The sequence below is a fragment of the Panulirus ornatus genome, chromosome 30, assembly GCF_036320965.1.
Source record: "Panulirus ornatus isolate Po-2019 chromosome 30, ASM3632096v1, whole genome shotgun sequence".
Classification (NCBI taxonomy): Eukaryota; Metazoa; Arthropoda; class Malacostraca; order Decapoda; family Palinuridae; genus Panulirus; species Panulirus ornatus.
The window spans coordinates 5,637,090-5,706,696 of NC_092253.1; the positions used below are offsets into that span (position 1 = coordinate 5,637,090).

Here is a 69,607-nt window from a genome sequence, read left to right on the forward strand (position 1 = left end):
CAGTCTCATTTCAAATACTAGAAAACTGTTTATCCCTTTTAAGGAATAATCTTTCTTCCAGAATCTCATTCTATATTTTGTTGTCTTCAGTAACGGCCATCCCCAGCCAGACAACCGTGAGAACGGTAAGGAGTTCTGTCTGGCAGTGCTCAACAACTTCTACAAGGACGGCATCAAATGGCACGACGTCGCCTGCCACCACGAAAAGGCCATCATCTGTGAACGCCGTCGCCACGGTGGTAGTCACTACGGCTGAGCTTGAGCTGGTCGGCTGCATATTGGACTTCCTCTCTCGGGATCAATGCTTTAGATCTTCCTTTTCCTTCAGTTAACCAGAATTGATCTTAATCCTACGACACTAGAAATTATAATGATACATGTACGTACGCGCCTTATTCAGCAAGTGTAATAAATATATTTTACATATTTTGGTTTCCTTTTGATCACTGAGGATGTATTGCAAGGCTGTGAGTCCATTTAGTACGAGGGAGTTGAGAGTTTTCGACGAGTAATTAATGTCGTGGAAAATCGCATCACTCGGAGATAATCACCTTGTGGTATACCCTTTAATAAAGTTTCATATACCTAGCCGCCTCTCTCTCTCTCTCTCTCTCTCTCTCTCTCTCTCTCTCTCTCTCTCTCTCCTCTCAAATTCGTCCAAGTTCCTGTTTTCCTCCTCCTCCTCCTTCTCCTCCTCCTATCTTGCCTACACGTGTGTTGCTTCTCATTCAGTCCACCATCACACACACACACACACACACACAGACCTATCCATCTCACACATAACTCCTGATAACACGTGACTCACTCGACTCATTGCTACGCTCCAACCTTACCCATTGGCAAAACATCTTGTCGGAAGCCCTCGACAGTGGAGACTCAGACTTTCCCTTTCATTCCATTTCTCAAATCATGGCAGCACATTAATGTTCTTCCATTCCTTACTCAATAAAATCTTTGGCAAAAGTATCGCCCTATCGTTTCTCCTCTTTGTGACGTATGGTACTGTGCAAAGAACTTTATTTACGAAGTAGATCTAAACCAATAGTTAGGATATCTTTCGTGTAATACTGGTATTTACACGATGTTCACTTTCACTGCAAATTTTTTTTTTTTTATTTCTCATTCTATCATCGAAGTTTGATTTCATCACTCCCAGTGAATGATCACCTGATATTAGAATTTCCCAAGTCACCTATTTAGACAGAACCAGAAGATCTCTCAGGGTCTAATGGAGAGAGAGAGAGAGAGAGAGAGAGATGCAAACAATGGTCTCCGGTCAACTGGTGAATCATACTCAGTGAGTAAAGAGCTGACTCACGCTACTCACTCCAACCACCTCACCAGTGCTTCCATGGCTCCGTCTGCCAGACCTACTCGTCCGTGTGTGTCTCTAGGATCGTGTCCTATATACAGTAATTTCTCAAGTCTTTCATTGTATGAGGATATCCTTTTCTTTTCCTATATTACCTGAGACGGTAAGGGTAACTTAATACCATAAACATGTCAATACCATTAACGCTATTAACAAGACCCTTAGGGAGAATGAAGGAATGAGAAGCTTTGTGACTGTGGATCGCCTGCCACGAACAGGATTCGAACCTATGAGAGCTACACCACTTGCATTCAGATAACTTATATTTTTTCTGTTTTCAATTCGCAGTTCAATCCAGTTTTTTTTTTTCTCATTCCCTTTCACAGAGTGTACAGTGAAAGACAAAAGTCTGTTCCAAAATTTGTCCGATAATTATTTAAACTTAGCGAAACGTAATGGAAGGTTTGCCTCGACTAAATCTAATAGCTACCAACCCTGACTACAGTGAAGCTTCATGTGTGTTGCTGGCTCGGATCAAGGTTCGAACAATCCTGTATCCGATGCCTTACACTTGTACTAAAATTTGTTCATATTAAGAAAATAAAACCTTTTTAGGTAATTTCAAAATATTTTGGTCAATATACGAGAAGAAGAATAGAAAATTCAATACTCTCTTATCTTTTTTTTTTTTTTTGCCTTATCTCTGGGAATTCAGTGACGTGAGTGTGGAAACACTGCTTCGAGACACCAATCGTTTGTTTTGTGTTAGGAACCACGCGCCGGAATGCTTGTCTTTCTTTCACATGGTGCTTTCACCAGATCCCAGGGAACAGACTTTTGTTTTCCACTGTACAGTGAATGATAGTAGGATTACGTGAATTCAAGCAAATCTGGCAGATATGAGCATATATTGTACACAAAAAAAAGAATGGTCATGTCACAAAGACGTAAATAGCCAACCAGCCAATCCTCTTATTCATTCGAAAATAAAGGTCTCTTGTTTTGCTTGAGAATTTAGAGGATTTTATCTTTGATACCCGGCATTAGGAATGGCTAATCTTTACTGTCAAATTTCAAGTGTCGCCAGCTTTCAGTATTTAGCGATTAGCATGGCGTTGCAATGGCGCATTTAATACGTAAAGGAAAAGGAAAACGATGACTATAAACTTACTGACTATACATAGAAGTTGGGCATTTTTCCAGTGATAACAGATTCTGGTATCATTTTTTCGCAAGGAGAGAAGATTTTGAATGGTCGTTTACTATCAAGTAAAAATAAATGATTTGTATCAAGTGTGTGAAAGATAGAAGGGGGTTACGCCATACACGCTCTCTTCACTGTTGAGAAAATGAATAATCTTTTTAAATTAGCATCTTGAAGCTAAGAGGAATGTTTTTTTTTAAGATTGCTTCTTTTGAAGGTTATAACTTGACGTTTCTTCTTTTGAAGGTTATAACTTGATCCTGAGAGTCGATAGGTCTAAAACCCAAATACACAACCAACTAGAATCAGGTCAAAAAGTATCATGCTAAATGAATTCACATCATCACAATATCAAAAGGGACAGCAGATTTCCATGGATATTGAAAAGCGCTGAATACCTTTAAACTACACAAGTCCTCAGTCACTTCAGATAATAACACATCATATCATTATTTCTTTCGATCATTAAACGCGTAGGAAATTCAACTCAAAGATTCACAAATCTCTCGTTCCGGTAAGTTCCTCAAGGTCATGTCTGACACAGTTATTTTCACGTGAAGACAATGTTGATTATCATGATATATCTCTCACACGAGGTATACACCTTTAGGAAATTAATCTACACATTCGTCTAACACGGGATGTCCAACGAGGAATGCAAACAATAAATTTTCTAAAGATGATAATTAAAATCGTAGCCAATTAGTCTCTCAAGAAAAGGAATTTGGACAAATAGATGCAAATTTCTCACTCGTCTTCTTCGTAGGATACAAAGAATAATTCTCCTCAAGGTGAAACTGGAATAGCTATCTGTTTATGAAGAACTGGTCTGACTAATACAAAAGCCCCATGGATGGATTAATTTCTGTCATTATTCTTTGCCTTGATGAACACCAATCTATACCTTATATCATTTCTAATACGATTTCCTTGAAGTTTCAATGACTATGTTTTTTTTTTTTCCCCTTCCCTTCCTCTTACTTTGCATGTAACCGTGACTCAGTAGGTAACGGAAGCGTCCTTGGTGTGGTACTTGTGACTGACTATATAACTCACCGTGGCCTGTAGGTAGCCACATTCGCTTGCTAGACACGGTGAGTGATGCAGTGATCCCTTCGATGGGAAGTGAGGGTGGGCGGGGAAAATGTGTAGTTGGAATGCTGAGCCACTTGAGCGAGCGTACAGCCAGTGGTGGTCAGCGGTGTTGAGTGCTATGATAGTGTGTGTGTGTGTGGGCGGGGAAGTGTCGTCTGTCGCAGGTGTCCTTACAATACGTAAAACCAAAAGGAAACGTTTCAGCCTTTGGAGGGCCATGGGAAAAGGAGACGAGAATATAAAGAAAATGGAGTGCTATCATTGGCCATGAGCAATAATGTGTTCCATACACACACTCCAAACATTGTAGAAATTTTCAGCTGGTTTGCTGTTGGCAAGTTGATTGTCTCCTTGGTTCGAAATCATGATTAAGACAGTCGTTCCACAACCGACACAGATGTTCATCATCCTCACGAGGGTGGTCAATAAATGAGTCCCAGGCTTAGGCTGGAGTACTCTGTTGTCTCGCTTATTACAAATAGAAGAAAATTCTCTTTGCTATGATAGTTTACGTATCATAAGCGTGACTGAATAAATTTTGATATTACGTATCACGATAGCCCTTCTCATTTAAATTTATACATTCATACATTCACTATATTACGTTTAGGGAGTCAAGGTTGCGTGATGTTTCTAATTCATAGAGATGATTTCAAAGTCATATTTCCTGACTATTGGTCGAGAAAAGGTCTGACCATAAGGTATAGGAATATGTGACAAGTGTTAATGAATTACGGACTAAGGAAGCATTTTGAATCTGCTGAGCTTTTATTTAAGTTCCACTATCCTCTGAGGTTATCTCGTACTGCTTTCAGCCCCTTGGCGTTCAAAGATACCCCTCCCAAAGGGAAAAAAAACATAAATGTAATTGAAATGAATAGATGTTCAATATTAGACATGAAACCTCGAGGAAAAATAGATCTGTTTCAACACTGATGAAAAATTAATTTCTATCAATATGTTGTAGATGAAGGCAGCGTTGATTCTGCTGGTGGCTGGCATTGCCTCCATCCATGGAGACCCTGGATACCTAGGCGGTGGTGGCGGCGGTGGCATTGGCGGCGTCATCGTTCACGGTGGTGGTGGCGGCGGCGGCTATGGTGGCGGTGTCGGCATCGGCGGCGGTGGTGGCGGCGGCTATGGTGGCGGTATCGGCATCGGCGGTGGTGGAGGCGGCGGATATGGTGGCGGTGTCGGCATCGGCGGCGGTGGCGGCGGCGGCTATGGTGGCGGTGTCGGCATCGGCGGTGGTGGAGGCGGCGGATATGGAGGAGGTGTCGGCATCGGAGGCGGTGGAGGCCATGGTGGAGGCTACGGAGTAAGTTGTCACAGGCATCATATTTTAGTAACATTAATCTTAAGTTTTGTAAGACAATTGCATCATAAACAGAGTGAGAGGAAAGCAATTTTCTGAGTCTTTGCTATAGACTAATTGATCATTTGAGATATATAAAGTGCCCAGTATGCAGAGATCATAATGTGGTTCTCTTTGAGTGTCAACTGGTGTAGTTCAGGTCAATTTCAACCATCGAAGCTTTTGTCGGTTCTTATCAAATGTAGTTCTGGTCGGCTCACATCTGTCGCAATATTGATCCCCTTAACATAGTTTTTTTTTTTCATTGGAGCAGGTGGACCTGAGCACGGGCTACAGTGACTACCACTTCTCATGGCGTCACGACGGAGGCCAGAAATACCCCTGGGAGAAGGCTATCTACTACTGCTCCAGCCTTGGCTACGGCTGGCAGGGCGTCAGCATCGAGAGCCATAAAGAAGACAAAATCATCTCCGACGTCATCTATGGAGGTCAGTACAGCACCAATAGATTTACATGATTTTTGCTGAAAGAATTATAATCTTTTCTAATTCTTAAAGGTGTAATACTTTCGATTATAGGAAGATATTTATGCTACATTATATGGACTATGATCGTTTAAGAATCTTTTGCTTATGATGTATTCTTATATACATTTCTCTTACATTTTAACTCCATGATCATTCAACAGTCGATAGGCACTGAATTCAGAACCTTGCAGTATGTAATTTGCCGTCTTTTAAACACTACCCACCAGACAAAGTGAAGTACATCTGGACGGGAGGTTACAGAAGGGGCTACAGCTTCCAGTGGCCCTCTGGTTACCCCTTCTATGGCCTCAACTGGTCCTACACCGGCAGGTAAGTCTAGAATCTGTAGCCATAAGCCTTCAGTTGTAAAGAATAATCCCGTATCTAGTTTAGCCTACTCCATACTTATCTAAAATGCCATGTAATAAGGTAAATCGTTTAGTAATTGTCGTCCCTATATTCATCAAAGGTTTTAACAATTTCATGGAATAAATGAAAAGAGAAGTTTATTTACGAGTAATTTAAAATTTCTATTAGTAAAACTAAAGTCATTTTCCTTACAACTCCTAGGAAAATGTTTATGCATTCACGGGTCTAGTCTCCTTTCAAAACCTCATTGCATCTTTTATTATCCTCAGTGAGGGGCGTCCCCAGCCAGACAACAGCGAGAAGGGTGGCGAGCACTGTCTGGCAGTGCTCAACAACTTCTACAAGGACGGCATCAAATGGCACGACGTCGGCTGCCACCACGAGAAGCCCATCATCTGTGAACGTCGTCGCCACAGTCACTACGGTTGAGCTGGACAGAATGAAGTTTAATACTGAAGTTGATAGTGGTACATGTATATCCTATATAGCAAATAAAATAAAGATATTCTAGATGTCTTGGTTTAATTTGATCATCATTAGCGATGTATTTCTTTAAGCCGGTTTCTAAGTGGTGTAAGGATATGACCCGATGTTTTTCCTATAAACAATATGCCAGAGAATAAATTGAGTTTAACCATGCGTTATCATGTATGATTATCTTTGATCAATTTTTATATACTTTAAACATTTCCATGGTAAGGAACCCATGTACGAGCAAACGAGTTAATTTCACGGTATTCCACGTTACACAACTCTCTCTCTCTCTCTCTCTCTCTCTCTCTCTCTCTCTCTCTCTCTCTCTCTCTCTCTCTCTCTCTCTATCTATCTATCTATCTATCTCTGCCAACGACCAGAAAGGTAATACCACTACTACCCACTTCGGTATTAGGAGAGTTAGTGAAGTGTGCAGTAAGCCAGCATTCGCATATTTCACTCCTTTCACCAATATTGATTTTTCTTTCTTTTTTCTTTTTTTCCTTACCCATACCAAGGCTGGCGGCATTTAGTCAACAAACACACAATACCACATACAATACTAGGCAAAGCTTTGTTCATACTACGCTAAATTTGTCTTCGTTGAGTGCTATGCCATAGACTTCCCTTATGGTTAAATCTAATCCTTCGCTGCATCATTTAACGCAGAAACTTGATTGTTCAGTTTCCCCTATTCTTCCCCAGATCTTCCTTAAGTCTTCTCCAGACCATTTCAAAATATTCATTGCATCCTTATCAGATCTTCCCCAAGATTTTTCCTTCTCTTTCCGGTCCCCAATAAGTTTTCCTCAGATCCATTGCAGCTCTACCAAGTTCCTCCCCAAGTCTTTCACAGATTTATACCATTGTCCTCTGAAAGTTCCACCTCTGTCTCCCAAAGTCTTTACCATATCCTTCCCAGTTCTTTTCCAAGTCCTCCCTAAGTCGTTCTTCGGTACTCCAACACATTTTTCTCCTCGGGTCATCCACTAGTCTTAATCACGCTCTCTCCAGGTTCTACCTATGTTTTCGTCAGACCCTTCCCAGGTATTTCTGGGGTATTACCAACCGTAATATAATGATCCTTGATAAGGGTTCTTTGATGGTCTTAAAATGGCCAATGAGGCTACAGCCATATAGCCCATGATACTTCGGCAAAAACTTTGTATCTAAACCCCGAATTTGGTGTTTGTAGCTTTGAATTTATGATTATTCATACGGAGAAGACCCAGAGAGAGAGAGAGAGAGAGAGAGAGATAGAGAGAGAGAGAGAGAGAGAGAGAGAGAGAGAGAGAGAGAGAGAGAGAGAGAGAATAGTGCTCATACGCAAGTACCTCAGATATCTACCTTTCTTAACCAGTATTTACATCTGTTGTTTCTTTTGTGCGCAGTGAAACTGTAAATGACATTCTTCCTTTATACAGTAGGTGAAACAACTGTCACACACGTGAAAAGGAGAAAATTCGTAATTAAACGTAGTGATTATGTATTCTTCCCGTGAAGGAAATTTAAGTAAATTTTACATAGGAATGAACAATCTCAAAAAATATTCTCGAACTTTGCTATCAAGAAAAAGAAGGTGATGCATACATTGACGATGTGTATATTCTTCAACGTGTCTTGAACACCTGAGGAGTTGTTCAAGATTTTCTTGATCGGTGATTATAACTTGGTGCTCACTAATTTGATAATCTAGGAAATTAATTGACCCAAAAGCGCAAAGAATCAATCGACCAGAGTGAAATGAAATAACATTATATCTGAAGAATTTATACTCTTGCCACACGAACAGAGAAAGACGGTTTACTTGGATTTTAAACAACTTTGAAATCCATCAAAAGAACTTCATCATCTCAGGTATATAAAAATATTTATTCTCTCAATAATATTAGATACATGGGAGATACAGCTTGACTTATCTATTTTCTCAACGATAACATTAAATGCATAGAAAATGAAGCTTAACTATTCATGACTCTTTCAGGCCAGCGAAATGCTTAAGTCTATGTAAGATATGGTACTTCTCAGGCCTGTGCAAGGAGGTTTAGAATGCATGATACATTTCACATAAGGTCCAGTTTATGGAATACATCTTCTGATACTTCTCATCGGAAGTAACACTAAAGGAAATAATTCCAGAATACCTATCACACGCAATGTGCCTCAGAGAGTACAAATGACAACGTTCCTGAAGGTGAATGTAAAAGTGGCACTTCTTATTCTCGGAAGAAAAGACGACGTAGATTTCCACATGCGTCATGCTGATGTTCTTCATACAAAGAAATACATTAATCTTTAGGTGCTAAAAATCTTAATGATCAGTGGTTTGTTTTTTTGTTGCTTATACATGCAACCCAGACGCAAGTAGCGTTGTAAACACCCTTGAAGTGCAATTAGTGACTGGCTATATAAGTGTCTGAGACCTGACGTTGGCCACAATCACTTGTTAGCCAGGGTGGGTGATGCAGTGATACCTTTGGTGGGTTGTGTATGTGGACAGAGAAGTGCGTTGAGCCACCACACTCACCGCACTGCTGGTGTTTGGATGAGTTTGGATTTGCGGTGTAGGGCAGGGAATGTACTGTGTATCGCAGTTTTCTTTGCGATGTATATACCATATAGAGAAAGGAAAATTTTATGCTTTTGGCATTCCATATGGAGAGTAGACGAGAATATAAACAATGATTAGTGCATTCAGTGGCCATCAGCCATGTGACCTCCCAAACTTATTCTAATATACTTAGAAATGTTGACTAGAAAAGTTTTATATCAAAATGGTTAGGGTGCAGAAAGTGACACCAGATTGCTTAATTGAGATTATAACACTGAGAAAATGAACTCAATGTTGAACTGTTTATATGAAACCATCTTATCTTTTTTTATTCTTTTTACCGATATCAAGGCATGGAATTGAAGATATTTCCGTGGAAATTATGTATGAAAGTTGATAACGTCTTTTCATATTCACGACATATTTTCGGCAAACCGTAAGATGATGATTCACATTAAAACATTCCAAAGTGATTGATATATCACGTATTATAATAACTTACCTGAAGTAGATTCGTACGCTCAACCATTCACTGTAAGAGCAAGACGGAGCGAAAGGTTGGAAGCGTTTCTATACCACAAAGAGGATTTCAATTATATTGGTATTGATAACCGGTCAAAAGTTAAGGTACATTAACGTTATGTGAAAACTTTTAGGGATCATTGAACTAAAAGAAGAAAAATACTCTTGTGGTTTGATTCTACAACATCATAAAGTAAATAGAATTTCTTATCAATTGTTGCAGATGAAGGCGGCACTGATCCTGCTGGTGGCTGGCGTTGCCTCCATCCACGGACACCCTGGGTTCCTCGGTGGCGGAGGCTATGGTGGCGGCGGTGGTGGAAGTGGCCACAGTGTTGTCGTCACTCACGGCGGTGGTGGCGGAGGCTATGGTGGCGGCGTTGGCACCGGCGGCGGTGGAGGCCATGGTGGAGGCTACGGAGTAAGTTGTTCTGTGCGAACATTGCACGGTAAATACTTTTGCAATAATGCACTTTCTAAATCTTTACTAAGGACTAGTATTTCTTTTGTGATTTATGAGGTGTCCATTATGCAGAGATGCTATTGTGGTTCTCTTTAAGTGTCAAGCTGTGCAGGTCTGATAAGCTATATCTATCAGAGTTCTTCTCGGCTCTCATCAAAAGTAGTTCTGGTCAGCTCTCATCTGTCGGAATATTGATCCCTTAATATAGATTTTTTTAATGGACCAGGTGGACCTCAGTACAGGCTACGGCGACAACCACTTCTCATTACGTCACAACGGAGGCCAGAAAAACTCCAGGCAGAATGGTAACTACTACCGCTCCAGCCTTGGCTACGGCTGGCAAGGAGTCAGCATCGAGGTAAATTGTTTAGTCATTATCGTCCCTATATTCATCAAAGTTCTTAGCAATTTCACGGAATAAATGAAAAGAGCAGTTTATTTACGAGTAATTCAGCATTTCTATGAGTAAAACTAGAGTCATTTTCCTTACTAATACTAGGAAAATGTTTATCCATTCACGAGTCTAGTCTCCTTTCAAAACCTCATTGCATCTTTTATTATCCTCAGTGAGGGGCGTCCCCAGCCAGACAACAGCGAGAAGGGTGGCGAGCACTGTCTGGCAGTGCTCAACAACTTCTACAAGGACGGCATCAAATGGCACGACGTCGCCTGTTACCACGAGAAGCCCATCGTCTGTGAACGACGTCGCCGAAGTCACTACGGTTGAGCTGGACAGAATAAAGTTTAACACTGAAGTTGATAATGGTACATGTATATCTTATATAGCAAATAAAATGAACATGTTTTAAACGTCTTGGTTTAATTTGATCATCATTAGCGATGTATTCCTTTAAGCCAGTTTCTGAGTGGTTTAAGAATATGACCCCATGTTTTTCCTACAAGCAATATGCCAGAGAATAAATTGAGTTTAACGATGTGTTATCATATATGATTATCTTTGATCAATTTTTATATATCTTAACCATTTCCATGTTAAGGAACCCATGTACGAGCAAACGAGTTTATTTTACGGTATTTCACATGTTACACATCTCTCTCTCTCTCTCTCTCTCTCTCTCTCTCTCTCTCTCTCTCTCTCTCTCTCTCTCTCTCTCTCTCTCTATCTCTCTATCTATCTATCTCTATCTATCTCTGCCAACGACCAGGAAGGTAATACCACTACTACCCACTTCGGTATTAGGAGAGTTAGTCAAGTGTGCAGTAAGCCAGCATTCGCATATTTCACTCCTTTCACCAATATTGATTTTTCTTCCTTTTTTTCTTTTTTTCCTTACCCATACCAAGGCTGGCGGCATTTAGTCAAGAAACACACAATACCACATACAATACTAGGCAAAGCTTTGTTCATACTACGCTAAATTTGTCTTCGTTGAGTGCTATGCCGTAGACTTCCCTTATGGTTAAATCTAATCCTTCGCTGCATCATTTAACGCAGAAACTTTATTGGTGCTCACTAATTTGATAGTCTAGGAAATTAATTGACCCAAAAGCGCAAAGAATCAATCGACCAGAGTGAAATGAAATGGCATTATATCTGAAGAATTTATACTCTTGCCACATGAACAGAGAAAGAAGTTTTACTTGGATTTTGAACAACACTGAAATCCATCAAAAGAACTTCATCATCTCAGGTATATGAAAATATTCATTTTCTCAATAATATTAGATACATGGGAGATGCAGCTTGACTTATCTATTTTCTCAACGATAACATTAAATGCATAGAAAATGAAGCTTAACTATTCATGACTCTTTCAGACCAGAGGAATGCTGAAGTCTATGTAAGATATGGTACTTCTCAGGCGTGTGCGAGGAGGATTAGAATGCATGATACGCTTCACATAAGGTCCAGTTTATGGAATACTTCTTCTAATATTTCTCTCCCCAAGTAACACTGAAGGAAAAAATTTCAGAATACCTCTCACACGCAATGTACCGCAGAGAATGCAAATAATAACGTTTCTCAAGGTGAAACTAAAAGTGGCACTTCTCATTCTCTGAGGAAAAGACGACATAGATATCCGCATGCATCTTATAAGAGATGTTCATAAAAAAAATTCTTTAATCATTAGATGACAAAAATTTCAATGATCATAGGTTTTGTTTTTTACTTCTCATACGTGCAAGCTTGACTCGAGTAGCGTTATAACGCCCTTGATGTGATGTTGGTGACTGGCTATATAAGTCTCCTAGACCTGACGTTGGCCACAATCACTTGTTAGCCAGGGTGAGTGATGCAGTGATACCTTTGGTGGGTAGTGTATGTGGACAGAAAAGTGTGTTGAGCCACCACACTCACCGCACTGCTGGTGTTTGGATGAGTCTGGACTTGCAATGTAGAGTAGGGAGCGCACTGTGTATTTCAGTTTCCTTTACGATGTGTATAGCGAAAAGAAAATTTTATGCTTTTGGCATTCCATATGGATAGTAAACGAGAATATAAGCAATGTTCAGTGCATTCAGTGGCCATCAGCCATGGGACACCCCAAACGTATTCTAATATACTCAGAAATGTTGACTAGAAAAGTTTCATTACAAAAATGGTTAGGGTGCAAAGTAGAAAGTGACGGCAGTTTTCTTAATTGAGATTAAAACACTAAGAAAATAAACTCAATGTTGAACTGTTTAAGATTTGAGACCATCTTATCGTCTTTTTTATTATTTTTACCGATATCAAGGCTTGGAATTGAAGATATTTTCGTAGAATTTATGTATCAAAGTTGATAACGTCGTTTGGTATCCACGGCATATATTAACCAAACCGTAAGATGATGGTTCACATAAAACATTCCAAAATGATTGATATATCACGTGTTATGATAACTTACCTGAAGTAGATTCGTACGCTCAACCATTCACTGTAAGAGGATCACGGAGCGAAAGGTTGGAAGCGTTTCTATACCACAGAGAGAATTTCAGTTATACTGGTAATGATAACGAGTCAAAAGTTAAGGTACACTAACGTTATGTGAAAATTTTTAGGAATTATTGAACTAAAAGAAGAAAAATACTCATGTGGTTTGATTCTACAGCATCATAAAGTAAATAGAATTTCTTATCAATTGTTGCAGATGAAGGTGGCACTGATCCTGCTGGTGGCTGGCGTTGCCTCCATCCACGGAGAACCTGGGTACCTAGGCGGAGGAGGCTATGGTGGCGGCGGTGGCGGCGGTGGCGGAGGTGGCGGAGGTGGCCACAGTGTTGTCGTCACTCACGGCGGTGGTGGCGGAGGTTATGGTGGCGGCGTTGGCACCGGCGGCGGCGGTGGTGGCGGCGGATATGGTGGCGGCGTTGGCACCGGCGGCGGCGGTGGTGGCGGCGGATATGGTGGCGGCGTTGGCACCGGCGGCGGCGGTGGTGGCGGCGGATATGGTGGCGGCGTTGGCACCGGCGGCGGTGGAGGCCATGGTGGAGGCTACGGAGTAAGTTGTCCTGTGCGAACATTGCTCGGTGAATACTTTAGTAATAATGCACTTTCTAAATCTTTACTAAGGACTAGTATTTCTTTTGTGATTTATGAGGTGTCCATTATGCAGAGATGCTATTGTGGTTCTCTTTGAGTGTCAAGCTGTGCAGGTCTGATAAGCTATATCTATCAGAGTTCTTCTCGGCTCTTACCAAAAGAAGTTCTGGTCAGCTCTCATCTCTCGGAAAATTGATCCCCTAAACATGTGTTTTTTTTTTTTTTTAATGGACCAGGTTGACCTGAGTGCAGGCTACAGCGACTACCACTTCTCATGGCGTCACGACGGAGCCCAGAAATACCCCTGGCAGAAGGCTATCTACTACTGCTCCAGCCTTGGCTACGGCTGGCAGGGCGTCAGCATCGAGAGCCATAAAGAAGACAAACTCATCTCCGACATCATCTATGGAGGTCAGTACAGCACTAATAGATCTACATGATTTTTGGTGAAAGAATTATAATCTTTTCTGATTCTTAAGGATGTAATACTTTCGATTACAGGAAAATATTTATGCTACATTATATGGACTATGATCGTTTAAGAATCCTTTGCTTATGATGTATTCTTATGTGCATTTTTCTTACATCTAAACTCTAAGATCATTCAACAGTCGATAGGCACTGAATTCAGAACCTTGCAGTATATAATTTACCGTCTTTTAAACACTACCCACCAGACAAACTGAAGTACATCTGGACAGGAGGTTACCGCAGGGGCTACAGCTTCCAGTGGCCCTCTGGTTACCCCTTCTATGGCCTCAACTGGTCCTACACCGGCAGGTAAGTCTAGAATTTGTAGCTATAAGCCTTCAGTTGTAAAGAATAATCGCGTATCTAGTTTAGTCTACTCCATACTTATCTAGAAATGCCATGCAATAAGGTAAATCGTTTAGTACTTGTCGTCCCTATATTCATCAAAGTTTTAGCAATTTCATGGAATAAATGAAAAGAGCAGTTTATTTACGAATAATTCAAAATTTCTATTAGTAAAACTAGAGTCATTTTCCTTACAACTACTAGAAAAATGTTTATCCATTCACGGGTCTACTCTCCTTTCAAAACCTCATTGCATCTTTTATTATCCTCAGGGAGGGGCGACCCCAGCCAGACAACAGCGAGAAGGGTGGCGAGCACTGTCTGGCAGTGCTCAACAACTTCTACAAGGACGGCATCAAATGGCACGACGTCGGCTGCCACCACGAGAAGCCCATCATCTGTGAACGTCGTCGCCACAGTCACTACGGTTGAGCTGGACAGAATGAAGGTTAACACTGAAGTTGATAATGGTACATGTATATCCTATATAGCAAATAAAATGAACATATTTTAGACGTCTTGGTTTAATCTGATTATCATAAGTGATGTTTTCCTTTATGCAAGAATCTGAGTGGTTTAAGAATATGATCCGATTTTTTTTCTGTTAAGCTATAAGCCAGAAAGTAAATGGACAGGCAATGACTAGGAAGTCAATACCACTACTACTCACTTCGATATCATGAGAGTTAAGAAAGGTTGTGCAGTAACCCAGAACTCTCGAACTTTACTCCTTTGACGAACATTGCTTTTATTTTTTCATTCTCTGCCTTACTCATACTAAGGCTGGTGATAGTCCACAAGCACACTATTTCACATACAATACCGGGCATCATATTGTTCCTACGACGCTAAAATTATCTTCGGTGAGTGCTACGCCTTATTCTTCCCTTATGGCAAAGTCTAATCCTTTGCGACATCATTTAACTGTTTCCAATTCTTTAATCAATAAAATCTTAAGATGCAGTACGAACGTAGTATTATCTACTCAGTCTTATGTTAAACTAAGAGAGCTGTCAGCGTTCCTCTGGAAGAAAATAAATTCAACATGTGATACCTTAAAACTTTGCCGATTCTATTGAGCTACCTGCACCTAAAAGTCAGGGCTTCTAAGTGATATAGGACGACCGTGAAAGAGTAGAAAAGGCAGAAACTTGACTTCCCAAACTCTCCCCAGATCTTCCTTAAATCTTCTTCAGACCATATCAAATTCTTCCCAAGATCCTCACCAGGTCTTCTCCAACATTTTCACAGGTCTTTCCCAGCCCAAATAGGTTTTCCTCTGATCAATTGCAGGTCCTCCTAAGTACTCCCCAAGTCTTCCACAGATCTATACCTTTGTCCTCTGAAAGTTCCACCTCTAGGTCTCCTAAAGTCTTTTCAATATCCTTCCCAGTTCTTTCACAAGTCTTCCTTACGTCGTTCCCAGGTACTCCAGCACATCTTCTCCAGTTTCTCCTTAGGTCACTCACTAGTCATACTCACGCTCTCCTCCAAGCTGTACTTTGATTTTCGTCAGGCCTTCCCCAGGTATTTCTCGGGCATTACCAACGGTATTACTAGCCCGCCTTTATCCCTGAGTATATAATGATCTGTGTTAAGGGATCTTTGATGGCCTCTGAGGTCGCAGCCACATAACCCATGCTGCTTCCTGCAAAAATTTGTATCTAAACCTCGAGTTTTGTGTTTGTACCACTAAAGTTGTGACCATTTATGCGGAACAGACCCAAGCAGAGAGAGAGAGAGAGAGAGAAGATTCGTACTCATACACAAGATTGTGCATGATCATTTACATTGCAAACAAAAACAAATAAGTATCTTAGATATCTACCTTGCATAAATGGTATTTACATAAGCTGTTTCTGTTGTCACTGTAAAGCTGTGGGTCACATTTTTCTAGTACTCTGTAATTGAAATGTTCATAAAACTGAGCGTCACACACGTGAAAGGGAGAAAACTCAAGACTAAACGTGGTAATTACGTATTTTTCTAGTGAAGCAAATCTAAAGAAGTTATGCACGAGGAATGAACAATCTGACAAACAATTCTCGAATTTTGTCATCGAGAAAAAGAATATATTCTATAAAAGAGAGAGGAAGGTGATGCATACATTGACAATGTTTATGTTTTTAAACGTGTCTTGAACACCTAACGAGTTGTTCGAGATTTTCCCGAATGGTGGTTATGACTTGGCGCTCATTAACATTATGATCCAGGCAGTTAATTGATCCAAAAGTTTAAAGAATTAATGGAACAAAGTGAAACGAAATAGCATTATATCTGATGAATTTACAATATTGCCATATGAACAGAAAAAACAGATGCACTCAGATTTTGAAAAAACACTGAAATCCTTTAAAAGAACTTCATTACCTCTCATATAATAAGACATTGATTTGTTTTCTCAATAACAACATCAAATGCATAGGAAATGCAGCCTGACTTACATATTCTCTGAATGACATCATGGAATGCATAGGAAATGCAGCTTGACTTCTCTATTTTCTCAATGACAACATTAAATGCATAGAAAATGCAGCTTAACTAATCATAAATCTTTCAGGCCAGTGGAATCCTTAAGTCTATGTAAGATATGGCAATTTTCAGGCCTGTGAAGGAGGATTAGAATATATTATATGTTTCACATAAGGTTTAGTTTATGGGATATATCTTCCAATGATTCTTATCCAAAGTAACACGAAAGTAAAGAAAAATTCCAGAACACTTATCACACGCAATGTGCCTCAGAGAATGCAAATGATAACGTTTCTCAAGGTGAAACTAAAAGTGGCACTTCTCATTCTCTGAGGAAAAGACGACATAGGTTTCTACCTGCGTCATACAGATGTTCTTCATAAAGAAAATATGTATCAATCTTTGGATGACAAAAATCTCAATGATCAGTGATTTTTTTTTTTTCTTTTTGGTTTCTTAGCATTCAAGCTTGACTCAAGTATCGTTGTAAACGCCCTTGAAGTAATATTGGTGACTGGCTATATAAGTCTCCGAGACCTGACGTTGGCCACAATCACTTGTTAGCCAGGGTGAGTGATGCAGTGATCCCTTTGGTGGGTAGTGTATGTGGACAGAAAAGTGTGTTGAGCCACCACACTCACCGCACTGCTGGTGTTTGGATGAGTTTGGACTTGCAGTGTAGAGTAGGGAACGTACTGTGTATCGCAGTTTTCTTTGCGATGTATAAAGAATGTAGCGAAAGGAAAATCTTATGCTCTTGGTGTTCCATATGGCGAGTTGACGAGAATATGAATATTGTTAAGTGCATTCAGAGGCCATCAGCCTTGTGCCATCCCAAACTTATTCTAATATAGTTAGAAATGTTAGCTATATAAGCTTTGTATCAAAAATGGTTAGGGTGCAAAGTAGAGAGTGACGGCAGTTTGCTTGATTTAGATTAAAACATTCCAAAATGATTGATATATCACATCTTATGATAAATTACCTTTAGTAAATTCGTACGTTCAACCATTCACTATAAGAGGATTACGGACGAAAGGCTGGACGCGTTTCTAAGCCACAGAGAAGATTTCACTGTATCGAGTCAAAAGTTAAGGCACATTAACGTTTAAAAAGTTTTTATGAATTACTGAACAAAAAAAGAATACTGTTGTGGTTTGATTCTACATCATCACAGAAGTAAATGAAATTTCTTATCACTATGTTGTAGATGAAGGCCGCGTTGATCCTGCTGGTGGCTGGCGTTGCCTCCATCCATGGAGAACCTGGGTACCTAGGCGGTGGTGGCGGCGGTGGCGGAGGTGGCCACAGTGTTGTCGTCACTCACGGCGGTGGTGGCGGAGGCTATGGCGGTGGCGGTGGCGGTGGCGGCGGCGGTGGTGGTGGCGGAGGCTATGGTGCCGGCGGTGGCGGTGGCGGGCGGCGCGGTGGTGGTGGCGGAGGCTATGGTGGCGGTGTTGGCATCGGCGGCGGTGGAGGCCATGGTGTCGGCTACGGAGTAGTAAGTTGTCATATGCATTATGTTTTATTGATATTAATCTTAAGTTCTGTACGACCAGTACATCATAAATAGGTTGATAATATAGGATTTTCTGAGTCTTTACTAAAGAACAATTGTTCCTTTGCGATATAGAAGTTGATCAGCATTCCGAGATGGTAATGGGGTTCTGTTTGAGTGCCAACTCGGCTCTCATCTGTTGCAATATTGATCCCCCTAACACAAAGTCTTATCAATGGACCAGGTGGATCTACGTGCAGGCTACAGCGACTACCACTTCTCATGGCGTCACGACGGAGCCCAGAAATACCCCTGGGAGAAGGCTATCTACTACTGCTCCAGCCTTGGCTACGGCTGGCAGGGCGTCAGCATCGAGAGCTATAAGGAAGATAAACTGATCTCTGACATCATCTATGGAGGTCAGTAAAACACCAGTAGCTAAAAATTGGCTTTGCTTGAAGAGAAGTATAGTTTTTACAAGTGAATTTTAAAGAATTAGATTCTAGAAAAATGTTCGAGAAAGTATAGCTTCACCAAAGGAAAATAAAGTGATTCCTAACATAGTGCCAATTCCTATATCATATAGACTATGTTTGCTTTCGAATGATTCTATCTCACTATTTTCTTGCGTATAATCATAATATATTCTTACTTGATGGCAATTCAACAGTCGATAGCCAATGATATCCAAAAGCCCTAGATTATATGAGTTAGAGTCTAAAGAAAAATAAATCTGTATTCCAGACAAACTGAAGTACATCTGGACAGGAGGTTACCGAAGGGGCTACAGCTTCCAGTGGCCCTCTGGTTACCCCTTCTATGGCCTCAACTGGTCCTACACCGGCAGGTAAGTCTGGCGTTTGTCGCCAGATGACCTCTTTTGAAAGTGTATCTGCTTTTTCGTTTCATCTGATCCAGACTTCCTTAGGATTTCCATGAGAGAAGATGATATCTATAGTTTTTTCTTTCAACTATTTATGAATTCATTGAAAGTTTCTAATAATCAAAAGCAATCAGCATAAAAGCCTTGATATCGATTCAACTTTCACAGAAGATTATTATCATTGAAACCATATTCAGTCTCACTACAAATATTGGACAAATTTCTACCTATGAAAATGATCCCTTTCTATGCTACTTTTACCCTCAGGGAGGGGCGACCCCAGCCAGACAACAGCGAGAAGGGTGGCGAGCACTGTCTGGCAGTGCTCAACAACTTCTACAAGGACGGCATCAAATGGCACGACGTCGGCTGCCACCACGAGAAGCCCATCATCTGTGAACGTCGTCGCCACGGTGGTAGTCACTACGGTTGAGCTAATCGACAGTCGTCTGGATCTCCTACACCGGCATTACAGTTTCGTCTTTCACATTTACCAGAATGAAGCTTAATCCAGTGACACTGGAATTTATAATGATGCAAATATATATTTCATAGATCAAGGCTAATAAACTTATATTTTACACACCATGGTTTCCTTTGATCACTACAGATGATAAATTTTTTGATGCCTGATTTTAAGTAGCTTTACGAGGGTGATCTGCATGTTTTCTTTATATCATAATCCAAAAATTCCCTCACTTAGAGCAGATACCATTTCATGTTTATGTATAATCGTCAGTTCCTGGATATCATACGTGGGCATACTTACGATCTGTGGACGATGCATGAATTCAAGATCACTTTAACATGATTATGAAACTTCTGTAAGGGATCTAAAAACCAAGGAATGCATTTCTATGCTGAAGTCTACGTCCAAATAGAGGCACGTGAAAAACATCAACACGGTCTCTTCTTCCATTTCTTCTGCTATATCTTCACAGCTTCTCTTCGTCAGTGCCCTGGAAGTGACCGGCGATAGCCACAGGACTATATGAATTTGCCAGACGCTATTTCTAACGTTATGAGTAGAATAATTACACATATTATTTTACTGGTAATATGCTTGTTACTCAACTTTTTCGTTGCACACTTATGCATCTCAGAGAATTTTTACTTTGCTAAATTCTCGCTTCTGTCGCTCCGTACCTGATTTAGTCCTCTTCCTGCTTGCATTTTGACTTCTCACATTCTTTTCTGTTGCCAATTCGTATCCATGTTCCTTTTTCCTGATTATCTGTCACTCACTGTCCTTCTGTCTCTGTCTGTCCGTTTCACACAGCATATGGTGAATTATAAAGATACTTACATGGTTAATGTTTATTCGGAAAGAGGGATGTGTGTTACAGTTTGATCTCAGGGTATCTAAGGCAAGTAGTGAGCATAAAAGAATCGGAGATGATTAGCCTGTTTGTGATATTGGATTCTGCAAGCTCAAGAGCTATAAGTACAACGACCAGTTCACTTTGCAGGTTAGATATCCAATTGTTTATATCATCTTTTTCCTCTGATCTATTCATACTAGGCTAGGTCATCATAATAGCACTTCCAACCCTTTCATTGGCATTACCGATAGTTTTAGATGTTAGGTATTATGTTGTTTTCAATCTGTCTATATGTGCCTAAGACCACTGAGAGTTCTAGTGTGTTCAAGTTGAGGATTGTGAGCAATTAGTTTAATGGTTGGATGCGTAGGTATGCTAAATTGTTAATGTTAAAGGATGGTAAGAAATGATGTTGATTTTTAACTTCCTACAGCTAATGTACTCCAAGCATTATCATATAATGCCGTTTTCCTTTTATCCATCTAAATCCAACTCCTCTATGGCGAATAAGCTCGAACAACTCTGCACTGACGAATCATCCAAATCACAATACTTTTTTTGTGAGTCAGCACAAACAAGACCCGAAGAACTTTTGCAGTTTCAGGGCATGAATCGAGAGAGATGTGAGCCGTAATCTTGGATCATTTGGTGACGTCTATGCACCATCTTAGAAATCTTGTCACACTATTGTTTTATCTGTATTCTCTTCTTGGCTCCGTCTTCCCTTACTCCCGTGTGTCTTTAGATACATTCAATCACTCCACTAATTTCTTTTCTATTGTGTAAGTTAGTTAGTTCTGGTCCAGCTTTTATTTTGAATCATCATACTATTTTCTATTCTCACTTCTCGTCCTCAAGGATGGTCTTAGCCGTCTGTTTGATACGTGTTATATATATGGACAATGTAGTATCTATATCACCTAACGAAGGTGTTAAAGAGGTTTAGAGTGGCGATTTTGACTTGACCTTGAAGCCCTTAATGACCCTTGACAGCTCATAGACCACATACAACACACCGAACAACCGTATTGTATATTGAACGATAAGATATTTACTGGAACCCGACCATTTCAAGAGATACTGCGGATTTCAACGATCTTTTTCGTTAGGAAAAAAAAAATCTTGTTTTTCGAAAACTTTACAGAATTTCAGCTTTCAGACTTGACGTCTAAAAAAATTTGCAATCTTTCCTGTGCTGTCGTGAATGACACCATCCTAGAGTATTCAATAATCTGCTCACTCGTGCAGTTGAGCCTTCCACACGTAAAATGTATATATGAAAATAAAAGAGAAAGAAAAAAAAATAACCTGCCAAATTTTTTCAGGTGAAAAAGTATTTTGTGGAGTCTGTCTAGGGGAATATTCAGAATGATCAATTTTCAACTTTAAGCGATATCTAGAAGAGAAAAATAACTTGTATGGATTGAGTCTTGTTAAATATCTTGCTAAAAGATTCTAAACTACCCTATCGTTAACAAAGACAACATAACTACCCAGATGATGAAGGACACTTAACTCGTTTAAACGAAACAAGTCAATTGCCCATGCGATGATCCCAAACCACTTGATTTCCCCATCAAAAGCAACAGATGCATAAGAAAGGACGATTTAACTCCTCGTGAATTTTTGCCGTTTTGTGAGTCACTCACACAAGGAATAGCTTTATACATTTACCTCTCACACGAGATGTACACCTCATGGATCGTACCTCACAGTTGTAATCAAACTGTGTTTGGTTCGTGAACAAAATGAGTTAGACTCGAAAATGTGCACTTTCCTCTCACAAGGCCTGCACTTTGGATACCACAACGAATATGTTTTCTTAGAATGAAAACAAAAAAAAAATAAATAGCCAGTTCTTTTTAGGAAAGAGAGCTCTACTTAGAAGTAAAAGCATTATAAGTGAAGTTTCTTTGTCTAATACTTTTCTAACTCTGCCTCGATTAACACTGTTCTATTCCTATTACCATTTCCTTCATAGAGCTCTTTACATTTGTCTTAATTATGTTAATGTGATGATTCGACGGGTGTCGGAAAAGCCCTTGAAGTTATGGTAGTGACGCGCAGCCTGGAGAGAGGAGGGCCACATTCACTTTCTGTACAGAGTGAACGATACAGTGAGCTCGCCGGGTGACAGTCTGGACGAACCAAAAAAAAAAAAAAGAAAAAAGAGTCTGTGAGTGGTGATAGTGTGGGATGGACCAAAAAAGGGGTCTGTGAGGCTGGAGTGGTGAGCCAGCGGAGTTGGTCTACAGCCGGTCGCTGTGTAGATGGTGGTGACTTTGAGGGGAGTGCAGCAATTATGGACGAAGTGGTGTTGAGTATAGCAAGTGTCTGTTGGATAAATGAAACGAAAGAAGACAATGCCCGTCTGTCGAGTACCATGTGCAAAGATGACAGAAATGGTAACAATACGTAATGCCATTGATAACTACCGGCAGCATCCAATCCACATATAATCTTAAACATGTAGAACAGATAAGAGTATCAAACACCCTGCAATATTGTGAAAATCACGTTACTTTTACAAGGTACTGCCTAATGGAGCCTCCTCTTCCCCAAAGTTGGTATCTATCAGTACTCTTTTTTTTTTCTACAATAAAGTATAATATAAGCGACATGATCAAGCACGATTTAAGATCATACGTGACTAGAAGCCCTGCCTGCTCCGTTCCCACACACACACACACACACACACACACACACACACACACACACACACACCACGTCTTACTGTCTATTCTTCTGAGGATTTGTCGAAATTACTGGACGGCGTGCTGAGGTCCGCTTGAGTCCAGGATGCAGTACCGAAAGAGGATGATGATCTTGGAGAGAGAGAGAGAGCAACGCATCTCCTCATTTACAAAAGAAGTAAAGCAGTAGTAAACCTAAGAGTAAAGGAGATATGGAATACTAACCTGCAAGTTTTAAGGAAATATCATTATGCTTTTAACACCTACTAATGCTGTAATTGAATTCCAAGTATTTAGTGTTTTGGATTATGGTAAAGACTTAAAAGCAGATGCTTTTTATCACAGAGACAAAATCAAAACAAAGCTGACATCATGGTATCAACCCACGTCTCTGGGATGATAAACTTTCAAATGTCTATATACTTTGATGTATGTGGTCCGTGTCTACTTGCTGTTTGATCACTCAACCTTCGACAGCCACAAAATCCAACAACCTTAGAATTCAACCGTGTAACATTACTGATTGGCTTGAGTGGATCCGGAGGGGGAGTTACCTCAGTGGCTACGACCTTAAGTATCTCAGTGGCTACCGCTTCAGTTGTTTCAGTGGCTACTACTACAGTTATCTCAGTGGCTACTACTTCCAGGGGTCTTGTGACTACCCTCTTCTCCAGTCTCAACTGATCAAACACTGGAGTGTAAGTCTGGCCTTTGTTACTACTTAACCTCTGTTGGTGACAATGATTGATTGTGTCTTTCCGTCTTTGGATTCGTTCGATCCAAAACTCCCCTTGAACTCCGATAATATCAGTGGTCTTTCCTTTCTTAGGCTACAAGCATTCACATTCCACAAATTCCACTGGCAATTAAACGCACTAACCAAATAAGATTGAGCCTTCACTTCAGAAACTAGATGACTGTTCATCCGTTCAAACAAACACGTCCCCTTTGAGAAGCCTGACAATCATATCCCAACCTGTTGTCTGTATTGACGGGCGTCCTCAGGCCAGACAGGCGTGAGAACGCTTAAGGGCTCAGTCTGGCAGCGCTCAGCAACTTTCACAAGCATGGCTTCATACGGTGCGTCGTTGCCTTGCTGCCACAAGAAACCCATTATCAGTGAACGTCGCTGCGCTCTGATTTTCATCCCCATTATATGTTTTACCAACCCCCTCCAGCTGCCTTTGTCTTGAAGGTTCTCACTCTGTGTTTGTGTGTGTGTGTGTGTGGAATGATGTTGATGATGCTGGCTGCATCCGACACACTCCGGTAGTAACCAAAACTAGATCCTTGCTGGCCAGCGCCCACGTTTCCTCTTTTTAAGATCTGTGAAGATTCAGTCCGGTGACGCTGGGACTCGTAATGATACCTGAATATCTTGTATATGAAGTCCAAAACACATTTGCTGTATGTTACGGTGTCTTTGGGATCATTACGGACGATACATTCATCTATGCTGTTTGTGAACTATCTCGTAAGGGCAACGAGGGCAAGAAGTACATGAAAAGAATACAGAAGACTCAAATCAGTTCTTTCACTTTTCTTAAGTACTCTCTCTCTCTCTCTCTCTCTCTCTCTCTCTCTCTCTCTCTCTCTCTCTCTCTCTCTCTCTCTCTCTCAAGCAGACCCAAGCAGACCCAAGCGGGTAGCTTCGACATCTCTCTTGTCTCACTTGTATTTACATGAGCCATTCCCACTTTTCCCCCCCCACTCCCACCCTGTCGTCACAGTATGTCTCATACACTCACCGTGAATTACGTGGCAATAACTCTTTGCAAGTCACTCTGGATTGAACCTCCCGAGAGAATTCTTTACGACGTCACGATGATGAAAAAAAAAAAAGCGAATCAAAAAGAGACATGAACAATCATACTCTCTCTGATCGGCTGGGGATGCAAACACATCCTCGCGGACGAGATGATTGAAATTGTCACGCACTGGATCACTCGCGCCACGCAGCCACCTATAACACCTGGGGTAGCCTGGTCCTCCGTCTCTCCATCGGACACTTCCGTGCCCCGCCAGGAACGCTGACTCACTCCGCCAATTTCTCGACTGTGTTGCTGTCAACGTGAGTGAGTCTTCTTCCTGCTTACGGTTCAACTTCTCATACTTTCTTCTCTTCTCAACTCACGTCCCTCAGGGCACCTTGTGTGTGTCATTCTGCCTGTTCTACAGGTGTATGTATGAGATGTGGAGTAAATATCTATCTGGCAGGAAGGAAAAAGAGAAAAATAAAAGGTAATATATCTACTGTACTCGGTCATGTCACAGACGCTAAACATTGCGTCAACCCGTTTCTCAATCGTGCAAGAGAAAATATTTGGTTTGCGTTAGAATTCGTAAGTTTTAAGCTTTTAAACAATTTTTTTTCTTCTGTGTGTGTGTGTGAGGATGGAGTTACGGCATCCTTCAACATTTACAAGATTCTTCACACGTGAAAAAGAGAAAACGGGTGAAATAGAAAAAAAAGAATACAAAGTGGGATTATGTTTCTTTTCTTTCTGTGAAAAAAAGAGATTTCGTATAAGGAAAGAGGATTTTAATGATCGTTTTTCTAAGGTTGGATGATATTTACACTGGGGTAGTCACAACAAAATCTGATGAAAGGAATCTAACGCACTGTAAAAATCAACAGACACAGGATAGTTGCACAAATAATGAAGGGAAAGTTGCTTAAACATAGTAATTTCATCATATTTTTATGATGGTAAATTACTTAATGTTCTCAGCGAGATAATTATATGCATAGGAAAAGTACCCTAATTGCTTATGAACGTATGTGACTAGCGACATTCTATGGTTACTTAAGATGTGGTCATCTTACCTGTAAGGATGATTGAAATGCATATATCATCACACGAGCTTTCTCTAGCGAAATAGTTTCTGAAGAGGATCAACTGACAAGTTTACAGATCAAATCCTATACAAAAAAAAATTGCAAAAGCATTCCTCATAATTAAGCTTATAATTGCACGTCATTTTCAAATGAATAAATAAATATATATATATATATATATATATATATATATATATATATATATATATATATATATATATATATATATATATATATATATATATATATATATATAAGGACTAGATGGAAACCTCCCTATTTCTATAGGAACTCAAGAATCCCATCCAACATTGTTTACATTGTTTACCTAAACCCTCAGAAAGTCGTTGATTGGATACCTCATAGAAGATGGTTATTAAAAGCCAAGTCTCACGGCAGTGGTAATGACTTATGCGAATGGATTCGTGACAGGTTTGCGGAGAGAAAAGAACTGGTTGTATTAGAAAGTAAAATGCCCATCCAGTTGGGAGAAGCAAGTGGGGGGCCACGGTGATTAATCGTTTCCTTCCCATTCTCTTCATAATCGATCACATTGATCTAGAGAAAGGATCAACGGCAAAAATATCCAAGTTGGCCACTAATACGAAAGTAGGATGAAAGGCTACTTAAGAAGACGACCGCAAACCCTTATCAAATGGTACTGAAAAGTTGTCTCATTTATCAGACACTCGGTGAATTGATCCTAATGTTGGAGAAAAAAAACTGCAAAGTTATACGCATCAAGAATACGACCCACACATATGAACACAAAGAGTTTTAGATAAACCCTATCACAGTTGGCCGAAGACTTGAATTGGCTTTCAGAAACAACCTCTAATATGAATAACAACGCTGAAATGAGTGTAACGAAACATACAAGATGTTGGGACTTATAATCACGATATGTCATATAGGAACACAAGAAACATGACGTATTTTTTACGTTCGCTATCTACGTCACATCTTGAATATGAGGTATTGTTTTCGTCAACATATTGTATAAAAGAAATGGCTCTCACTTTAATACTAAGGTTGTGAACTTAGTCTGAAGAAACAGAAAACTGAATCTACATTCTATCAAAAATTCGATGACGAAGGGATGATCTTCTATACGTTTGAAATATATTAAGGAAAACTGACAGAATCAAAAGATGAAGATGTATTCCAACTGAAGAGGTAACTAGGTAGCTCAACTGAACGCAATGGAAATTAAGGGAAAGTATTCAGTAATGAAATAGGAAGTTATTTTGCTATCAAACTAAACGTTGAAATGAATTACCCTACTTTGTAGTTAATGAAAGCGTAGTTGAAACATCGAAAACAGGACCAGATATATATTTTGAATAAGGAATATCTTTCATATATATATATATATATATATATATATATATATATATATATATATATATATATATATATATATATGTGAACGTGACTTGAAGGCTGAGGGAACGCCCGTAAAGTGACAGTAGTGAGGTGGGCTATATAAATCGCACCAGACCTGGAGGTAGCCACATTCACTCTCCAGACACGGTGAGTGATGCAGTGTGGTGATCTCTTCGGTGACTACTAGTGTGGCTGGGTGGTTGAAAACATGGGAGGATGAGCCAGCAGAGTCTGGTGCATAGCCGGCCGCTGGGTTGGAGGGGGGTGGGCTGGCTGGCTTGGGTGGGTGGTAGTGGTGTAGACGCAGTGTGGGCGCAGAGAAGTGTTTGTGTACAGCAAGTGTCTCTCGAGATGAATAGAGCGAAGGGGGAAAGTTTCTTTCTCCTTTTTTTTTTTTCTCTTTCTCTCGGATGCCATTTGCAAATGATGGAATGTCATGAACAGTAGCGGAGTGTGCCGTTACCACTGGCCATGCATTCCAAAACTAACGCATTGTTGCAGATGAAGGCGGTTTTGATCCTGCTGGTGGCTGGCGTTGCCACCGTCCATAGCGAGCCTGGGTACCGCGGCGGCGGAGGCTATGGTGGCGGCGGGTATGGTGGCGGCGGTGGCGGTGGAGGCCTATGGTGGCGGTGGCGGTGGAGGCTATGGTGGCGGCGGCGGTGGCGGTGGAGGCTATGGTGGCGGCGGCGGAGGCTACGGCGGTGGTGGCGGCAGAGGCGGTGGCGGTGGCGGTTATGGTGGCGGTGGAGGAGGCTATGGCGGTGGTGGCGGCAGAGGCGGCGGTGGTGGTGGTGGCGGCAGAGGCTACGGAGGCGGCGGTGGTGTTGGCGGTGGTGGAGGCTACGTAGCGGTGAGTTCTGTCATCAGCTCTACCTTTTTTATATTTCATTCATTTCGATCATCACATGTATACGACCCGTATATCATAAAGTATATTGAGAAGAGCGATTTATCATCTTTTTTTCTTTTTGAATACATCCTAAGGTTAGTTAGTTGTTCCTTTGTGCAAAGTGATATAGACGAACTGCGTAGTGTACACAGACGTTGATTCAGTTTTCGTCTCCAGCAAACTTTAGTATGATATCAACCCATGTTGTTCGTGTCGATAATCTCAGTTGTGGGTCGGTTCTCATATGTCTCAATACTCATTCCTGAACACCCCGGTCTCGTCACTGGCCTAGGTGGACCTGAGCACGGGCTACAGCGACTACCACTTCTCATGGCGTCACGACGGAGGCCAGAAATACCCCTGGCAGAAGGCTAACTACTACTGCTCCAGCCTTGGCTACGGCTGGCAGGGCGTCAGCATCGAGACCCGCAAGGAAGACAAACTCATCTCCGACATCATCTACGGCGGTCAGTACCATAATGCTTGGCTTAGATCATAAGGAAACGCTTCTCCTGAAGAGAGATTTTTATCACAGAGTATTATTACAACCTTAGTACCAAATACTTTACCAAAAATATGATGATTTATAATCTTTTAACATTTTCCATTTGTATTGTTGTCTCGTACTCTGGGTTGAGTACCATCCATCAGCTGGTAGCTGTTGAATCCAACTACTTTAGCTTACATGATTTACTGGTGAACAATGACTGTCTTCCAGACAAACTGAAGTACATCTGGACAGGAGGTTACCGAAGGGGCTACAACTTCCAGTGGCCCTCTGGCTACCCCTTCTATGGCCTCAACTGGTCCTACACCGGCGGGTAAGTCTGGCGTTTGTCAACCAACCGCTCTCTCTGTTAGTGACACTGACTGACCAGGCTTTATGGCTGGTGTCATTCCGTCTCAGTTCTTCCATAAGCTGTTAACTGAGGTATGATTATATCTGTTGCCTTCACTTATCATACAATAATCTCATGTTACTAGCTATCATAAGCAATGAAGATACAAGCATGGGCAATCCGTGAGATAATCTATAAACCACTCTTGTCCTGAATTGTTCTTTTCTTCGAACAACTGATTTCCTTTAGTAATCTAAACAATCTGTTTGTCTTCCAGTGACGGGCGACCCCAGCCAGACAACCGTGAGGACGGCAAGGAGTTCTGTCTGGCAGTGCTCAACAACTTCTACGACGACGGCATCAAATGGCACGACGTTGCCTGCCACCACGAGAAGCCCATCATCTGTGAACGACGCCGGGGTAAACACTACGGCTGAGGCGCTTCTACGCTTCTCTGGACTTCCTCAGCCCTGAGAACATCTAAGGAAAAAAAGAGAATGAAGCCTATTAACCAATGATACTAAAGTTCACCATGTTACATCTTTAACACAATAAATATATTTTTTAATGTCCTGGTTTTCTTGAATTTCTTGTGGGGTAAGGTATTTCAATGATGAAGGTTGTGAGTAGGTTGTGAAAGTTTATCTGGTTATGCAGTGTAGTTTACAGCAGGTATCGCATCATGTGAATTCTTGTGATAAACATTGAAGTATGTCCACCAGTTCTGCTTAAAAGAATGCTTCTCTGGACTTATGAGATTGGAGGGTGTTTTTCCCCCACACTTTGTGTTCTCCCTCTCTCTCTCTCTCTCTCTCTCTCTCTCTCTCTCTCTCTCTCTCTCTCTCTCTCTCTCTCTCTCTCTCTCTCTCTCATAAAGGCTGGCTGTATCTTAAATCATCTTTTTCTTCCAAAATATAACCTTTCGGGTAAATAACAACCCAAGATGACCAATCCGTGAAAATAGAAAGTTATGTTTGAAATGTTCATTACAGAACATGATCAGTTTTTGAGTGAAATATATATCATAATTAGATCTATAAGAAACATCTATGATGTTAATCGTGTGACACAACTATCTATCTGGGCTAATTTCCAAATTTGCCCTATAGTCATAGTTTCCACTTCATATTATCCCTGTGAATTGCTCAGCAATGATACTAATCTATTCTTTATTTCGACCGATACGACATGAGCAAAACATGCCCCAGTATAAACACATCCCAAAAGCTAAAGAAAGAAAAGTACGAAATAAAGCGTAGGAATTCATCATGGTTCTTAATACGCCATATGGAAAGGACTGTCACCATTTTCATGTCCTCACGTTAAAAAAAATCTAAAGAGGTGAGAGAGAATTCATGCGTTCTCTGATCAACTGACAAATCCTACACACCATCTCGCACGTGAGGAGTGAAATCTAAAGACTCATGCAACTCACCTTACATTTTCCTGTTTTCTCCTCTCTGAGTCCGATACGCCCGTGTCCCTGGAGATGCTTGCTTCCTCACGTTACCACAAACTCATATCTGCCGCTGTATACGTGAGTTATTCTCCTCACACTTGTATCGTATGGTTATATCGCTTCGTCTGTGGTATTAGTCATCACAAGGGTGGACAGATTGGCCGCCGATGTTACCGAGGCCAAGAAACGCAACTTAAATATTAGCTCGCACTACTGACACAATTGTAACATTGCCACATTGGAAGATCTTTCGCCGTTACCATGAATTTGCATATCACTATCACCAACTACAGTTTTTCTGTGCTATAAAGTTGCAGTCCTGAGAAACTCAAGAAAACTTCTCAGCTCAATGGTGAAGGAAGAACTCCCACGCCGCCCCCAGCAGATGAAAGTGTAATATCGGTTTTGTGGTGTTCGTGCAACAAACCACAAATGTAATTTCTGTCATAAAATTGATATTTGCTTCTCTCTCAAAATACTTTTTAACCACCACCAGTACTTTTTTTTTCAATATATATATATATATATATATATATATATATATATATATATATATATATATATATATATATATATATATATATATGTATATATATATATATATATATATATCTGGAAACTCAAATGAAAAATATCTGGAATCGTATACAACTACCTTTAAGCTAACAATAATGACGCTACTCCACATCTGTATTTAATGTTCAATTAAGAAATGATAATGGAGCAATTTCAACCTACATGCAACAATGGTGGTGCTGATGTTACCACAGAGACTATGAACCAACGAACGTTGGTCTTTAGATCATATACTCACAAAACCTGAAAAGAATGGAAAGCTTTCACGCATACAAACAGGTATACATGAATGAATCCACGTGCACTAATCACAACATAAAACAAATCCGAAGAGTTGATTCATTCAGAATCCCTCTTCAAATGCACGTTCATTTGATCTAATCCCATTCGTTATGGGTAACTAAAAAGAAGAGTATCAGCCTGAGCTCTGATGCCATTCGTCGTTTTGTCGCAGTAGGCGTCTCATGTACACATCGGAGCGCCAATTGCTACCCAGCGACATACAAGGGAAAGTATCCGATTCCCTGGCAAGCTATTCAGTCCGCGGGTGCTGAACACCTACTTCCATTGGCGCAGTCGTGATTCTATCGTCTTAAAAGAGACGCTGAGGCGTATGATCATACCTTACAGAAAGCATTGACGGTGTCTATAGCCTGTTCAAATGATGTATTCGTCCAGATGTCTTTCGGAGAAACTGGGATGTTCGTGAACTGCTGAATGAGGCAGTAAAGTAGGTAAGTAAATCATGCTGCAGTTTGTAGGACAACCCCGTCACATAGTACGGCTATCCTACCCACCGAAATATAGAGAGAATAACTGTAATATGGGATGTTATCATCCTTACAAAGTCACTCTAAAGGCTCATCGAGTGAGGCAGCTATAGTAATGGCCAATGTGAGCTCGCACAAATTGAGGTAAAACGGTTGTGTTGCAATTCCTTCTCACTTTCAGGATTTAAGTCTCCAGAGATATTTGCTGGCTCGCGAAAGTTGCATATTTGTCGCAGGACAGACTCTAGCACAATATATATATATATATATATATATATATATATATATATATATATATATATATATATATACACCCAGCCTCTCTATCATTAAGAGTGTGATACACGCTTTCTTTCTGAGATAATGGAAACCACATTCCTCTGCCAGACCTTTGGAAGTTCTCACGTGTGACACCCCGAAGGACACGATCGACCCTAACCACAAGCGTACTTCCACAGAACAGGCGCGACATTCCTCTACCTCATCAACACAACACAGGTAACAATACTGTGATACACCAATCTGTACAGACTAAGCACTGAGTACTTGGTCTGTAAAGATTGGTGTTGGATAGTGGGAATCAAGTGTGATATTGGGATTTAAACAACTTTGTTACACTTTGTTAAGTACTGGCACCTGATGAGGTGGGTTGTCTCCACGAACCATATCGTGCCCCATGTATAGAAAAATTACGTTAAATAGAATTGTATGAACTACTGAAGTGCGATTTCACCTTCATACCATCATCATGGACTAGTGTGATCATCATAGCTATCTATCTATTTATCTATCTATCTATCTGTATATATATATATATATATATATATATATATATATATATATATATATATATATATATATATATATATATATATATATATATGAATACATAAGGCTAGGACATGGCATACATGTCTGTGTAAGATTATGACGAAGTGCAAAACGAGCGTATTACTATTCCCGTAGTAGAAATATCAATCACCAACTATACGCTGAGAGGAGGTGCCATGTTCTGTCGAGACTCACAAGAGAGACGTTCCAGACCCGAGTATATACGGTAAGGTCGCAACCATCACCGCTAAAGGTCTAGCCAGCGTCTTGTTCCAGATTTATGTACTCAACCAAAGCGTAGGATTGAGTCACCATCCCCAACGCCGGAGGTTCGACGGACGAACTTGTCCTCGACTGATTCGACTGGGCTTCGAGTGTTGTTCGGATCCCCCCCCCCCTCCCCCCGGGTAAACCTCGACATCAAAACCACCAGTGAGGGAAGAGAGGAGGATATATATTTAAGTCGTCCGACTCAAACTAAAAAAATTCTCCTATAGTCACGCACTTCTAGAACAAAAGAAGAAGAGTTCGACACCATCCGAGGAACTCTCAACACCAAATCCGACATATTACCAGATGACCACAACTTTAGACCTACCTCCCCTCCTACTTCACCTCTAACCCCAGAACGACACACATCCCTGCGGCTACCACGCCAAATCCAAAGGTCCTGACCGATATAGAGTCGTGTCTCCTCGTGCAGTGTAAAACTTAGCGTAGAACCGTTTTATATAAAGGAGGTCATTAATGGCTTTGTTCATTGTAGGAGTTAGCACACACTGGACTGATTTTCCGCTATCACTGGGATCCAACGGATGCAGATGGTTCCATACCTACTCAGAGCCTTCATTGTGAACGTAGCCTTCAGAAATTACAATACCATTAGGAATATTCTAATATAAAACACGCCAAAAAAATCTGTGGGCTGTGTTTATAGAATACCATGTAAATGTTGTAATATGATTTATATTGGGAAGACTGGTTAAGATCTGTGTGTTATGATAAGCAACATTAGCATTTTATAAAAACAGAACAAGATTCTAATTCCTTGTGTATTCATGTTCTACTTACTGGATTAGAGCTACGTTTAGTTATAACCTGTAACTTCTTGATCAAGAGAATCATCATTGAATATTCTCTTATCAAATACATAAAGAACTGTGACATGAATATTAGCGAAGGTTTATATAAACTGGAGTTTTGCTTTGCCGGGGGCAAAAATTGTAAACTACCTCATGAAATTTGCATCCCTGGGAACAGGGGAGGAAAAATATTTCCCAAGTATTCCTTGCGTGTCGTAGAAGGCAACTGAAAGGATAGAAAGCAGGGGGCTGGAAATCCTCCCCTCTCGTTTTTGATTTTCCCAAAGAAGGAACAGAGAAGGGGGCCAGGTGAGAATATTCCCTCAAAGGCTCAGTCCTCTCATCTTAAAGCTACCTAACTAACGCGGGAAATGGCGAATGATATATATACATACATATATATTTATTATACATGACAGCTAGAGATTGAGTGTGAACGAATGTGACCTTTGTTGTCTTTTCCTAGGGCTACCTCACTCGCATGCGGGGGGAGAGGAGTGTCATTTCATGTGTGGCGAGGTGGCAAGTATGAATTGTGTATATGTGTATTTATGTATATGCCTGTGTATGTATATATATGTATACGTTGAAATGTATAGGTATGTATACGTGCGTGTGTGGACGTGTATGTGTATACATGTGTATGTGGGTGGGTTGGGGCCATTCTTTTGTCTGTTTCCTTGCGCTACCTCGCTAACGCGGGAGAAAGCGACATAGTATAATAAAATATATATATATATATATATATATATATATATATATATATATATATATATGTGTGTGTGTGTGTGTGTGTGACCAAAACAAAACACAATATTCAGGATGGGGACGAACCAATGAATTGTAAAGAGCAAGGATGATTTCCCTGACCTTATATTCGAAGGCCTTACCTATGAATCCATGAATCCAAGACACTGCTTCTATCCGTTGCTTATTTGGTTTTAGGTCACCAGAGCTTATTACATCCAAGTTGGGTTTTTTTCCCTAATTTTCCTTTGCGGTTCAGCAGTATTCTTACTGTAGCTTGTATTTTCGCTATTGCCACTGATAAGTAAGACTTTGCACTTATCGATATTAAGATTCATTTGCCACCCATAAGCTCAGTCAATCAATTTGCCTATGTTAGTTTGAAGATAGAGACGTTCAAGTCCACTTGCATATTTATTGCCCAGCTTTATATCCTCAGCAGGTATTTATATCCTGCCATGCATCCATTATCAATATCACTGATATATATATATATATATATATATATATATATATATATATAATGAATACTTTACGTCAAAGCTCTAAAACTCACTATATCACTATATGACGTAAAGTATTCATTATATATATATATATATATATATATATATATATATATATATATATATATATATATATATATATATATATATATATATATATATATAATGAATACTTTACGTCAAAGCTCTAAAACTCACTATATCAGAAAAAGAAAAATATGTGCGATAGAACTGAAAATCTACTCATTCCAGTGGTTACGTGGTCTATTCATTCAAGAGAACAATGAGTGGGATGTTGTCTGCTGGTTTTTGTGACCCATCCTCAACGAGTCAATGTAAAGTGCATATCACTGCTATCTGTAGCGACTCCATTTGTTATTGAAATAACCCAGACTGCCCCCCTGATTAATGAGGCACATCGCTTGTTCTACAGGCATGGCTGAAAAGATTATTATCATTTTTCAAGACTTTTCAGTGGCGAGCAGTTTTGATATATTTGTATAGTACATACATATAAATCTCTTATCGACTTATATATATTAACGAGTTTATATGGATATTTTAGGTCTGAGATGCTATTAACATTTTGTTGCCTGATATCAAGAGAAATCAAGTTCTCTCGTAGCTTTGAGCTTTGTGGCTGCTTAACTAGACATTCAGAGTATCAAAATAATCTTCAAGATTTCCAGCGCGCAGTTGTTAAATTCGAGACAGGATGTGCTCGGGTGTGGCTTTCGCGAGCTCTGTATTTATAATGTAGATTGCGACTTGCAGAGGGAAAATAGCCGGTGACCTTTCTCATGTAGGTTTAGTATACATGGGGAATCAACTTCACGTGCTGGTTATTTTGCCTGCGGCCGGTCAAGGATTTATTGTGGCTATTATGCCGGAGGCCAGTGGTGTAATTTCCGTATGAAGTCTCGGTAGGTCAACGGTGCGACAGTAAGAATGAGGTTGGGGGGCAGTGGTTTGAGGTCTTAAAGAAAGGAATAACTTGCCATACATGCTTTTCGTTCATTTTGAACACGTCCTTGCATACGTTACATTTAAGTTCCGTTCGGTTCAATACTTAATAGGCTGTATAGCCCTTCTTTTACAGAAATCGGGAACATAGGAAAAGGACTAATAAGAATGATTTTCAATCTTCTCAGTCGAAGAAAGTCTTATATTTCTTTTTCGCTTGGCACTGACTGACTGAGTGACAATAGCATAGAAATGATGATGTGTTTAACCTTCATGACGTGAAATAAGAAATCTTCATCACCTTCAGCAAAACTCGTCAGTTCCTGTGACAAATAACACCAACGCTAGTCAACAGTTTAAGTCCTCTCTCTCTCTCTCTCTCTCTCTCTCTCTCTCTCTCTCTCTCTCTCTCTCTCTCTCTCTCTCTAACCTTCCTCCCTTGAAAGCGCTGTTCCTCAATAAACACCTGTCACATCCAGCAACATCGAACTGGAATACTCACATGTGGTATTCCATGACTCAGCCCCAATTACTGCTAACCTGTCTTTTGCCTCGAGCACTCTCGTAACACATTAGTTATCACTTTCGGTTTTGACATCACCTACAGTCGAAAATAAACTTAATGACGACTCAGGGCGTTGGCCATGACCTTGGAGAAAGAGTGAGCCGGTATATAAGGCAGGGAAACGTGCTGGTGGCCAACACACAATTGGTAGAGACGGTGAGTGTCTCAGTACTCTCCTCAACCTCGGCGGTTAGTTGACGAAACCGCTTTCAGTAGACAGTTTTTTTCTCACACCTTTGTGGGCTAAAGGTTGTGTGAGGGGGGACTGCTAAAAGCTGAGGACGATTACGTTCGGTTATGGTTAGCGAAACCGTGCGATGACCTGTGTAAGGAACTAGTGTGTGTGTGCATGTGTGTGTGTGTGTGTGTGTGTGTTTGCATGTGTGTGTGTGTGTGTGTGTGTGTGTGTGTGTGCAGTGTGCGACTTTCCAACGGTGGCAGAGTGGGATTCCGATTGTCCTAATGGTAAAAGTGTTTCTAAACAGTGAGGGAAGAGTATTGGCTGGCTGGCAAGGTATGGGAATTATACCATTTGAGCAGGTAGAAAAGGGTGTACAACAGGTGGCTGGTTCAGATATGATGATATATAGAGGTAAAACACAAACATTTTCATTATTCTCAAATTTTTTTTTCAGATGAAAGTTGTGTTCCTCCTGGCAGTAGTGGCTGCTGTTGCTGCCCACAGCGGTTATAGTGTAGGACATACCACCAGTTATGGTGGTGCATATGGCGGTAGCCACAGGGCTGGACATGCTGGAGGCCGACGGGTCATAGTCAGTGGAGGCAGTGGATCTGGCGGTGGGGTTCGGCGTGGTAGCCACTCCAGTGGATATGGCGGCGGCAGTCGTGGTGGATTCGTCCACCATGGAAGTGGTGGTCGATATGGTGGACACGGTGGTGGATCTGGCAGGGGCGGCAGTGGTGGCTTTATCAGTCGTGGTATAAGTCAAGGTGTTGGCGGTCGGTACGGTGGTCATTATGGCGGGTACGGTGGTCATTATGGCGGGTACGGTGGTCATTATGGCGGGTATGGTAGTGGTGGCCGTGGTGCTTCCGTCAGCCATGCTGTAGGACATGGTAGTGGTGGCAGATATGGAGGTCACGGTGGTGGCCGTTATGGTGGAAATGCCGGTGGCAGCCATTCCGTCATTAGTAGCCAGAGTCGTGGACACGGCGGCAGTGGATACGGTGGTGGTGCGGTGGTTGCTGCTGGAGGAGGTGGCAGAGGTGGCAGCGGCAGATACGGAGTGGTGAGTTATTTCATTAATGGAAATGGGCATTACAAGGAACTTTAATCTTTGTGAAATGTCACTGATATATATTCACATATCACCTTTAATAGCACTTGTAATGATTGCTTCAGTGAAAAATGCCCATTTAACTCTAAAACACAACTAGTGTCAAGATAAAGCACAGAGAATGGAAATATGTCAAGAGAAGAAATATTATCCCACTTTGCAAACGTTGCCTACTGTCATGTTCATGACTAACATGTCTGTCTCATCACTGGCCCAGGTGGACCTGACTGAGGGCTACAGTGACTACCACTTCTCATGGCTTCATGATGGACACCAGAAGTATGACTGGGAAAAAGCTAACTATTACTGCTCCAGCCTTGGTCAAGGATGGCAGGGCGTCAGCATTGAGACCAAAGAAGAGGATGCACTCATATCTAGCATCATATATCAGTGTTAGTAAAGTCCAGTTGCTTCATCTCATACTTGTCATATTGAGTACACGATCAGAAATGTTTTTCTAGTAATATCGTTAACTTTTCCGTTGCTTTTCTTGCTTATAGAGAACCGCTCTTTGACAGCACATTAATTCTTTGCTTGTTTTCCCTCAGATAAATTGGAGTACATCTGGACAGGCGGATATCGCGCAGGTTACGATTTTGCCTGGCCCTCTGGTTACCCGTTCTACGGCCTTAACTGGTCCCACACCGGCGGGTAAGTTCTAGTCCAGACACTGCCAAATATTCTTTTCGAAAGACCTTACATCAAACTCAACATAGAAATAAAACACTTGAAATTTTCTAATGCATTGAGAATGAGCAACTCTTTACGGTGACTGTTTTTTGTAGAATTATTGAATTAATTATGTACTAATTGGATTCGTTAGGATTTCATACACTACAGATATTTGAGATTGCAAGGGGGATACATAAAGATCTCATTAACACATCCTCATTTCGTCTTCAGGAACGGGTATCCCCAGCCAGACAACCGTGAAGAAGGCGGAGAGAACTGTCTGGCAGTGCTCAACAACTTCTATGACGACGGCATCAGATGGCACGACGTTGCCTGCCACCACAAGAAGCCCATCATCTGTGAGCGCCGCCGAGATAGTCACTACGGCTGAGCTGGTCGATATCATCGCTGGATCACCTCTCCTGGAATCATACCTCGTGCTTAAGAACAACAGGATGAACATTTTGCGCAATGAAGTTACATTAAACTTCCTTCATAACTTATTATACTGACATTGAAATAAAGCATATATTCTAATATATTTCTTCTATTTCCCCTGTGAAATTGATGATTATTGTAATCAGTATAAATACATTCTGAGACGACACGGGCATCTATGTCCGTAATCAAACCGAGGATCCTTGCGTGGCAGGCGGGATTATTACAGCTCGGCCATGATCGTTATCATAAACGAGATGTTTCTGTCCAATAAAAGTGCGATTTCATATGCACTTTATATATATATATATATATATATATATATATATATATATATATATATATATATATATATATATATATATATATATATTGAGCCACCTCCCTATTTTATTGACCATCACCTACAAGTGTATAATCACTTGGTTGGACTGTTAACCAACTGACTCAGTCAATATGCCAACTTATGCACTCGACTTTGGGTGGCATGTGAATGCGTCACGGTGAGAAACGATTACCTATCCAGCACAGCTGTCCATCACACAGGGGCCCTTTCATTTTTCGAAGATGAGTGAAGACATCTTCGACATATGTGTCATCATTTCATTCATACCTCCTAAAGAAATATAATATAGGTATTAAAGATCTTCAAGTGAAAGCGAAAGGCATGTTTCTAAAATGAGCCTTAGGATGTCTGAATCATAAAGCATTGGTATCAACCTGTTGTGTCTGTCATGGGAAGTAGTTTCTACGGTACTTCAGGAGTATACGTAAGTAGTGGTTAGTAATTAGGGTGGAGGACTTACGTAGATCGAAGATGTGTTAGAATTTAGACGTTTCCTTGGAATGATTCAGATAATGTGAGGTCACTCTGTATCCTATTCATTTTCATCTTTTTGTATTCAATCGTGTGAATTCTGTGGCGAGTTGTCGGAGCTATATATGACGTTAGAAGGAGTTGAACATGACGAACTATAGCGTCACCATTAAGAACGGATAATATGACCACTATGTTCAATTCTCTCACGTATGTACACCACCCTCAATCATTTTTGCGCACCACTTGACCATACGTAAATAAAGTGATAGAGATTTCTTCTGATGTCGTCTTCAGCTAGGAAAATAAGATGCTCCAACCATCAATAGCGCTTTTCCAGTACGTTAAGTTGGTTGATGATGCATTAGCTCGTCTAAAAGGTAAATAATTTTGGATTCATGATACTCAGTCAAGCAATAGTTTTAGCGAACTACTTTGCTTGTAGGCTGAATGTCCAAAACAGGCAATGAGGTGAGGAAACAGTGAAGTTGAAATTAGATGGCACACCCATCAGAAACTGGTGACGGGTTTGGGGAAAGTATGTGATCTATGATATTTGAGAGTCTTTGCGAAGATAAGGGAGACGATGAGGTACATTAGTGTAAGCTTCAGTGTGGAGGATATTATGGAAGACCAGTGCGTTTGACACCTTAGAGCAGACACTCCAGTGGGTGGTAAAGTGCAGTATATTGTCAGTTATACGTTGCATCGGAGAATTATTCCCTTGATCCTTTGAAGAGACAGGAAAATACACACACAAACACACACACACACGCACACACACCATCACCACTGCCACCACCACCACCACCACCATGAAACGACGAATATCTACCTCATTTGTTCCCGTCTATTCTTTAGCTCGTACATATAATGACCCTAAAGCTAAGCCACAGGTTTACTTCATCCAGAGTACATGGCTTTCTGTATATTACTTTGTTTTATTATGCTCCCCCGCACGCTCTCATATTAACCAACTGAATATAACATCTTCCACTTACACTTATCACTCGCTTCTCATCGATATTATTTCCGTTTTTTACGAGAATCTCTACAAATATTCACCCTTGCCTCCAGAAGATAATGATCACATATACAGCCAAATGTCTCTCTTTTACATACTAATAATTGATAAATGATATGAGCCAATCAGTGACCAAGTTCCAATGTCTATGGTTACTCTTGGTGTAGCTTTCCTCCGTCACCCTCAAGATGAGAATAAGTGGAGGGTAAAGTCAATATTTCGAGTTTATGGCATAAATGAAATCATCATGAAATCCCCAAAACCTCCTCAACTCAACAGGTACCAAAGGTAACCAATTTGAAACTCGAATATCTTCTTGTGGAATGTAATGACTAATGTTCTCTTAGACTTAATGACAGCCTAGAGCCTTAGCCATGACATTGAAGGAAAAGTGACACGGTATATAAGGCACACAATCCAGATGATGACCACCATTCCCCTGCTGGAGACGGCAGGTGTTGCAACGTTCTCTTTGACTTCGGCGGATAATTGACGTCGCCATTGTAAGTGGGAGAATCTCGCAGCAACTCTGCTCCACGGTAGTGTGGGATACGAGAAGTGCAGGACGATTCTGTTTACTGTTTGTGGTGAAAGTAGTAAGCGTGTGCACGGGATGGTGTGAGACCATACGGCGGTGGTAACAGGGATGATTATGGTCATGGTGGTCAGTAAGAGTCAGGGAAGGATGTTGGATGGCCGTGGAGGTGGTATGTACAATATGCCGGTCAAGCTATAGGCTTTCAATAATACATAATAATATCAAAGTCATACCAGTTTTTCTCTTTAACGGAAGAAATTTTATCACCATAAAGTAAAATTTTCGTGTAGAATGGTCCATCTAAATATAAAGTTATATAACGTTATATCTAATGGCAATTTCTTTCAGATGAAAGTTGTGTTCCTCCTGGCAGTAGTGGCTGCTGTTGCTGCCCACAGCGGTTATAGTGTAGGACATACCACCAGTTATGGTGGTGCATATGGCGGTAGCCACAGGGCTGGACATGCTGGAGGCCGACGGGTCATAGTCAGTGGAGGCAGTGGATCTGGCGGTGGGGTTCGGCGTGGTAGCCACTCCAGTGGATATGGCGGCGGCAGTCGTGGTGGATTCGTCCACCATGGAAGTGGTGGTCGATATGGTGGACACGGTGGTGGATCTGGCAGGGGCGGCAGTGGTGGCTTTATCAGTCGTGGTATAAGTCATGGTGTTGGCGGTCGGTACGGTGGTCATTATGGCGGGTACGGTGGTCATTATGGCGGGTATGGTAGTGGTGGCCGTGGTGCTTCCGTCAGCCATGCTGTAGGACATGGTAGTGGTGGCAGATATGGAGGTCACGGTGGTGGCCGTTATGGTGGAAATGCCGGTGGCAGCCATTCCGTCATTAGTAGCCAGAGTCGTGGACACGGCGGCAGTGGATACGGTGGTGGTGCGGTGGTTGCTGCTGGAGGAGGTGGCAGAGGTGGCAGCGGCAGATACGGAGTGGTGAGTTGATTCATTTATGGAAATGGACATTACAAGGAACTTTAGTCTTGATGAAATGTCACTGATTCATATATATTACCCATCACGACACTTGCAATGATTGCTTCAGTGAAAAATGCCCATTTAACTCTAAAACAAAACTAGTGTCAAGATAAAGCACAGAGAATGGAAATATGTCAAGAGAAGAAATTATCCCACTTTGCAAACGTTGCCTACTGTCATGTTCATGACTAACATGTCTGTCTCATCACTGACCCAGGTGGACCTGACTGAGGGCTACAGTGACTACCACTTCTCATGGCTTCATGATGGACACCAGAAGTATGACTGGGAAAAAGCTAACTATTACTGCTCCAGCCTTGGTCAAGGATGGCAGGGCGTCAGCATTGAGACCAAAGAAGAGGATGCACTCATATCTAGCATCATATATCAGTGTTAGTAAAGTCCAGTTGCTTCATCTCATATGATCTCATAATTATTTACTTGTCATATTGAGTACACGATCAGAAATGTTTTTCTAGTAATATCGTTAACTTTTCCGTTGCTTTTCTTGCTTATAAAGAACCGCTCTTTGACAGCACATTGATTCCTTGCTTGTTTTCCCTCAGATAAACTGGAATACATCTGGACAGGCGGATATCGCGAAGGTTACGATTTTGCCTGGCCCTCTGGTTACCCGTTCTACGGCCTCAACTGGTCCCACACCGGCGGGTAAGTTCTAGTCCAAACGCTGCCAAATATTCTTTTTCGAAAGACCTTACATCAAACTCAACATAAAAATAAAACACTCGAAATTTTCTAATGCATTGAGAATGAGCAACTCTTTACGATAACTGTTTCTTGTAGAATTATTGAATTAATTATATACTAATTGGATTCGTTAGGATTTCATACACTACAGATATTTGAGATTGCAAGAAAGGATACATAAAGATATCATTAACACATCCTCATTTCGTCTTCAGGAACGGGTATCCCCAGCCAGACAACCGTGAAGAAGGCGGAGAGAACTGTCTGGCAGTGCTTAACAACTTCTATGACGACGGCATCAGATGGCACGACGTTGCCTGCCACCACAAGAAGCCCATCATCTGTGAGCGCCGCCGAGATAGTCACTACGGCTGAGCTGGTCGACATCATCGCTGGATCACCTCTCCTGGAATTATACCTCGTGCTTAAGAACAACAGGATGAACATTTTGTGTACTGAACTTACATTAAGCTTCCTTCATTATTTATTGCACTGAAAATGAAATAAAGCAGATACTTCTATATTTATTGTAATTTTTCTCAGTCCATGTGACGATTAATCTTATAGTCATAGATTTATACCAGAGGTACCTAAATTAGTTTCTTTCAAGAGATAACTTGTTGAATCATATGAAGTCACACACACAGACACACACACACACACACACATATATATATATATATATATATATATATATATATATATATATATATATATATATATATATATATATATAATATATATATATATATATATATATATATATATATATATATAAACGCAAGGAAAGAGGCAGATTGAAACAAGAAGCTTTCCTGTATTCATTAAGGCATCTTCATGGCATCTGATGCATGTTGAATAGCCCTATCCCATCAGTGTACTAAACAAGTACCTTCCATTTAAGTGTCGTCCGTTACCTTCCAGACAACTTCGAAAAGGGCGGTGACGTTGTTCAACCACCTCTAGTATGAGGACGATCTGATTGCCCGATGTCGCCTTTTGAACATCACTAGAAGCTCATATATCATGTTTTGAGTCCAGGCGTGAAGTCACGTTGGCCATCACTGCTACCAAAGGAACAATCTCTCTCTCTCTCTCTCTCTCTCTCTCTCTCTCTCTCTCTCTCTCTCTCTCTCTCTCTCTCTCTCTCTCTCACACACACACACACCCACAGAATGGAAGAGAGGAATGCAAACAAAGAATATAGTAAAAAAAAAAAGGCAAAACAAAAAACTGGACGAAACAAAACAAAACAAATACAGAAAACTGGACATGCAAATAGGTCAAGAGGTCGAGGAAACCATACGGACCCCTATAGAGAGCAGGAGTGTTAAAAGATAATGTTGTCAGACTGAGGAGAATGTATATGAATGTCGATCGATACATGCATAATGTTAAGGAGTTCAAATTCAAGGACCTTATCAGGGAAAGTGAACCAGATGTTGCTGGAGTCGCGGAAACGAAGCTTACTAAAGAGATGTCTACCTTTCTTACCCAGAGGAGCACGTGATATTAATGCGAGAAAGACAAGTCCAAGGATGGAAAGATTGTCCCTCTCGATAAAAGATGCCTTTACGTTTCAGGAAAAAATGATAAAGAATGACCCACTCAGGCAATACATAATGGGAAGAGGAGTGGTAGCCAAGATACGCATATCCTAAATTCCTCCAAAAGATTTAAGCGACCCAGAACAAACATACGACGATAACAATAAAGGAGCAAACATAATGGTATACGATGCAGTGTAACACTGACTTATCAGAAATGGTAATGCACCGACGAATGTGGGATTTCAATTATAAAGAGACAGAACTGGGGGGAACTGGGATTCTCATAGTGTTAGAGAGACATTCAGAGTGCATAAAGAAAATGGACACGAACACCAGAATTAGAAAGTTTGGTAAAGCAGGAGGATAATAGACGTAAATAATTGATTTACTTTTGGTTAAGAAGAATAATATGAAACACCAGACAAAAAAGGGGGGAAGAGAAGAAAGATAGGTCGCCTGATGCAATTTCGGTGATAAAGAAAAAGATTAGTTATTGTAATCAAGATGTGAACAGTGATATTCTGCTTGATTTGGAGCCATCTACCCTTTAGCAAGCTGGTGCGTATGGATCAAGTAAAATGCAATGGGGTATTCATAAGACGTAACAGATCAAAGGAGGAGAGGGAGAGATCAAAGGAGAAAGTCTGATCTGAAAACAAAATGGCAACTCCAAGACTTCAGGTCCACGAGCACACATTATGGTGGACTGTATTTTTGACTGGAACGATTCTATTATCATATTCGAGATGTCAGAAGTAATCAAGAGTGAAAAAAAAGACCACCCAGCAAAGGCCAATAATTTATTAAGTTGCTAAAGACGATCTCATGAGCAACATTTCTTCAGAAAGATACATTAGAAATTAACTCGGTATTATGGTCCTGGATACAGAGAATCCACAGACTTGATTGAGGCGACAGCAGCAGCTCAGCCGTGGTAAGGCCTTCTACCATGGTAGCGCTCACAGATGACGGGCTTCTCGTGGTGGCAGCCGATGTCGTGCCACCTGATGCCGTCGCTGTAGAAGTTGTTGAGTACTGCCAGGCAGCGTTCGTTGTTATTCTCACGGTTGTCCGGCTGGGGATAGCCGTTACTGAGGAATAAAGAAAAGATTAAGTATGGACGTTGGTGTAGGGAGGAGTTGAAGCTCTCATACCTGCGAGTCATACGAATGTTTAAGACTCTGGTTACTTTGCTTCCCTATGCTGACTGTGAAGGTTTTTTTTTTTCCTTTTTTTTAATGTTGCTCTTGCGGCCGCTGAGGTGTGAGGCAACCTGTTCAAGAGTTCCACAAAGAGAAAGTCGCAGCGCGAGTTTTCGAGTCGATTTTTTCATTGAGGAAGTAATGCACTCATCTTTATTTTTCAAAGGTTATGCGTTTCTTAAAGTATATGTTTTTTCGAGCAATGTGTATACCGCTTGGAAACCATCGTAACGTTAATCAACATTGTAGGAAATAGTGCCACGCACTTTCGGCAACCTGATTTCACAAGGGCATTCGTTCATCAAGGATCACATGCGTAAGTGAGAGTGTGAGACGGTCTTATAATTAGCCTTAGTGCCTGAAGAAGGCTACCGACTACCAACCAGCCAACTGAAATACATCATAACACTGAAGACCAATCTTGACGTAGATACGTAAGTGCATTCTTTCTCTCTTCTTATTCGCATTTACGTCTGCGTCAAGAGCTTGTAAGTTAGAAATAAGTATCACGTCAAGATTTTGAAAATGAGAAATACTTATCAAGATCTTGGAAATTAGAAGAAGCACTTCTCACATCAAGATCTTGGAAATTGGCAATCCTTATCACGACAAGAGCTTAGAAATCCATCTACACCATGAATTGTTCCAGTGTATCATTTCCTTATCAGTTCTAAGATTATTACTTACAATAAGTATCGACCGACAAAAGAAACTTTGATAAACTGTGCTAGTGATTAAGACTCGAAGACTTACCCGCCGGTGTGAGACCAGTTGAGTCCTTCGAATCTGAGACCAGAACCCCACTCAAAGTCATAGTTTTTGCGATACCCGCTCGTCCAGATGTACTTCACTCTAGCTGTGGGAGGAGAAAAAAAAGAGATAAAGTTATCCATTCACATTGGCGTAATTCATCCCCAGAATTAAAGACGAGAAATACCCTTAATATAAACATCATTAAGCATCTTGTTTTTTCCTTTGCGATGTTGTTGAGGAAAAAACTAAGCAAAAAAGAAGGTTCTGCATAGACGCGATATGGAGTTTAGTCCATCGCAGTCTTGACAATGCGTAGCAAAGATTATGTTAAGATTGGGGAAGGAGTTCGGGAATGTTGTGCTAACCGTGGTCAATGATGCTAGAGATGAGAGCATCCTCTTGATAAGTCTCGATACTGACTCCGTTCCAACCAGGACCCAGCCCTCTGCAATAGTACATAGCGCTCTCCCAGTCATACTTATGACCTCCGTCGTGAATCCATGAGAAGTGGTATTCGCTTTCTCTCGTTCTGAAGTCCACCTGAGTCAGGAATAAGAGTTCAGAGTTAGTTTAACAAGAGGAACAAGTTCTCTGCTTCGAATTTAGTGTTTCGCTTTATGCACTATTCTCGTCTGTTATGCAAAAACTCTACCATGAAAACGATAAAGCATCTTACGAGTTTCTTCTTCTTCTTCTTCTTCTTCTTCTTCTTCTTCTCCTTCTTCTTCTTCTTCTTCTTCTCCTTCTCCTTCTTCTTCTTCTTCTTCTTCTTCTTTTGGCTTACCTCAGAGTATCTTTCAAACTACACTGTTTATTTCGTGGTTCAACAGACTAAAGAAGGTACTCACACTGAGATAGTACTCACCACACCATAAAGGCCTCTACCACCGAGCCTAGCACCACCGCTGCTGCTGCTGCCACCACCGTGAACGATGCCGGCAATGCTGCCACCACCGCGAACGATGACTGCGCCGCGACCACTGCCAACACCGTAGCGGCCACCGCCACCACCACCACCACCACCACCACCGCCTCCGAGGATGACACCTCCGCCTAAACCTTGGCCTCCACCGTGGACAGTGCTTACAACACTGCTGGCGCCACCAAAGCTGCTGCCGACGCCGCGTCCACCACCGTAACTACCACCGTAGTTGTGCTGGGCCGTTGCCACAGCTACTAAGGCTGCCAACAATGACACAGCCTTCATCTGCAATACCATGAACTCGCTTTAGAGGATGAAATTTCGTATGCACTTACAAAATTGAGACTCCCATTTGCCTCGTTCTCTCCACGTAACATGTGACAAGTAAAACTTCGTCTCTTGTAAATAACAATTGACACGATACCTAGAGTCAGCCTCACATGAAATATCTTAAGAATAGTTACCAGTTTATAATCTAATAAGTCTCCCTTAACGGCACTTATATTGTTCCCTCTAATGCATCTAATTCTAAATGACCTTTTCAAGAACCTTTTCACTTGCCCCTTCTACTGGGTTTGCTTCCACTTTGAAATACATGTAAATATGATAGATCTCTCAGGATCGTATAACTGGTTTCGCTTTTTAGTATAATGACATTGGAAAATGATAGGCAAAAAGATTGTTTCAGAAGCTCTGGCGTATTGTCACTCTGCACGGCAAGAATACCTTACCTTGAACCATATCAACAATTCATAAAGCGTTGTAGATTTTCAGCTATTCACCATAGACACTGAGCAGGTGTTTCTAACTCTCACTGTACATTAGTTGAAGGTTTCTGTAGAATTTCCAACAGTGTGACTTCAGTATTTCTTAAAATAATTTCTACTACATTCGCAATGCACAGACGACAACTTGGTAATCGCACCCAAAAAGAAATTAGTGTGCACACTTCGTATAGTCTCTGTATCTCACTTACTTTACTAAAAGCAAAAAGGTAACATGTAACCAGTTCCATAAACCTAGGTTGGCAAGGTGTCTGCTTCATCATACACTTCACATCACCCGGGAAAGATACTGGAATGTCAAGAGACCTGTTCAACCAGTCAGCATTCTCCTTTCACCTCTGCTGGTCTCCTCCGCCTCATCCTATGCCAGAAGGGTCGAGGAAGGGGTTGGTTAGTTTTGATGTGACCCCAAATCTCATCAGCCAATGCGGGATGGCCACCTCAGTACCTTCTCTCAGTTAGTCCTATCGAAAACACCCGTTCGTTATAATCCTCCCACCCGCACCCACCCACCCACACACACACACACACACACACACACACACTCACACAAACACACAAAACCTCCCCACCACAACCACAACCACCACCAATGACCAGCCAAGGAGGACGATGTTAAACCCACCGTGTCTGAGAGTGGATTGTGCCCACCAAGCAGACCCCCACCTTTATATACGCTCCGTCGTGGCTTTCATTTCAAGGTCATCACTGATACCCCGGGCAGTTGAACTCTAATTGGCATTACGAGATAGATCGACCTTTTGGTGAATGCATTAGGTACCAAGAACATTAGGCCAGGAGAGAGAGAGAGAGAGAGAGAGAGAGAGAGAGAGAGAGAGAGAGAGAGAGAGAGAGAGAGAGATACTCATGATCGGGGCAAGTTTTTTCCCAGCTAGATTTCATCGTCTCTTACTTAGAAAAAAAAAAAGTGTATCTCGTATTTTGCACTAGAAAGGTTTTGTTCAAAAAAAATAGAAATAATTTTCTTTTTCTTTCCCCATCCAGACAGAGCATTGACAATCCACTGAAGTACATGAGCAGTGTAGTGAAAAGTGTGCATAACCCACACACTCTTAAAGAATGAGTACTTTGCTCTCAGATTTTTGCACCACACTTTTTCATACTACTTAGGATTATAATCTACATATTAATCTTCGTAGCATCTCAGACGTTGGTTGTGGGAGACAAAGTGGCATGAGATAATGAGGGTAAAAGTAATATGATTAGTTGATGAATGAATCTATGTTTGAGTGTGTAACTGTAATGGGAAAAGACGATTGACAGAAAATGAGAAATTGTACCTGCTCTAGTTATTGTACATAGAATGCAGAGTGATCAACCATCAGATAATCCTTAAGAGTATATGATTATTGAGGGTTAGCCACTCCATCGCCATTTGCAGTCTAGGCATGAGTTTACATGAGAAAGACAGACAACAGGAGGCCTGATTGGCCCACGAGTGGGTTGTTTGGTAAAAAAAAAAAAAAAAAAAAAAAGTAAAGAAAAAGGAGTTTAACTTGACAAGAAAATGTAATTCCGCTCGGCAGTTTTTTAAGCAAACACCGACTCCCCGCTGCTGCACATTAGCCTTGTTCTGTCCCCGTTACCGCTGTCGTTTATCCAGTTTCTTTCTGGACAGTGACTGTACGACGGTAGTTGTCTTTGAGCAGTGTACAAAATGGGAATGTCGTTTCCAAGGAATATAAGATACCTGTAACCTAATGTTGATGAAATTTGTAAAGGATGGAAGATCATATGAATCGAAATATTAGACTTTAAACCAATTAGGCTCGTAAGATCAGTTCTAGTGCCCCGCATATAGTTTTCTATATGTGTCAGTATTCTGAATACCATTTTTTGTACATGGATATTTTGTTTTATATCATGAATTCTTTTCAATTACTTTATGCTAATGTTGAATTAAAGGTTCATAATCAACTCTCTTTCGTAAGGCTGAACAAAAAAATATTACTTAACATTTCAGGGGCGAAGATTTCATTTCCTTTAAGGCACGATTATGACGTACCATTTTTCTTTATGATTTTTGTCCACTTTCTTGTTTCCAATGACCTGCTTTTGTAATGTCTCCGACCCATCTAATGAGAGATCATAGATCGCTTGTCGCGTTAATGCTAACTTATTGCATCCCTTTTCACATCATCTGAGTATGACCAATGATAGTCACCTTTACTGATGCCACTGACCACGTGATTAAAGATCAAAGGCAGACAAATGATGTGGTAGACTCAAGGTATTTTTTTGTGACTTTGATGTTTTACGCTTAAATTGTCACCTTTATTCGCTCCCGGTAATGACTCATAGAGTTGAGGGAGGGGTGTATTGAACTTGGTTATCTGACGACCACAGTAAGTACCATTGCTCCTAAAAACCACGATTTTCTCACTTTTTGATAATGAGGATTATATCTTTCGATTAATTTTGATAAAGATCCTTCGAAATTCCACTAATCACTTAAATATGCGTGCGGTTGTGTGTATTTTCCATAAGCGAGTATTTGTCTGGATTTAATCAAAGGTACGACGCAAATTGCAAAATGCTTGTTTTACATGATGCACAACCCGAGACATACACTCAAGATGTCATGATAGAGCGACTAACGGAACACATCAAGTTGATTCACTTTTCTGCTTTTCCAGCAAGAGGTTAACACACTTTTCACGAACCTGGTGTGGGTTAAGCGGGGCATTTCCTCACCATGTTCAGACAAAGGCAAGTTCATGCCCAATTTGAGGTACTGCCCAAACCAGAAGACAGGTGATGATGGTCGTCAGCCAGACAACGTGGCAGATGATAATATCTACTTTCACCCAAGATAGTATGGTTGTGGTACAGACAATGGGGCAGAAGCCCGTTTGAATCTGTGGTGAGTGTGCACTGCACACCAGATCCAGAGAAGACGATGAGGTGCATCTGGTCTTTGATTAATCTCTTCCTTATTGCTACTTCCTTGATGAAGGCCACATAGGAGAGAGAGATCAGTACGACAAGCCAACGACCGAGTGCCATATTGATGAGAGTACTTCAAAAGACGAAAGCATCAAAACACCAGTGTTGGTCATGTACGATCACCTAGAACCAGCTAAATCTTGACATGCCACAGAAGACTTCCCCTTTTCGTCATTTTGCGAGGAAGACCAAAGGTGTTGTCTCAAACCACGTGGATGTACACTACACCCAGGTAAAGACCGCCGTAAGCGTGATCCATTACAGCCTGGATGTTTTGTGAAAGAGGATCCACAACACTATACCCACACCCACTTTATCACAGATGCAGGAAATAAGCCGCAGGAAGTACCACTCGCACCATTAAATCCATGCATCTGGTGTCGCAAGGATTGCGACCTGACTTAGGTCTCGTGCTTTCACTGGAGCCAACCAAACAGGCAAGTTTTGAGTGGAGGGGGCAGATCCAGCTTTTGGCAAACACTTTGCAAGTGTTTCTACTGAGTTCATATCTGCGTTTCCTGCTTTGGACGACTCCGGCAAAGTTGCCAGACTGAGAGAAGACAAAAAAAAATGCCATCGACGCGTTTGCATGGGATTTCTACAAGCTCAGTTCTCTCATAACTAATGCTGTGGATCTAAGACAGACGCTCCTCACAGACGAAGAGGCAGTGAGAATCCCAGAGGTTACCGAAACGATCACAGGAACCCTTAATCAGACCACGGTGTTTGGTACCAAGACAAACCGCTTATCATAGAATACGAATGGAGATCAGAAAGACGTGGACTGGTGGCAATCCCAGCAATAGCGCTTCCTGCTCCATCCGCACCTACAAACCTGATGTAATATGGGTGCGAGAAGATGATTATCATTCTCGTTGTTCGTGTTGGTCATGCAACTTACTCTCTTCCGAAATGTGTGTATGTGGAACAGAGAAAGTCATGCAGACTATTGTAGGTCATGATAGCCTTGAGATTGATGATGAAGGCACCTAACACAATACAGCAGTATTCATCGCTTGCCCATCTTAGTGAAGTATGGATACAAACTATCTAAACTAAACTGGGGCATTTTGGAGAGAGGAATTAATGTGTGATATATGATATACCTCCAGGGAGGCAGAGTCTTTTACCCTTTGTCATTAAATCGTGTGTTTGTATTCATAAGCCTTAAGTACTCAGTTTCATCTATCCTGACTATAAGTAAAAAAAATGACACAGTCGTAAAACGGCTGTGAAGGGATACGATACAGATGGTATGAGAAAGGTGTCAGAAATTAGCTAGGATAATCCCAACAGCAGCATTTCCGTAAGTTAATACATCCTAGAAGATAGCCTGACCAGCTGCCGAAGACTGAGCATTTGATTTCAACAGGAATACATTGGTGCACACTACCCAGAGGCGTGAATTCCAGGAGAGAGGTTGATCCAGTGTTGATGTCGACCAGCTCAGCCGTAGTGACTATCTCGGCGGCGCTCACAGATGATGGGCTTCTTGTGGTGGCAGGCAACGTCGTGCCATCTGATGCCGTCGTCATAGAAGCTGTTAAGCACTGCCAGACAGTTCTCTCCGACTTCTTCACGGTTGTCTGGCTGGGGATACCCGTTCCTGAAGACGAGAAAAGACAGATAATCCAGTTCTGTGATGATTTCGATATAATCGAGGGAAAACGTATGACATCCTCCGGTGTGTGGGACCAGTTGAGGTCATGGGAAGGGTAGACAAAGGGATAGACGTCCAGATGAATGTATTTCGTATGCACTCCATCTTACGTGTAAGTACGATGCAAATCATTGAAGCAAAGGAAGCTTTTTTCTTCCTTTACAGAAGGTGGTATACGATACTAGAGGTGAGCGCATCTTCTCTAGTCTCGATGTTCATCACTACCTGCCAGCCGTAGCCAAAGCTGGAGCAGTAGTAGTTAGCTTTTTCCCCAATCATACTTCTGGTGTCCATCATGAAGCCACTAATAAACGCTTCCTCCGGCTCTTAACCACAGCAGACCATCACCTGTATCCACCGCTGCCGTGTCCACTGCCATGACTGGTGATGGATTTGGCTGCCACCACCAATAGCCACAACTGCAAACGCCCCCAGCTCGTCCGCCACCACCATCTCCTACGACGTAGCTAACGATGTAGCCCATACCGCTGCCGCTGTATTTACTATAGTGACCGCAATATCGATATCCAGTGTCATCTCTCACTCCAAGATGGACGGACGGACAGACGAACTCCACTACCACGTCCGCCGATGCCATATCCATCCAAGTGACCACCACGCCCAAACCCCCATCTCCATGTCCACGACCACCAACGAGTACGACCCCGTGAGCCTCAAGCATGTCCATCCCTGTGGCCACTGACCTATCCACCACAATAGCTACTGTTATATCTACCACAGCAGCCACCACTAACACTGTAAAAAAAAATCAACTATGATACATTTCTTCAAGTGTATGTAGATGAGCATATTGAATATGTCTGTGCGTTTGTGTGTTTGAATACAATAGGTGCATCAGTTAATAACTGGTTTATAAAGTGTGTCTTAGGTAAGGAGAGCAGATCTTTGTAGATAGTAAATCTTGAGTTAACAAGACGTTTAAAGATAAAGAGATATGTAACATGAACCCTTTGAGCTCCTGTGTCTCTCTGGTGACCAGTGACCACAATTATTACTCTGGCCAAACGCCACGCTTGCATATTTTACAGGTGTTCCACCATGAAATGTTGAAAGACCCTGATATGCAACATATCCCTTCATTCTGTCCCCCACTGTTACCTGTTACACTGTGTTCATTTTTATGCTAGCTGAGACTGCATGGGCACCTGAGGCCCTAATGAAGGCCATCCTATACATGCATATATATATATACCCCCTAGCCTGAGCTAGGTGCACATTTCGTCGACCAATTTCTTAGGGTTGATTGTGGACCGACTGTCGCAACCAGGATTCGAACCTATGTACTCGACCATCCTATGTACCCCAATCATACGGTCCTTCTTCTGGCCCAGACCATGGCCGCTCAGACGCCTTTACAATTACACCGTCGAACACATAAGGTCGCCAGCAAAAATGGTTGTTCACGGGAGTCACAAGCAGCGTCCGATCTCCACCTCCAATGGGTCACCGAAGAACATTGCAGCACCCACCTTGTACATACGTGAGTGTAGCCATCAGCAGGCCTTAGTGCTTGATGTACCTCGATGTATCTGGTTAAATACAATCGATCGATATGCTAGTGGCAGTATGGAAGCCTTTTCGATGTCTCGTTTGCTAATGGCACATTGCTGAAAGAGAAAAAAAAAAATCAAACATATGAAAAAAGATAATGATTTGTGAATTTTCCCAAATACATAAGGATTGCTGTATTTCAGTAATGCCAAACTCTAGATTGAGAAAACTTATGATGCAAAGCAACAACAACAAACATATATGAAAGGAAGGAGCAACAGATTCCGTCACAAATGTTAAAAGTATTCGTGGGTAATTCGTAGCTCAGTGAACGCGGCCGTGCAGAGACGGTGTTGAAGGTTCTGACAGTTTCATCAGGAAGTTTCTGACTCCAGCTCAAAACAAGATGGATATGGTCCTCGTAGTTACTCGTGGTTTGCTTATATATTTACTCACAATACGTAAAACTCCTATATTCATACTTCTCATAACCATTTCTGGTACTGGGTCATTAGATATGAAAGTTATAAAGTCTTTCTTTTTTAGGCAGAGAAGACACAAGTGAATAGGGATCGGATCCTTTAGAATCAGAGAGAGTGATGCTATCTTGACCATACACCTTGGATCTCAGATACTATACAGAAGATCCAACGTGAAGAAAATACTGGAAATGGCATAGATTCAGGAATAGGGGATGGAAGACGTGGACTGTATCATCCAAATCATCCAAAGGTGAGTTAGAGAAAATTAAGTACCAAAACATGACGACTTTAATGGCTTAAAAGTTAGTTATAAATTAATCAGGTCGGTAGAGGAGAGGAAAGCTTTGATCATTGCAAATACTTTCCATGAAAAAGTCACGCAAGCACACTCTCTCCTTCACGAAGATGTGCTTGGCTTCTCGGAGAACAGGTTTACAGAGATACTGATCAGAAATGAAAGCAAAAGTGAGTTCTTGGAGGAAAGCAAGAGTCTCATGACCCTACATGTTCTCTTCCTGATGAGACGGGTCATCCGAGGTGGAAAGATCAAACTATGTCTAGGGTAGAAAATGACCTGGCAAAAGTTGCGATGTAGGATTATATCCCAGCCAAGATGACCTCTGTCATACGTTTAGCACCACATTAGCCATCTTGGCCAGCAGACCAGCACCCATCTCAGGGAAAGTTAATTTAAAAAAAGCTTCAAAAGATTGACCGATTTGGCCCGATATGGCGTTTTAAGGGAAGAGGTAGGGGTGGACGTGCTGCCCAATTTGAATTCACAAAGATAAGATTGTAGTCGAAGGGCCACTAAGGGGTCAGTAATAAAGTATCTGTCGCGGGAAAATTGCAGCCCACATGGGTTCATCCACTGCAACGTCTCCTTACACCACTTCCTTCTTTCTAACCTTGCACTCAAACCAGCCTGTCTGTCTGACCCTCATGCTACAAATTGAATGACTTTGCTTTTATGTATATTCCCTTTCAGCTCCCTCCATTCCAAACCTCTCCCAAAGAAGGAGAAAGAAATAAGACACCATACAATAAACATGATGACAAAGCAATCGTACAGGAAGCTGACGTAACATACTAACTGTGAGGCAACGCCACACTAAAGAATGATATGCTCAGGGAGCCTAAGAATGACATGCTCTTTCTTAGTTCACGTGTTTTCTTCAGGTTAACCAGATGGCATCATGTTCTTCTGGCTGTGACTAAGGTCACGATCTGTGTCACTTTCGTAAGTTCTGACTTATTTAAGTGGCAATGGATTAACGTTAACCGCAAGGAGTCCATCTGTTATTTTGGGATATATATATATATATATATATATATATATATATATATATATATATATATATATATATATATATATATATATATAGATATCAAGGACAAACGAAGAATGGCCTCAATTGCTCACACCCTAATCTCCAGCTAACATATTCGCCAGATACGTTCATTTCAATGATTCATCGTCGTTTTTATCCTATGCAACTCACCAGTTAACTCTCATGTGTGTCTTATGCTTCGTAACTTTGATACCAGTGACTGCAAACACCACCATTGCAATATCTTAGCAAGACGGCAATATGAAATGCGGTTTAGGTGACAAAATAAGTGCTCATGGGATTTACCTAAGGAGGTCCTCAAATCAGGCAAGAAGTCAGTCCATTCCTCAATCTCCAAGGTCATACTGAGGAGATTTCGAGATACAGAATTACTACATTTCTCCCCCATTGCGTGAGTCAACCTTGTGACATTACTGTCCATACAACCTGCTTGCTGTCAGAATGGTTATAACTGGCTGGACTGGAGGTCTGAAAATGACAGCTATAACCTTGGGTGCGTTTAAAAGTACACTGCTTTATAGGGTGAATTGTTCTATGCATTAAAGAATTTATTCATTATTTCCACAGGTCGTGATACAAAACAGACTAATGATGATTTCTTCATTATTTCATCGACTATGATAAAGAAACCGTGAGAAGCAAACTGTGATATAAACTGTCAACAGATGACACTCATAATTTTACGACACTCTGACGTAAACACACATACTCGGTTGGTACGTTGTGCGATGAAGTAGCAACAGTAATTGGAATGTGTGTTGTCAACTCGCTGTGATGGAGGAGTTTACTCGTTTGAATGTCATTCGTAAAGTGAAGTTAGAGGAGTGATAGATACACTTCAGTTAACAATGGACCCCTTGTACCACGAACTTTGTTAATCTCCCTTAATGATAAAGATAAATATCCACACATTATCAATAACTATGACACACAAGCATTACAAAATATCCACTGATACTACTGTAATATCCATCATACGTTACACTTTATGTATATAACGGTGCATTTGTAATGATGTTTATGCACCATGCCCACCCTACCCATTGTAGTTTAACTCACCCTACTGAAAAAAAAAAAATTGTCTCAGATACCATTTGAATTCATAAGTAAGTCAGTAATTGTGATTCAGTCCTTTCATCTTTTATACAACGTGCCCTATTCTCTGCAATAAGAAAGAAGATGAAAAACGCTTTGAGGGGCGAAATGAAAACGAACCACTGAGGCATATCAACCACATTTCCAAAGCGACTAAAAACGGGTGAAATGTAAAAAAGAAAAAAAAAATGTGGATATAGCGAAAGGAACGTTACTTTCAGGTTGGCTTCGGTCTTTGGCGATTAAGTCAATGAGTCAAAGGAAACGAAGAACAAAGGACTCTGCAGATAAGGTTAATCATTCCCTTAGAATTGGTCAACTATATATATATATATATATATATATATATATATATATATATATATATATATATATATATATATCGTGTGGGGTGGAGGGGGGGGTCAATGGCCCTCTTTCTTATACGCGTAGAGCAGCATTGCGTGGACGATTCCAGAGACTAAAGAATAATGGCATGTAATGTATCATCACAGCTACTAGCAATATCTATCGTCACGCGATATGAACTAACCCTTATCTATCTACCTTCCTGACTACATATATCAACATAATTATCAAAAAAAAAAAGAAATTTAAGAGAGAAAATGGAACCTCTCCAAGCCCATTTAGGATTTGAGGCACCAGCGCTCACAAGAAGCGGGTATCACCCATGGAAAAGAAAAAAAAAGAGGGAAAAGTTACACAGTCCTAAATCAGAAAGGGAAAGTGTTTGGATCATGGTACCTAACCGGCCATGACTGTGGAAGTGGCGCGGGGTCTCACTGAGCCAACTGGTAGCTAATTCTGTCTTGACCCCAAGCAGCAGCAGAGGCGAGAACGTCCCTGTGACTCGAGACGAATTCTGCCATCCCTCCTTAACCGTCTCTATAGCCACCCTCGTATCTATCTATCTATCTATCTATCCATCTATTTATCTATATCTTTCTATTTATGTATGTATGTATCTATCTATCTATCGATCTATCTATATCTATCTATCTACCGATCTATTTATATCTATCTATATCTATCTATCTATCTATCTATCTACCAAACTGGTGGTAGTATTATATCATCGTCTTTGGACGAAAAGGAGAACAGTCTCTTCGAGAAATTTCTCTTTTTTTTTTTTTTCCATAGGAAGCCTAAAGCTTTTGAAGGGTAATCGTAGGAGAGTTGATAAGTAAATGTTAAGCATCTTAAGGGATCTTTTCATATGCTCAGTCAGTATTCGCAGCGCTGAAGAGATGGTCGGTGTCCAGAAAGCAGACGAGAAAGTGTAACTTGAACATGCCTGGGGAATGTAGTTTCAGTTCGGTGAAAGTCTAGAGGAAGTGGATTTTCAGACTAGTTTGGGAGGGCGGTTGTTAATCATCTGTCGAATCATCATCATCATCGTAATGTGGGCGTTATGTCAACAACGCTGGTTTTCGTTTGAGACGGGAAGGAAAGCGGGGACACCCTATAAGTCGAGGACAACCTATGAATATAAGTCGCTGAAGGCTGAAGCAAGAGCAAGTTTTTTTCTTTCTACTTAAGGTTGGTGGTAAGTTACGGGTTGGGTTTGTGTAGCAGGGGCCTAATGTCGTCACAAAAAGAAAAAAAAAAGAATATAAATGGCGAACACACACTGAGATGAAATTGTATTGGAAGTATCATTATTTTTTTGGTTGCTGCATAGTTGTTGCATTATCATGGTTGCTAGCAGCCAACAGTTTTAATGAAGACCTTGTTTCATGTGGTCTGTGGGTTAGGTACGTTTCCTTCCGACTGGTCAGTCAGGTCTCTCATAGTTTGGGATGAATGTTTACAAAGGATCGTAATACCCCTGTCCAAATGTGGAACCAGCTATTGATCTTTACCCCTTTAGCTTGTCTGTGTCCTTTCTGTCATCGTTTGGTGTGGAGGGAAATTATATATATATATATATATATATATATATATATATATATATATATATATATATATATATATATATATATATATATATATATATATATATATATATATATATATATATATATTTAGATGGCCCTTGAAAATCCATGTCAATTTTCATATTATCTTTACTTTCCTGCCACCTCAAACGATGATATCATTCATCAAATAGAGATGAATCTTATTCTTATTTCATCCTCTAATCGTTCATACCTTTTAGCATTCACATATTAGTATCTTAACCAAGCAGAAAGGAAAAAATGTGTTGAATAAAGTGATGGTCATTTGCGTACGGCATGACAGACAATATACGCGCTCTGACTCACTCCATCGGATGGCCCACTTAGGCAACTATGGAGATGATTGTTTGTGAATTTGTATGTCATCGTAACATTACTAGGATCATCTGTCGTTCAGATACAGTGAAAGGAAAATCACACTACATCAGGTTGTTGTGAGGTACCGAAGTCTTACGAATGGCAGAATGATTTGTCTCGAATTAGGTCATTCCTCTAACTCTCTCTCTCTCTCCTTTCCTCGAAATCTGAGGCGGAATGCATTGGGTGGGGGCAAAACATATATATATATAAATATATATTGTGCTTTACGTTTATGTATAAAAACTTAGACGTGCGCTACTATCTACACGTTTCACCTCGTGTGCCATGACCCGATATAAACCATTCTTTTTTTTCTATTTACTTTTTGAACGTATGCTGCAGTAAGCATATGTTTTCCTCATTTTCGCCGAACATGTGTGATGTTGAGTCATTACCATTTACGTTATAACGATGGTTAGTTTTCCTCTCTTACCACCCTTTGCTAAAGCCAATGAGACAACAGATGAATCATCTATTGAATTTAGTTACCTAATTACCACATGAGGCAAGCACAAATATCAAATCACTAGAAATCGCAGGCTGTTCGTGTAGGTGTGTGTGTGTGTGTGTGTGTGTGTGTGTGTGTGCACTTCCTCCCTCTCTCCCTCTCTTCCAGTTTTTGCCGTCAGCTGACCAACCTAATCGTCAAGACAGCTTCTTGCTCCCTGGTTCTGGAACTGCCGACTCATGATGTGGTGTGCTCAAGGTCGGTCGCTGGATCCAACGCCGTTTTCTTTAGCCCGTTAAGCTTATGGACGTGTAACCTGCTTAGGTTGTTTTCTAGTGGGTCTCTCTCTCTCTCTCTCTCTCTCTCTCTCTCTCTCTCTCTCTCTCTCTCTCTCTCTCTCTCTCTCTGAGACTCAGAGTGTCTATGTCTGTTCGTTTGTCTGTCTACTCGTTTGTCTGTCTGTCCGTGGAAGCGGAGATGCAAGTCTGATGTGTTCTCAATTTCAAATCTGTTGCGTAGATCAACTAATTTTTTTCATAACTAACACTGAGGTTCAAGTAGTCGAAGATAGAGTTGTGAATGTGTTTCCAGATTTTCTAATGGAGGAGGTGGGGGGGGGGAGAGGCTTTCCGTGGTTTTGAAATTTAGGAATAGTTTAGCTCGAGCGTTCTTAGAAATGCGGTGATTAAGAGAAAAGACTTGAAAGATGGAAAAAGAAAAATGGGGTGGTAATTTGTCCTCCAGCTTAACCAAAATACGACATCGGATATTTAGTAGTACACGACATACCTAATATTTCATATAGACCATAACAGCAAAGTCTTATCAAAACCCTCAGAAAACCTTATCTTCTGGGGAAAATATAAATAAGTTTCATTAGATATTTTCTTCTATACCTGTTCGAAATGGTTCTCTTGACTTTCAAGCTATATTTTCAATACGGATGCTCATTTCTATCAAAGTGTTGAATCAAAGGTTTCGTCATTATTTCTAGTTCAAAAGGGGACAGAAGATGTCTGTAGATCGTAGACTATGTCCTGGTGTCGCTAGCGCGCTTCACCACAATGCATTGGTCGAAGTTCGCGATACAGCAAGTTTCCTTGAACTTATCTTCAGACCCAACTTCCCACCTCGAACTTTCAGGGTCGGTGCATAGTGCTGAAGAGTAGCATCTCTCTGGGTACAGCGAAAGCAGAAACATCTTTTGCATATATATATATATATATATAACGAAGGATCGATGAGCTAGGCAGGTAGACCGAACTTACACAGCTGGTTTACGTAGGTGGCGTAATAAGGTTTCACGTAAGGTGTTATCTAGAGCACTTGGATAGAGGTGTGTGCGAACCTTGGCTCTGCGAGCCACTTTTACGTGCTGTTGTTTAAAACACTTATCGAGCCTCAGGGTATTAGACATGTCGATAGATATCACAGCATCATTTGCCGATACGATTAAGCAGATCCAAGTCTATAAATGAGATTATGAGGTATATCAAAACGTCATAATCCATCTGATGCTCTATTTTTTTTTTTTTCTCCTCCTCCATCGGATCATCCACTCAATACCAGCGAAAGACATTGTTGACAGCTTCACGTAGCGCGATAGACGATACGTAGTTTTCACATGGCCTAATTCTTCACAGTCAGGAGTTGCGTCATGCTCTCGCAAAGACCATTACAAGAGGGAGAAAGACAGGAATGCCTAGAAGAGGTTTTGAACACCGACGACGGTGGTGTTTGCGACTGCATGACGTAACGCTGGGTTGGAAAAGAGACAGATGTTCGATTTTATATCACGACACACACACACACACACACACACACACACACACACACACACACACACTAGCCTATGAATCAGTTCCGCCAGGACGGATTCGTAGTTAAGTGTTCGTTGACACGAAAGGCCGTGTGGCCGCCAGCAAGTGCGCCTAGCATTGCGGAACACATAAAAACTCCGAGGTCTATGTGAGGTACAAGGTTATAACAAAGGGGAGACCATAGTTAGTGTGACTCATCTAACTTTAAACCCGAGGTTCGTATCCCTCTAGGGTCGTCGAAACCCTAGATTGTTGAGGGGTAGGGTGAACGAGAACTCTTTTTTTTTATTTATTTAACCTGGGGTCATTAAGTCATCGAGACTTTCCTATGACGGTCACAATGTATCATTTTTCATGCCATGAGTTGGCAGCAGCTCGCTCGAGTTTGTGTCTATTCTGAAAGACTGACTTATTATTTTTTTTTTTTTCCCCTGCTCTGCTGATGTCCCTCAACTCCCTTAGTTATCTGATGAATTATAATGGTTATAATGAATACTTGATCATAGTTATCCTTTTATTTTCGATGGGATCCTCACAACCTCATAGAAATTGACACAAATCGTCTCAAAAAAAAAAATGAGTTTAAGATCCACTTCATTAAACCACTACTACTTTTGGGTGTCTCAGAGAACATTCAATATCCGTCATCGTCGACTACTGACCCACCTTCCTCTCTCTCTCTCTCTCTGCTTTTATCACTCTTCCTCCACCACCACCACTCTCCATCATCTCTCCCATCCAATCCTTCTCCTTTTGATTCATTTCCCTATACCATGCTGCTTGATATCTCCAGCTTCCCCCTTGATCGAACCCCACCCACATGGTGTATTTCCGGAGAGTTGTTACCTTGGGGTGGTGGAGGGAGGGAGAGAGAGAGAGAGAGAGAGAGAGAGAGAGAGAGAGAGAGAGAGAGAGAGAGAGAGAGAGAGAGGTAGGAGGGGGGAGTCTTCGATTCCGCTGATCTGGTCATTTTTTTACAGTGGGAACCAAATTAGCAACTCAACCACTAACTTCACCTCAGTGCTTTGGTCTTCAGTGGTTCGTGGCACATTGATGGGTTTATGATGAAGTAATAGACCACTCGAAGACCATTGTGTGAAATCGACAGAGCGTGTTCATCTCCGGTTCGTGCCAGCAAGTATTCTGAAGGAAAATGAGGAATCGGAGGAGGATTTAAAGAAAACGTAACACTGCGGGAGAAAACGGTAAGTGGGGTAGAATAAGACAAATAGATGAAAGAATTGGAACAGAAAATGGGAAACCGTTTCCAATGAGAAACCCGGATCTCTAAAGAATATACCATAATTCTGTGAAGAACGAAGGTCATGATATGTTCACGAACAAGACAAGAATTATAAGAATTCCAAATAAAACCGTAAGAAAAAGAAAAACGGGAAAAGAATGGAAGAACCCGTAACAATTACAAAACTAATCATTCTCGCTTAAGAATTCACCAGAGGCTTTCGTCATCAACTTACATAGAAGTAAATCAAATACACAGATTGATCGCGTTCACCGTGATGCAGGGGCTACACACACACACACACACACACACACACACACACACACACACACACACACACACACACACACACACATATCTATCTATAGAGAGAGTCTGTGGTCGTAGAATCATACTTAGTACATGACGAAGGTGTTTTGAAGATTTTTTCCATTGATGGACGCCAGCACCTTGATCCTGACGCCAGGGATAGGCCCGGTGTGTCCTACCAGCTCAAATAATGGTCAATATGATTCTTTGATTCCTATCAATTACTCAAGAGGATGCACAAAGGAATGTATCTCATGGCTAATAGATTTCAGTCAAATTGGCCTCTTAGTCAGTAATGCCATCATGCACCTTTATATATATATATACCAAAGAAAAACTGATGACTGATGATGCTTCATTGAAGGATTTCAAGCATATGAAAAATGAACTGAGTCGACAGACATTCCGCTTATTCTTAGGTGGCTTTTCTTTTTTCTTCCCCCCTTCCGTAAGCAGCAGCATCCCTGTGAAGTGGTACTCACTGAGGTGATTGCTTCCAGCACGTATATACAACGAGCCGCAGGAATTGTCTGAACTATCGCTCAAGTTTAGCGTCATGCAGTTGACCAGTCACCAACGTCTGGTGAAAGTATCGTCTGGATTGGCGAGACGTTCTTTTATCTCGGGATGTTTGTATCGATCAAAAGGTTACTTGTCGGTGCTCTTCTGTCTCTCTCTCTCTCTCTCTCTCTCTCTCTCTCTCTCTCTCTCTCTCTCTCTCTCTCTCTCTCTCTCTCTCTCTCTCTCTCACCGATATATATATATATCCTTATGAGTCCACACATATATATGTGTGCGTGTGTGCGTGTGTGCGTATGTATGTGTGTGTGTGTGTGTGTGTGTGTGTGTGTGTGTGTGTGTGTGTGTATGTGTGTGTGTGTGTGTGTGTGTGTGTGTGTGTGTGCAACTGGGGCTGCTGTAACTTCAAGACTTTTATATTACTGTTAACATTCGCGTCGAATCTAACTTCAGAAAGTACAGTCAGCACTCATCTACGAAAACCTAATTGAACAGAGCAAAAAAAAAAACATATGTGATAAATGACGTTGAATCGTATCGTCTTATATGACATTGCACACACACACACACACACACACACACACACACACACACTCAAGTGGAACCTGGCATATCTTCATCGAGATGAAATGGCCAAAGCAATTAAGCCAATTATAAGCTCAAGTTGGCTCGTTAGATATTACCTATTGGATCCTCACAGCCTGGTGTTCGGTCGAGCCAAAGTGGCCGGAACGAGAGGTATTGATCGAAAGATTTCGGTACTGGTTCGAATCAGTCTTTCTTATTTTCTTGTAATCACGAATACGTTATGACCCAAAGGCTGAAGGTAGACCCCTTCTTCCATACCCTTAAGGAAAGAGCATTGAACTATCAATCTCTTGTAGAATAAAGTCCCCTCTTCAATAACCAAGGGGGTAAATGGAGTCTTTAGTGATGATAAACAATATTCTTTTCTCATTAGATCCTGAACTTCTTGAAAAAAAAAAAGAGAAAGTTGCAGAATTAGTGTCATCAAAACCTAATATAAATCTATTTTGCAAGGGAAAATTAGGTCGTTCTAGATGGCTATGACGGATGATCGCTTATATAGACGATCGAACCCAGAGAAGTTAGATAGAAATTCGAACCCCCCCCCCTTATGACGAGGGATTCGACCCCCTTCCCCTATCCGAGACGGATGTGTGGCTATTACCATGAGCGCCTCCGTGCTTTCAGCACTTCAATCCCTGACTCAGAAATGAATGAAACCAGTCACATTTTCCCTCCATCTAGATCTGCAAGTGTCTTGGCCGTTGGAAGGCATCTATATCCATCAAAAAACTGGTTAGCCCTGCTGTCCTTGGCTTGACAGAGATCACAGAATTCATGACCAACTTTCTCACTGACAACGTCCTGTGGCCATTCAGCCTGTGTAAACAGAAGGAAAAAGATGGGTAGGCAAGGAAGACCTGTTGCCTTTGGCAACGTCATCCATCCCTTCGTCAAATACGTGACGCTTCAGAGGAGCAGTTCCTAATCCGGCTTGTCTTATTGTACATAGACCTGGCATCCCTCAAGGAATGATGCTGTGAGAGACGCATCATTTGTACCCACAGTCTCAACGTAGACAAAGCTCTGATGAAATGAAGACAAGAGAGAAAATTACCCTTTTAGCCTTACCACTTCGAAGGATGCTGTCGACATTACCGTCCCCCATTTCATCTTCGTCCTTCTGAGTGTCACCTTCCTCTCCTGCGGAGGAGTTTTGACGCTCATCTCTCGAGAGAAATCAGTAGCAGCTGATGCTTTTTTTTCATAGCAAGACGACCTATCAAGCATGTTTCTTTTTTTTCTTTTGCCCCTCGCACGGCTTTCCAGAGAGAGAGAGAGAGAGAGAGAGAGAGGGAGACCATTTTGCCCAGCGAGCTTAACTGATATAGGAGTGTCTGGATGAGGACACTTAGGCTGGCAGTGAAGAATGCATCCAAAAAACCTCTTCCAAGTTACAGAAATGCAATGCTTGCTATTCTCCTTGAGTTCTTTGGCACACATCCTACAGGCAGACCTGGAAGGGCCTGAACGAAGGGGAGGGAAATCAGGTGATCTCAATACTCAGGATGCCTTCTATCTTTCTCACAAATAAACCTCTCTACTTCTAATGTAAGCTACATCTCAAATGTGGCCGTTCATAGGCCGAAAGGCTTCCTTAACCCTCACCTAACAAGAAGTGTGGAGAAACACAACAAAGGTATTGAGTTTCCTAAATGATCTTATACTGTAAACCTCATGATCATTTCCATGATAGAAACGTTTACCCTACCACCGCTGGGCGCAGCTAAATGAGGAAAGTTTCGTTCACTTAATCAGCTTACCTACACTTTGCCATAAGAAAGAAAAAGAAAAGGTGCTGTGCAAACTCCTTATGATAGTCATTTATAGATAGCCCAAAACACACACACACACACACACACACACACACACACACACACACACACACACACACACAAACCACATCCTGTTAACGCATGACAAAGGAGCATCGATGCGGTACCGTCTACTGGATATGTAGTCGAGTTCACTGATGGTAAACTTTAGATCTGTAGTTATCAACAGCATTATTCATAGAATTCATACTGTATACGTCTCTGTTATCATTAATGTATAGGAAAAAAAAACACGTCCAGAGGCACTGGCTATGTATCGATTACGAGCAAAAATCATAGATGTTCGGTTGTGTCTGATGTCTTTTCTTAAATATATACGAGTCAAGTCACCGCCAAATGAACAAAATACTACCAAAGCAATAAGGACTTCCGTTGCAACGTAGCAGTTGGCGTTCCTGACCGTAACTCATTCAAGGGCCGCCCAGGGTCGAACCGCATAGGTTCGAATCCTCAAGAAAAAACAAAAAACTATGATTGATAAAGTGTTCGAATCCTGTAGCCTTGTGAGGACTTCTTCGTCTGTTACCTTGAGAGGTATTATGTTTCTCGAACATGAACCCGAGGTGAGGATCATTGTTCATAGACAAAGGCTACAAAGCAAACTATTTCAACTCCCCAAGATAACATATCTGTTTCTCATGATCAACTGATGATCATACATCTATACTTTTGATCTTTGGTCTAATGAATCATCTTCCAAAGGGAAGAATATTCTTTCTCACCGAAAATCATTATATCCTTTTCTTTAAATGGTATACTGGACTTATTCTTCCCTTTTTCACACACTAAAACTCCCTATAATTTCTCTGTACCATCTGTTGACAATAAACATCTCGTTATGGTAAGGGTTCATGAAATAGGATATGCATTTAGAAATTCACTATATTGTTAAATTAATCTCTTGGAAGACAATAGATAAGTTATTTAGAAAGGCAGGTTGCAGCTGGGAACAGCTGGAGTCTTGGACGCTCTTCAAGGGAGACGTCGCTAGCGATAGTCGTTGTAGTGGAGTGGACGTTCGCAGATGATGGGTTTCAAATGGCGACAGGCGACGTCGTGCCAGGTGATGCCGTCGTATTGGTAGAAGTGATTGAGGACGGCCAGGCAATTCTCGTTCCCTTCATTGTTGTCTGGTTGTGGGACATGCTTGCTGCAGGGCAGAAGAAAGGATAGAAATGGGGGTTTGGCATCAAGGTTCTCTAAGAATCAAAGAAATAAATCGACAGAATCTTTGGGATTATCGTTTTCCTTATGTACAGTATAAGTCCTGTTGTCGATGTCGTTTGCAATATCTATCGGCTTATGAAGTCATATTCTTTTACCTTCCTTGAAAGACTAGTGACATACCTACATTTCTTTCAGTCTATATGAAGGAAGGGAGGCAGAGGAAGAAGGAGACAAGAGCAAGTGAAAGATAGGCAGGTATATATATCATTAGATATGTTTCATCTACTACCAAAGAGCATCATTGTAGAAGACCTCCTCAACTTTCTAAAAATTTCCTTAAATTTTGATTTACGAGGACCAACAAAATACTTTAGGATTTGAAGAATGAATCTCTCCTGATTAAGAACTAATAAGATAGGGGAGGTCATAGAAGGAAGAGAAAAGAAAGAGAATCTTTCCTAGACATTGAGCATTATACAAATGTACTTACGCTCCCGTCTGACCCCAGTTCAGACCATAGAATTTACTTCCAGAGGGCCAGGTCCATTCGTACCCTTGGAGGTAGCCACCAGTCCAGATATACTTCAGCTTGTCTGAAAAAAAAAATTTATGATCGTATAAGGAATCTTGAGTGAAAGTAAGATGATATACATTTTTTTTCATATCATTGAGTGAATATTATTCGAACGCTGATGGATTAGTGATACGTAGATGAATTGCTGTACAATAGCATAAATTTTGAGTTACTTCAGTCCTTCGTTGATATTTATGCAAAGAAGTCATAGATGAAATACCCTAAAGCATCGATATGAGATCAGGAACCTTGACTGGCTATATATCATACCATATCTTTGACGACTCCAAAGACGCTTCCCATTTTCTAATCATGCCTAAGATGGAAATGGAAATATCCAGTGACTCTACTGAACAGAACTTACAAGGATGATATGTGGCTTAACATGTGGATGATGATCCTTAACGAATCATCTATAAAAGACGATGTTGAAGATGACTCGTACTTAATTCAGTACAAATAATTTCATCAATGTTACTTTTATGTTTATATCAAGAAGAGACAGACGTATAGCTAAGACGCCATTGGTAAACCAGCGTTACCGGGTGGTGGTGTTCGTCTAAATCATTATGGTCAGTGGTATAAGTTATCAACGACATTGTTTCATCTTTTTTCCTTTTCTCGTGTTAACTCACGATAGGCGACGACCTCATTGATGACCTGGCTCTCCACATCGGTCTCGATGCTCACGCCTTGCCATCCGCCTCCAAGACTCTTGCAGTAGTGGATGGCATTGTCCCACGTGTATTTACTTGCCCCATCGTGAAGCCAGGAGAAGTGGTAGTCACTGTACGATGTGCTCAAGTCCACCTGGAGGATAGAGAGAGAGAGAGAGAGAGAGAGAGAGAGAGCATTATTCGAAGTAAACTACCTAAAACAGTATAACACTCAGCACATCTAAGTATATATATATATATATATATATATATATATATATATATATATATATATATATATATATATATATATATATATATATATATATATATATATATATATATATATATATATATATATATATATATATATATATATATATATATATATCGCATGATATAGGCATGGGGGGTGAAATTATGAAAACCACTAGCAAAGACAAAAACGTATTATATACACACCAAGCGATAAACATGACCCACTCACATGGCCACCGTGTGCAACCAGCACGGGACTGCTGGCGCTGTGGACCACCACGCCACCACTATGACCAGGGGAGAGAACATGACCGTCATGGAAGGAGGACACCACTGGAACATCATGAGCTACAACTTTACTATCGAGGGGAATGGCACTACTGAGAGAGACGACGCCGGCACCTCCAAGGTGGGATAACCCGGCGTGTGAGACGTGGGCGATGGCGTGCGACACTCCCACGCCACTATGGGAGACTCCCCCTAAGCCATGGAGAGCGTTCCCTCCACCGAAGGAGGCTGGTGAACCGTGGGAGATGAAGGCACCACCATGATGAACTCCTCCACCTCCTCCATGTATCGTGCCTGGGGTAGCCACGGCCACAAACACAGACAGAACCAGAAAAACTTTCATCTGGAAGAGATCAAGTGTGGTTAG

General features: G+C 41.1%; 9 protein-coding genes across 11 annotated transcripts in view; 7 read left to right on the forward strand and 2 right to left on the reverse strand.

Annotated features, from left to right (window-relative positions):
- Positions 1–424, forward strand: part of LOC139758355 (uncharacterized) — a 1,986-nt gene extending 1,562 nt beyond the window's left edge. The window contains exon 4 of the mRNA XM_071679648.1: positions 91–424. Within this exon, the coding sequence (XP_071535749.1) occupies positions 91–256 (166 nt within the window). The 3' untranslated portion in view covers positions 257–424. The remainder of the gene's footprint in view (positions 1–90) is intronic.
- Positions 425–3,594: 3,170 nt separating this feature from the next.
- Positions 3,595–14,650, forward strand: LOC139758354 (uncharacterized). The gene is made up of 5 exons (XM_071679647.1): positions 3,595–3,613; positions 4,582–4,932; positions 13,556–13,730; positions 13,997–14,099; positions 14,408–14,650. The coding sequence occupies exons 2-5, from the start codon at positions 4,582–4,584 to the stop codon at positions 14,565–14,567; spliced, it is 789 nt and encodes a 262-aa protein (XP_071535748.1). The 5' UTR covers positions 3,595–3,613; the 3' UTR covers positions 14,568–14,650.
- Positions 8,757–10,645, forward strand: LOC139758556 (uncharacterized). Its single transcript, XM_071680076.1, has 4 exons — positions 8,757–8,778; positions 9,596–9,793; positions 10,062–10,193; positions 10,403–10,645. Exons 2-4 carry the CDS (start codon positions 9,675–9,677, stop codon positions 10,560–10,562), a joined length of 411 nt encoding a protein of 136 aa, XP_071536177.1. The 5' UTR covers positions 8,757–8,778; positions 9,596–9,674; the 3' UTR covers positions 10,563–10,645.
- Positions 14,651–17,802: 3,152 nt separating the features above from the next.
- On the forward strand, positions 17,803–19,571 carry LOC139758557 (uncharacterized). 2 transcript variants are annotated; one of them, XM_071680079.1, is made up of 5 exons: positions 17,803–17,998; positions 18,050–18,108; positions 18,350–18,524; positions 18,850–18,952; positions 19,256–19,571. In XM_071680079.1, exons 1-5 carry the CDS (start codon positions 17,818–17,820, stop codon positions 19,419–19,421), a joined length of 684 nt encoding a protein of 227 aa, XP_071536180.1. In that variant the 5' UTR covers positions 17,803–17,817; the 3' UTR covers positions 19,422–19,571. The 2 variants fall into 2 exon arrangements, with proteins under 2 accessions (XP_071536180.1, XP_071536178.1); XM_071680077.1 differs by having other exon boundaries at positions 17,803–18,108.
- A 7,857-nt stretch (positions 19,572–27,428) lies between these two features.
- On the forward strand, positions 27,429–29,508 carry LOC139758359 (uncharacterized). Its single transcript, XM_071679653.1, has 4 exons — positions 27,429–28,081; positions 28,413–28,587; positions 28,839–28,941; positions 29,237–29,508. The coding sequence occupies exons 1-4, from the start codon at positions 27,809–27,811 to the stop codon at positions 29,394–29,396; spliced, it is 711 nt and encodes a 236-aa protein (XP_071535754.1). The 5' UTR covers positions 27,429–27,808; the 3' UTR covers positions 29,397–29,508.
- Positions 29,509–36,500: 6,992 nt separating this feature from the next.
- LOC139758357 (uncharacterized) lies at positions 36,501–38,965 on the forward strand. 2 transcript variants are annotated; one of them, XM_071679649.1, is made up of 5 exons: positions 36,501–36,614; positions 37,094–37,708; positions 37,974–38,148; positions 38,305–38,407; positions 38,660–38,965. In XM_071679649.1, exons 1-5 carry the CDS (start codon positions 36,516–36,518, stop codon positions 38,817–38,819), a joined length of 1,152 nt encoding a protein of 383 aa, XP_071535750.1. In that variant the 5' UTR covers positions 36,501–36,515; the 3' UTR covers positions 38,820–38,965. The 2 variants fall into 2 exon arrangements, with proteins under 2 accessions (XP_071535750.1, XP_071535751.1); XM_071679650.1 differs by lacking the exon at positions 36,501–36,614 and adding an exon at positions 36,761–36,784.
- A 2,165-nt stretch (positions 38,966–41,130) lies between these two features.
- LOC139758358 (uncharacterized) lies at positions 41,131–43,460 on the forward strand. The gene is made up of 5 exons (XM_071679651.1): positions 41,131–41,210; positions 41,594–42,187; positions 42,447–42,621; positions 42,796–42,898; positions 43,153–43,460. Exons 2-5 carry the CDS (start codon positions 41,594–41,596, stop codon positions 43,310–43,312), a joined length of 1,032 nt encoding a protein of 343 aa, XP_071535752.1. The 5' UTR covers positions 41,131–41,210; the 3' UTR covers positions 43,313–43,460.
- Positions 43,461–45,273: 1,813 nt separating this feature from the next.
- On the reverse strand, positions 45,274–48,792 carry LOC139758360 (uncharacterized). The gene is made up of 5 exons (XM_071679654.1): positions 48,775–48,792; positions 47,308–47,649; positions 46,808–46,982; positions 46,443–46,545; positions 45,274–45,578 (listed from the first exon to the last, which is right to left on the reverse strand). Exons 2-5 carry the CDS (start codon positions 47,647–47,649, stop codon positions 45,413–45,415), a joined length of 786 nt encoding a protein of 261 aa, XP_071535755.1. The 5' UTR covers positions 48,775–48,792; the 3' UTR covers positions 45,274–45,412.
- An 18,369-nt stretch (positions 48,793–67,161) lies between these two features.
- Positions 67,162–69,583, reverse strand: LOC139758361 (uncharacterized). The gene is made up of 4 exons (XM_071679655.1): positions 69,182–69,583; positions 68,674–68,848; positions 67,955–68,057; positions 67,162–67,447 (listed from the first exon to the last, which is right to left on the reverse strand). The coding sequence occupies exons 1-4, from the start codon at positions 69,581–69,583 to the stop codon at positions 67,285–67,287; spliced, it is 843 nt and encodes a 280-aa protein (XP_071535756.1). The 3' UTR covers positions 67,162–67,284.
- Between the last annotated feature and the right edge of the window lie 24 nt (positions 69,584–69,607).

Excerpts from the sequence above, each read along its gene's own strand:
- LOC139758361 (XM_071679655.1), bottom strand. The coding sequence starts at position 69,583 with ATGAAAGTTTTTCTGGTTCTGTCTGTGTTTGTGGCCGTGGCTACCCCA. Across the intron at positions 68,849-69,181 it reads TGGTTGCACACGGTGGCCAT|GTGGACTTGAGCACATCGTA; the intron begins GTGAGTGGGTCA and ends TCTATCCTCCAG. Across the intron at positions 68,058-68,673 it reads CAATGAGGTCGTCGCCTATC|ACAAGCTGAAGTATATCTGG; the intron begins GTGAGTTAACAC and ends TTTTTTTTTCAG.
- LOC139758359 (XM_071679653.1), top strand. The coding sequence starts at position 27,809 with ATGGTGGCGGCGGGTATGGTGGCGGCGGTGGCGGTGGAGGCCTATGGT. Across the intron at positions 28,082-28,412 it reads GTGGTGGAGGCTACGTAGCG|GTGGACCTGAGCACGGGCTA; the intron begins GTGAGTTCTGTC and ends TCACTGGCCTAG. Across the intron at positions 28,942-29,236 it reads AACTGGTCCTACACCGGCGG|TGACGGGCGACCCCAGCCAG; the intron begins GTAAGTCTGGCG and ends TTTGTCTTCCAG.
- LOC139758557 (XM_071680077.1), top strand. The coding sequence starts at position 17,818 with ATGAAGGCCGCGTTGATCCTGCTGGTGGCTGGCGTTGCCTCCATCCAT. Across the intron at positions 18,109-18,349 it reads ATGGTGTCGGCTACGGAGTA|GTGGATCTACGTGCAGGCTA; the intron begins GTAAGTTGTCAT and ends TCAATGGACCAG. Across the intron at positions 18,953-19,255 it reads AACTGGTCCTACACCGGCAG|GGAGGGGCGACCCCAGCCAG; the intron begins GTAAGTCTGGCG and ends TTTTACCCTCAG.
- LOC139758357 (XM_071679649.1), top strand. The coding sequence starts at position 36,516 with ATGACGACTCAGGGCGTTGGCCATGACCTTGGAGAAAGAGTGAGCCGG. Across the intron at positions 36,615-37,093 it reads ACACACAATTGGTAGAGACG|ATGAAAGTTGTGTTCCTCCT; the intron begins GTGAGTGTCTCA and ends TTTTTTTTTCAG. Across the intron at positions 38,149-38,304 it reads ATCTAGCATCATATATCAGT|ATAAATTGGAGTACATCTGG; the intron begins GTTAGTAAAGTC and ends GTTTTCCCTCAG.
- LOC139758358 (XM_071679651.1), top strand. The coding sequence starts at position 41,594 with ATGAAAGTTGTGTTCCTCCTGGCAGTAGTGGCTGCTGTTGCTGCCCAC. Across the intron at positions 42,622-42,795 it reads ATCTAGCATCATATATCAGT|ATAAACTGGAATACATCTGG; the intron begins GTTAGTAAAGTC and ends GTTTTCCCTCAG. Across the intron at positions 42,899-43,152 it reads AACTGGTCCCACACCGGCGG|GAACGGGTATCCCCAGCCAG; the intron begins GTAAGTTCTAGT and ends TTTCGTCTTCAG.
- LOC139758360 (XM_071679654.1), bottom strand. The coding sequence starts at position 47,649 with ATGAAGGCTGTGTCATTGTTGGCAGCCTTAGTAGCTGTGGCAACGGCC. Across the intron at positions 46,983-47,307 it reads GTAGAGGCCTTTATGGTGTG|GTGGACTTCAGAACGAGAGA; the intron begins GTGAGTACTATC and ends TTCCTGACTCAG. Across the intron at positions 46,546-46,807 it reads CTCTAGCATCATTGACCACG|CTAGAGTGAAGTACATCTGG; the intron begins GTTAGCACAACA and ends CTCCTCCCACAG.
- LOC139758556 (XM_071680076.1), top strand. The coding sequence starts at position 9,675 with ATGGTGGCGGCGGTGGTGGAAGTGGCCACAGTGTTGTCGTCACTCACG. Across the intron at positions 9,794-10,061 it reads GCCATGGTGGAGGCTACGGA|GTGGACCTCAGTACAGGCTA; the intron begins GTAAGTTGTTCT and ends TTAATGGACCAG. Across the intron at positions 10,194-10,402 it reads GGCAAGGAGTCAGCATCGAG|TGAGGGGCGTCCCCAGCCAG; the intron begins GTAAATTGTTTA and ends TATTATCCTCAG.
- LOC139758354 (XM_071679647.1), top strand. The coding sequence starts at position 4,582 with ATGAAGGCAGCGTTGATTCTGCTGGTGGCTGGCATTGCCTCCATCCAT. Across the intron at positions 4,933-13,555 it reads GCCATGGTGGAGGCTACGGA|GTTGACCTGAGTGCAGGCTA; the intron begins GTAAGTTGTCAC and ends TTAATGGACCAG. Across the intron at positions 14,100-14,407 it reads AACTGGTCCTACACCGGCAG|GGAGGGGCGACCCCAGCCAG; the intron begins GTAAGTCTAGAA and ends TATTATCCTCAG.